This window comes from Notamacropus eugenii, chromosome 1 (assembly GCF_028372415.1).
Source record: "Notamacropus eugenii isolate mMacEug1 chromosome 1, mMacEug1.pri_v2, whole genome shotgun sequence".
Classification (NCBI taxonomy): Eukaryota; Metazoa; Chordata; class Mammalia; order Diprotodontia; family Macropodidae; genus Notamacropus; species Notamacropus eugenii.
The window spans coordinates 425,152,258-425,224,346 of record NC_092872.1 but is presented as its reverse complement, the minus strand read 5'-3'; positions in this window follow the sequence as shown (position 1 = coordinate 425,224,346).

Below are 72,089 nucleotides of genomic sequence, written 5' to 3'. Positions count from 1 at the left end.
GAACAAGTAGACAATCAACTGTTCTGTACAAATCATGTTATTGATCCATTATCCATATTAAGGTCATAGTATTAGTCAATTGGAATAATCTGTCTACTCCCCATCAAAAAAGGAGCATAGTCATGTTTTGTTTTACAATGTTAACAAGTAGCTAATACTTGGAAGTCACCTCATTCATTCATTGATTTATTCATTCATTTCTTCATCCATTCAAAAGGCATTAATGTCTACTGTGAGGAAAACATCATATCCAGCATGAGAGGATATACAAATATTAGATGATAAGACAAGTTCTCTCATCTCATAGAATTTACAGTCTGACAGAGGATTGAACACAAGCACAGATAACCATACTATTCAAAGTTACTTGAAAAGTACATGCAATCTTATATGCTAATACTTTTATAAAGTCTCAGAATGAAAAAATAATCTTATTCACTTCTAGGAACTCTGTTAATATGACTCCAAATCATTAAAAGTTACCCCTTCCACATACATACATCACACAAATACCACACATCACATACAGCACACATACACCACAAACACACACATGAGCATGGAAATGTGCAAAATAGACTTTAATGTAACATTGACTTTTGCACAGGAGTTGGGTAATGAGAACCTCAGAACAAATGAAATTGGACATTTTCACATTTTTGTCAGAGAAGTTTGAAGTGTCAAAGGTAAGTGAGAGTAAAGATGAGAAAACTGAGGGGCACTTGACAAATGTCCTCAAGGAAAAGTATGAAATTCCATAAGTAAATCAGCCCAAAAAAGAAACTGGAAAATCTAAGTCATAGAATCTCAGTGTCAGAAGGGACCTCAAAGACCAATGAGTCCAGTTTTTACCTGAAAGGGAATTCCTGTTAGAATTTCCCCAACAAGGGCTCCTACAGTCTTTCTGCCTTAAGACCTTAAGGGTCTCCATATCCATTTCTTCCTGTGGCAACTTATTCCACCACTGGGGATCTCTGAGTGTTAGAAAGCTTTTTCCTCAAATCAGGTCTAGTTCATTGTGCCTCTTTGTAACTTTTTTCCTATTGCTGCTAGTATACTCTCAGAGACCAAGCAGAACAAATCTAATCTTCCACCATATTGTTTCCCCATAAGATAGCCTTTCAAATATTTCAACATAGCTTTCATGGCTCCCACTATGGTAAATCTTCTCCAGACTAAATGCCTTCCATTCTTTCAAAGAGTCCTTATATGGTATGATTTCAAAGCCTTTTCCCATCTTGGATATTCACCCTTCTTTTGAGCATTCCAATTTATCAATCAGAGAATCCTAGAGTATTAGGCTTGAAAGGTACCATAGAGGCAGTGGTATACTGTTAAATTTTTAACAACTGGCTCTTGGGTGGGTGGGGGGAATGTAAGACATACATTTAAATTTAATTTGGATTTTTTTTTTTATTTTTTAATAGCTTTATTTATTTATTTTTAGATTTTGACAATCATCTCCACAAAATTTTGAGTTCCAATTTTTCTCCCCATCTCTCCCCTCCACCTACCCCATAACACCTTGCATTCTGATTACCCCTTCCCTCAATGTACCCTCCCTTCTATCACACTCCACTCTTCCCTTATCCCCATCTTCTCTCTTTTCTTGTAGGGCAAGATAAATTTCTATACCCCATTACCTGTATTTCTTGTTTCCCAGGTATATGCAATAAAAATTCTCAACATTTGTTTCTAATACTTTGAATTCCAACTTCTCTCCCTCCCTCCCTCCCTATCCATCCCCACTGAGAAGGCAAGCAATTCAATACAGGTTATATATGTGTCATTTTGCAAAAGACTTCCATAACAGTCATGTTGTATAAGACTAACTGTATTGCCCTCCATCCTACCCTGTCCCCCCTTTCTTTTCTATTCTCTCATTTGACCTTGTCCCTTCCTAAAAGTGTTTATTTCTAGTTACTCCCTTCTCCCATTTGTCCTCCCTTCTATCATCCCCCTCACCCCACTTGTCCCCTTCTCCCCTACTTTCCTGTAGTGTAAGATAGATTTTCAAATCAAATTTAGTGAGTATGTTATTCCCTCCTTAAGACATAAGTGAAGAGAGCAAACTTTACTTTTTCCCTCTCCCCTTCTCCCTTTTCTCCTCCATTGAGGAGTGATATTCTGCTCCACTCCATTTCTCCCTTTCTTCTCCCAATATTTGCCTCTCTCACTCCTTAATTTATTTTATTTTTTATGGATATCATCTCTTCTGACTCAATTCAACCTGTACTCTGTGTGTGTGTGTGCGTGTGTGTGTGTATAATTCCTCCATCTACCCAAATACTGAGAAAAGTCTCAAGAGTTACAAATATTATCATTCCAAGTAGGAATGCAAACAGTTTGGCTTTAGAAAGTTGTTTATGATTTCTCTTTCTTGTTTACCTTTTCATGCTTCTCTTGATTCTTGTGTTTGAAAGTCAAATTTTCTCTTCAGTTCTGGTTTTTTCATCAAGAATGCTTGAAAATCCTCTGTATCATTGAATGACCATTTTTCCCTAGAATTATTATTCTCAGTTTTGCTGGATAGGTGATTCTTAGTTTTAACCCCAGTTCCTTTGACTTCTGGAATATCCTATTCCAAGCCCTTTGATCCCTTAATATAGAAGCTGTCAGATCCTGTGTTATCCTGATTGTATTTCCACAATACTCAAATTGTTTCTTTCTAGCTTTTTGTACCTCTTATTCCAATTGAGTTAGCTTATTTTTAAAGGTGTTATTTTCCTCAGCATTTTTTGGTTCTCTTTCAGCAAGCTGCTGACTTGTTTTTCAAGCTCTTCTATGGCCTGAGCCCATTTCACATTCATTATGGAAGTACTGGAGGCAGAAGCCTTGACTTTCTCTGACAGTATGCATTGTTCTTCCTCATCTGAAAGGATGGAAGTAGATACCTGTTCACTAAGAAAGTAACCTTCTATGGTCTTATTTTTTCCCCTTTTTTGGGCATTTTCCCAGTCTTGACTTCTGAATCTTTGTCAAGAGGAGGGTCCTAGTGCTCTTCCTCCCCCAGGACCATGCTTAGTGCTGAGAATAAGATCAGCTGCTCAGTTCCCCCAGGGGATTTGGGTGGAGGCAGGATCACCACTCAGGGCTGAGGTTCAGATCCCCTGCTCAATTCCCCCAGAAGCTTTAAGCTGAGCTGCCTGAACAATGGACCCAGGCTGCTTTCATGGCCACTTTAGCTGTCTGCTGTCTGCTTTTGCTGCTTCTGCTGCCTCTGCCACCACCTAGAGTCAGTGCTGAGATGACCCTGCTACCCTCTTGCCCTGCTGGGAAAGCCCTCCTACACTGACCTTTGAAGCTTTCTTTGTTGCTTGTGGGTTGAGGGATCTGCAACCCTTCCTGCTGGAGATTCTGTCCTGGAGGCCTGTTCTGGTCCTGTTCCTCCCTGTGCCACAGGGCCAGGGCTGGGCTCTGCTTGGCTCAGCGTCCCATGGAATAGACCTTTCCTGTGAGCCTTCCAGGTTACCTTTGTCTGGAAATCTCTTTCACTCTGTTGTTCTGTGGCTTCTGCTGCTCAAAAATTTATTGTCATTTTTTACAGGTATTTTGTGGGCTGTGGGGGAAGCACTAGAGTATATGCATCTTTCTACTCCACCATCTTGACTCTGCCTCTAATTTGGATTTTTAACACCTTCTCTATCACTTCCTTAAGTCTAAACAATGAAGAAAACAGTAAACTGGCTTCAAACCCTGGTTTGAAGCATATGCCAATTTCCAGGGAATAAATGTTCACAATGAAAATTTAAGGATGATTCTCCTGAGTCAGTAGGAGGTGGCTTGAGCATGGTCCTGCTTAGAGGTCACCTTTTCCAACCCTATCATGTTATGGAGGAAACAACTAAGACCCAAAGAGGAGAAGAGACTTGACCAAGGTCACACAACTACTAAACAGTAAACTGAGACCATCACAATAATGACACTTGGCATTTATTTAGAAAGTTATGGTTTATATGATGCATCATATGTTACTTCATTGCACTCTTACAAATACCCTCATGTGGATGGCATCACCCTTTTACAGAAAAGAAAATTGAAGCACAGGGATTTACCTGTGGTCACATAGTGTCAGAAGCAGCATTTGTAGTTCTGACTCTGAGTTGAGTGTTTCTTTCATTTGTTCAATTGTTTTCAGTCATGTCTGACTCTTCATGACCCCATTTGGGGTTTCTTGGCCAAGATGCTGGAGTTGTTGGCCAACTGTGTGTCAGAAAGACATCTTCATGAATTCAAATCTGACCTCAAACACTTACTTGCTATGTGACCCTGGGGAAGTCACTTTAGCCTGTTTGCCTCAGTTTCCTCATCTGTAAATGAATTAGAGAAGGAAATGTCAAACCACTCCAGTATCTCTGCCAAGAAAACCCCAAATGGGGTCATCAAGAGTCAGACACAACTGAAAATGAATGAACAATAACAATCCTGAGCAAGACATTTCAATTCTCTGAAACTATTTGCTCATTTCTAAAATGGAAAATATGGAAACAACTTCCCACTAAAACCTTCTACTGCTCCATTGTGGTGGGGACCTCAAAGACCAGGAGAACTTAAGCTTTGTTAAATCCCCTACCAACCTGAAAAAGTTTCAGGTATGGTCCCAGCATCTCTTTTGACTAAGGGCCATTCTAAGTAAGGAACATCAGCAGGTTGACTCATTACAGAGAGATAAATTTGTTTCTCAGGGAAGAGGTGTTGAATTTTAGCAGCGAATTTTTAGCAGTTCTTAAAGGGGACTTGCTATTTACTTTGTGCATATTTTGCACTTGCTTACCTATATACATGTCATTTTCCTCCACTAGAGGGAGGAGCTGAGAGGAAAAAATAAGCATAAATACCCAATATGTGCCAGGCAGGGTGCTAAGTGCTTTTGTTATTGTTGTTGTTTTTACAAATACTATCTCATTTGGTCCTCACAACAATCTGTGAGGTAGATTCTACTATTAGCCCATTTGACAGCTGGAGAAACTGAAGCAAACAAAGGTTAGTTGACTTGCTCAAGGTCACATAACTAGTGTCTGAGGCCAAATTTGAACTCACTTCTTCCAGAGAGGCAGCTAGGTGGCACACTGAATAGAGCACTGGAGTCAGGAAGAGATAAGTTTAAATATGACCTCAGACACTTAAGTACTTGCTGTGTGATCCTGGGCAAGTCACTTAATCCAGTTTGCCTCAGTTGCCTCATCTATAAAATGAGCTGAAGAAGGAGATGGCAAATCACTCCACTATCTTTGCCAAAAAAGCCCCAAATGGGGTCATGAAGAGTCAGACATGACTGAAATGACTGAGCTTTCTGACTCCAATGTGCTGCCAGCTTCCAGAGTGTAAGTATCTTAAGGGTGGAGACTATTTTCATTTTTGTCTTTTTTATTTTCACTGCCAAGTCCAGCCCTTGACACAAAGGAGGTGTTTAATAAATTCTAACTGGATGATTCAATGGAGAAGGTGTCTATACCAAAGAAATGGAACATTCAGGAAGTATTGGGGTAAATATTGAGGAGCTAGGTGCTACAATAAATATGTCTGGACTCAGGAAGGCCAGAGTTTAAATCTGGCCTCAAACACTACCTAGATGTATTACCCTGGGCAAGTCACTTAACCTCTGTTTGCTTCAGTTTCCTCAACAGTAAAATAGGGATAATAATAGCCACTGTCTTCACTGTTATGAAAACCATCTCACATGAGATAATAATTGCAAACTGCTTTATTGTAGTGCCTGGCACATAGTAAATACCATATACTATTAATTACTATTATTATAAGTAGAATCATTCTTCTACTGCCTACTTCAAGGGAGTTATTCTCAAGAAACTACTTTGTAAAATGTAAAATACTTTGGAATGTGAAAGAGGGTCATGTTGAAGATGATATATAAGGATGGATGGGAGGGTGACCTAGTAGGCTAGATCTATGTCAACTGCCAGCAAGGTATATCTGGCCCGATCTGCAAAGCTTATAATTGGGAATTTACTTCCATTGATCCTATTGGCTGTTAACCCAATTCCTATTGACTGGATAACTAGCTGTCCATCTTCCTCTTAACCTTATACTGTATAGGTAGAAATGTGGAAGGGTCATAGTCAATCAGTCAAAGTCTTTCATCAGCTTTCCACTAACTAACCTGACTAAGGTGACTCTAAGGACCCTAACAGGACTGTTACCCAGCCAATTCTGAACCTTCCCAACTTCCTCCCAGTAATGCCCAGTCACCAAGGCCTTTGGGCTATGACAGCAATGGAGGGTGTGACCCCTGCTGAAATGGAGGAATGACTAACTCCCTATAAAACCACAGACCCAGGGGGAAAGAACGGGGACATTTCTCTTCTTATCTTCCTTTTCCTCTACTGCCACACAAGTCACAACCTCACCTTCCTGATGTCATGGTCTTCTTTGAGAAGGAAGGACAAAGAACAAGTAAGCATAGGAAGACCTGCAAATCCCTTGATTTTTATCTTAATGAATTGATCGGTGTTGCTTCTGATAGATAGAGACAATATGAAGTCAGGGTAAAGAAGCTATTTTAATAAGGTAGAAAGAGGGCTGGCTTCCCCTAAACTAAATGTTACCTTTTACCTCCATATATTCTTGAAGGTCATTTCCCATATCTCTAATATACTCTTTCTTCATGTCTACATTTCTGAATCCATCTCTTTTTTTTCAGGCTCAGCTCAAGTGCTACAGCCTCTAAGTCCAGTAATTAATCCACTCTCTGGCTTCTTAGAATACTTTACATTGACCTTTTCTTTGCTCCCTTAACACCCCAGCTTGGATTGTAATCAGCATAATATCTATTAAGACCTTCGCAATATGGCTCCAATCTACCTTTTCAAACTTATTATTTATTACAAGAATTCATATTATAATAAGATTCCAGGATATCTTTTGACTGAGGGTCATCCTGGCTAAGGAAGGAGAGATGCATCACAGGTTGGCCCTTCACACAGTCAGGACTTTTTAAAGTCCATCCTAGTTGGACTTCTTGCTGTTTCTTACTTAACAACATTTTATCTCCCATCTCCAGGTCCTTGTACTGCCTGATCTCCATGCCTGGGATGCCTTCCTTTCTCATGTCTTCCCAGTAGAACCTATAGCTTACTTTAAGTCAGGTAGCAAAGGATGAACATAAGACTGTGACACATCCTGCTAAAACGGTGTCATGAATGCTCAGGCTCAGAATGAGTTGAAGCTGAGGGAGGGTGATGAAAGTGTGTCTATTTAAGTTTTACTGGGATGGGGAAAATACAGAATAAGGGAAGAGAGAATCCACAAGGATTTATTAAGTTGTTACTATGTTCTAGGCATTGTGCACACATACACACACAAGTAAAAACATCATCCTTATCTTCCAGCAACCCACATTCTAATTGGGGAAACAGCTATGTATATGAGACAGACAGACAGACACAAAGAGACAGAGACAGACAGAGAGACACGGATGATAGATGGATAGATGTGAAAATAATGTATAAGTGCATAATCATTTATATGATATGTGTATATATAATCATATATGTATATAATATGTGGACATAATTATATACACATATATGCAGTAAATGGAAAGTAATTTCAGAGGAAAGGGAATAGGGGTGGAGTGGACTAGGGAAGAATTCTTGTAGAAGGGAAGATTAGAGTGGAATATTGAAGGAAGCCAGGAGGCAGAGATGAGAAGAGAGAATATTCCAGGCATGGGGGAGAGCAAGTGAAAATGCCTAGAGTCATAAAATGAAGTCTGTATTCAAGGAAGAGCAAGATTAGTGCCATGGGGGTAGAGTATACATAAGAAGACTGGAGAGGCAAAAAGGGTTACTTTTTGAACCAGTCAGTCAGTAAACATTTGTGAGGTGCCTACTGTGTGCAAGACACTGCACTGAGCTGCAGATACAAAGAAAGGTAAAAGACAGTCCCTGCTCTCAAACAGGTCACAATCTAAGGGAAGAGACAATAGGCAAGCAATTATGTACAGACAAGCTCTGTCCAGAATAAATAAGAACTAATCAACAAAGGGAAGGTGCTAGAATGAAGAGGGATTGGGAAAGGCTTCCTGAAAAAAGTTGGATTTTACCTGAGAATTGAAGGATGCTACAGAAGCCAGTGGGAGAAAAGGAAGGAGAATATTCTGACCATGGGAGATGGGAGGCATGCTTAGAGTCAAGAGATGGAGCATCTTGTTGGAGAAATAACAAGCAGACTGGTACAATTAGATCACAGAGTAAAGGTTGAGATTGGTAGGAGTGGGGGGGGAGGGGAAGGTGTAAGGTCCTAGAAGACTAGAAAGGTGGGGAAAGGGGGAGATTATAAAGGGCTTTGAATATACAGAGTAGAGAATTTAATATTTTATCTTGGATTCCTATTTATTAAGATTGTTGTGAGAATCAAATGGAATGATATTTGTAAAGCCCTTTGAAAACCTTACAAGCACTATACAGATTGTGTTAATAATAAACATTAAGACTCCCTAATCCAAAACCAACAACTTAAATGAGATGGATGAATATTTATAAATATATGAAATGCCCAAATTAATAACAAGAAATGGAGAATTTAGACAACTCAATTTCAGAAAAAGAATTTGAACAATCTGTATATGAACTCCCCAAAAGAGAAAGCCTAGGACTAGATGTATTATATTGGAAAGGGAATCCTATCAAACACTGAAAGAAAATTACTTTCAGTATTACAGAAAATATTTGTAAAAATAGAAAAAGAAGGGGTTCTTTCAATTTCATTCATGACACAGATATGTTCTTGATAACTAAATCAGGAAAATTTGAAAGAGAAAGAAAATATAGCTCAATATCCTTAATGATTATTGAAGCAAAAATTTCAAAGGAAATATTAGCATGAAGTCTATAGCAACATATCATAAAGATTGTACATGATGACAAAGTTGGATTCATATCAGTGACCCAGGGTTGGTTCAATATTAGGGAAACCATAAACACAATTTATCCAGTAAATAACAACAACAAAATGATAAATATATATCTGCCATATTTTTCTGCAATAGATGCAGAAAAAGCTTTTGACCAAATACAACACCCATTTCTGTTAGAAAATACTAGCAAACACAGGAATAAATGAATCTATCTTTACCATGGTAAAGTAGTATCAATTTAAAACCAAGAACCAGTATTATATATAATGGGGATAAAATAGAGTCTTTTCAAATAAGATGAGGAGTAAACAAAAAAACAGAAACCATTACCACTTAATATTGCACAAGAAATGCTACCTATAACAATAAAACAAGAAAAAGAAATTGAAGGAATAAACATAGGCAAATAAGAAACACTTTTTTGAAGATTATGTAATATTGTACTTAGAGAACCCTAGAGAACCAACAAAAAGTAGTTGAAACAATTTATAACTTCAGCAAAGTTGCAGGATATAAAATAAATACACACAAATCATCAACAAAACCCAGCAGGAAAAGACAGAAGAAATTCCATTTAAAATAATTACAGAATATTTAAAATATTTGGAGGCAGTTGCAGAGTAGATAGAGCCCTGGGCCTGGAGTCAGGAAGTCCTCCATTCAAATCTGGGCTCATATACTTACTACCTGTGTGATCCTGGGCATGTCACTCAGCCTCCATTTGCCTTAATCCACTAGAGAATGAGATGGCAAATCAGTCCAGTATCTTTCCCAAGAAAACTTTATGGACAGTGTTAGTGTGCTATGGTTCATGAGATTGTGAAGAACTGGACACAAGTGAACAACAAAAATATAAAAGACTTGTGAATCTAACTGCCTAGATACACACAGGAATTCTATGCACACAATTATAAAAAATTCTTTTGCCTCAGAATTGGATGTATAAATGCATAAATAATTGGATAAATAGTAATTGTTCATGTGTAGGCCAAGCTAATCAAATAAAAATGACAATACTATCTAAATCTATGGGCACTTAGGTGGCACAGTGGATAGACCACTAGGCTTAGAATCAGGAACTCATCTTCATGAGTTCAAATCTGGCCTCAGGCACTTACAGCTCTGTGAGTCTGGGCAAGTCACTTAACCCTGTTTGCCTCAGATTCCTCATCTGCAAAATGAGTTGGAGAAGGAAATGGCAAACCACTCCAGTATCTCTACCTAGAAAGCCCTGAATGGGGTCACAAAAGAAGCTCAACAGGAAAATTTAAATCTACCTTTCTGTCTGTCTGTCTACCTATTCTGGGCCATACCAGACAAGAAAAAGAATTTGTATAGATCTAGAAAAAAATTATTATATAGAAAAACAAAATGTCAATAATCTCAAGTGAAATAAAGATAATTGGGAAAAATAGTACTGGATCTCTGTTTAAAGCAAAATAAGTCTATCAGTAGAAAAGATTAGGTTACACAACCTTCCAAAGCAAAAATCCCAAGTTATCTAACATTTGATGAAATCAAATACCCCAGTTACTGGAGTAAGGACTCACTATTTGACAAAAACAAAAACAAAAACTGGGAAAATTGTATAACAATCGGGCAAAAATTAGGTTTAGATCTAACACTATATATCAAAAAAAGCTATAAATAGATATGTGACCTAGATATCAAAGTTCACATCATAAACAAATTAGAGGAGTGAGAAAGAAATAACCTTGCAGATCCATGGAAAAGGAAAGAGTTCATCTCCAAACAAGGGCTATAGAAACTCACAGAAGATCAAATGGAGACTTTGGATTGCATTGTTTAACTGCACAAATAAAATGCAGCTGAGATTAAATGTTTAACTGGGAAAAAATCTTTTCAGCAACTTTGTATACAAAACATCTAGTTTCTAAAGTATGTAAGGAACTGACCCAATTTTATAAAAAAAAAAATAACTTTTTTCAGTTGTTAGATGGTCAAAGGAGTTCTCTAGGAAAGAAATCCAACTACCTAGAGCCATATAAAAAAAATGCTCCAAATCACTAATAGAGAAATGCAAATTCAAACAAATCTGAGATTCTTCCTCACACCCCCTAAATAGGTAAATTTAAAAAAAAAAAAGCAAAGAAAACAAATGAGTGCTGAACAAGCTATGGGAAACCATATGTTGGCTGATGGAGCAATGAATTGGTATGTGCATTCTGAAAAGCAATTTGGAATATGCTCCTAGAGTTACCCTTTGACCCAGCAATACCACAATTAGGCCTATCTCCCACAGAGATCAAAGAAAGAAAAGATTTCATATGTATAAGTATATTTATAGTTTCTCTTGTGTCAAAAAAAAATATTAGAAAATAAGGGGATGCCCATCATTTGAAGAATGACTGAACATGTTTTATGTGAATGTAATGGAATACAATTGTGGTAAATGATTAATGAGTTGAGAATAAAAGTTCCAGTCTGTGCTTTTGAGTATACTAGAGCCCAAAGTGAAGTGTTCATGTGTGTGTCCTAGAATAATCACTTTGGAAAAATAGGCCTATATCTTTGCCAAATGAAACAGTCAAACTATAGAAAAGAATGTAGTGGATGGTCTTTCTATATATAGAAGGTGATGGAGACTACACTTGGCTAAGTCACAAGGATAGATCTGGTAAGCAAGGATATTCCCAGTCTCCTGAGATGTCATGTGACAAAGGAAGGAAACAAACATTTATTGAGCACCTACTATGGGCAGACATTGTACTAAGCAATTTACAAATATTACCTTATCTGATCCTTACAACAACCCTGGGAGGTGGATGTTGTTACTATCCCCATTATATAGTTGAGAAAACTGAGGCAGGCAGAAACTAAGTGACTTGTCCAGGGTCACAGAGCTAATAAATATTTGAGGCTGAATTTGAACTCAGGTCTTCCTGTTTCCAGGTCCAATATAATCTACTGTGTAATATAACTGCCTCTTGGCCCTTGCTTAGCAAGTGAGAAGCATAGACCCAATCCAAGCCAAACATTTAAACCTTACTCAGAGAACTTCTACCAACCAGATGGACAATGATCACATAATTTAAATTCCTAGAGAGTTGTTTTTAGAAACATTAAATGAGGGGGCAGAGCCAAGATGGTGGAACATAAGCAGAGACTTGCTAGAGCTCTCCCCCCATACCCAGCCAAATACCTGTAAAAATGGTTCTAAACAAATTCTGGAGCTGGAAAACCCATCGCATGACAGAGTGAAGCAGATTTCTAGCTCAAGACAGCCTGGAAGGTCGATGGGAAGCATCTATCATGCTGTGCTGGGAGCAAAGCACAGTCAAACATGGGGTGTATTGGCACAGATGGGACCTGAGCAGGCCTCGGGGGACTGAATCTCTGGCACCTTTGGTGGGTTCCAAACTTCACAATCCAAAAACACCAAGAACAAATTGGAAGGTCAGTGGAAAAAACTTGTCTTACCTGTGTGAGAGAATAGAGTGATTGGCCCTCAGTCCCAGGGTGTCAGAGAATTGAAAGCAGAGAACTACCTTGACAAAGAGCTCAAAGATATAGAGACAGAGGGCACAAGGTGAGTTGAATATGAAGGGGTGATATATAAAAAAGTAAAATTAAGGGGTGAGAAAGGAATATATTTGGAGGAGAAAGGGAGAAATAGAATAGGGTAAATTATCTCTCACATAAAAGAGTCAGGAAAAAGCTTTTTCAATGGAGGGGAAGAGGAGGGAGATGAGAGAGAAAGATTGAACCTTACTCTCATTGTATTTGACTTAAGGAGGGAATAACATGCACGCTCAATTGGATATAAAAATCTATCTTATACTACAGGAAAGTAGGAAGTAGGGGATAAGTATAAACGGGAGGCAGGATAGGATGGAGGGAAATATAGTTAGTCTTTCACTTCATGACTGTTATGGAAGTGTTTTGCATGACTACACATACATAATCTATATCAAATTGCTTGCCTTCTCAGTGGGGATGTGTGGGCCGGTAGGAAGAGAGAGAAGTTAGAGTTCAAGATTTTAAAAATGAATGTTAAAAATTGTTTTTACATGCAACTGGGAAATATGACATTCAGGCAATGGGGTATAGAAATCTATCTTGCCCTACAAGAAAATAGAGGGGAAGGGGATAAGGGAAAGGAAAGGTATGATAGAAGGGAGGGCAGATTGAGGGAAAGGGTAATATGAATGTATGATGTCTTGGGATGGGTGGAGGGGAGAGATGGGGAGAAAATTTGGAACTCAAAATCTTGTGGAAGTGAATGTTGAAAACTGAAAATAAATAAATTAAAAAAACATTAAATGATGTGCAGTTTATCTTTTTTAGGTTTGAATTAATCATTGTTCTGTTCATTTTATTGATATTGGAGGTGACTATTGAAACTTTTTAAAATACTTGAATGTTCCTAATGTGGAAGGAGGATCAGGCATAGTCTTCTTTGGCTCCACATAACTGAGCCTAGGAAAAGTGGGTTGAAGTTTTGGAGAAGCAGATTTGGGCTTAATGTAAGGGAAAACTTCTTAACAATTAGAGCTATCCAACAGCTTAGTTGATTACCAGTGAGTTCAATAGCTTCAAGCAAAGATTGGATGACTGTTAGCAATCTCACAAATATGATCCCTGTTAAAGTGCAGGTTGAACAAGACAAAATCTGAGGTCCCTTCTAAGGGTGAGATTCTATGATAAGTGGATTTCCCACCAGCAGAAGCTCCTCTGTTCTCTCTTCTCACCTTTAAAGCTGATTTGATGAAAGCAAATGGGAGCAGCTCTGGAAAAGGCTTCTACTGTTTGGGGATTGGCCTTAATCTGGTGAAAACTCTGGGGAATACCAGAATGGTATTAATGGGCCTCAAGGGCTGAAAAGAGAATGAAGTGTGATAGGAAGCTGGTTCTTACTAACTGGTTCCCTTCAGACCAGCTTTAAATGAATTGCAATGGTGAGCTGCCTGAACATTGACAAGGGTCCTGGAAGATGTGTGAGTGAACTGGTGAACTGATGAACCAGGATAGACCCAATGTGGAAGGAGATCTTTAGGGAAAGAAATAATCTCCTTTATTTTTCAAGATAGCATCCCCATCAGAAAGTGGAAAATAAGTACCTGATCTCCTTTTTGTGGTAGTAAAAGCTAGGTGCCCTTTGACTGGAGGAATGCTGATTAAATTGCGGCATATGAATATAAGAGCATCATCATACAAAAAATGACAGATATAAGGAGTTCGGAGCAACGTGAGAAAACATGTGAACTAATGAAAAATGAAGAAAGCAATACCAGTAAAACAATATAGACACTGCCATAATAACATAAAGAAAAACGTAGTTTGCATTCAGATTTGTTCCAGAGGATAATGAAGAAAACTCTTCCATCCAATGAGTAGAGAGCTGGAGGGACTACAGGTGCCAAAGTCTGCAGGAGTTTTCAGTTTGAAAATTGTATTGATTGGCTTTCCTTAATAGTTTTTTCTTTATTACAAAGAGTGGCAAACAGGACAAAAGAGATATATCAAGAAATGGCTAAGGTATTTAAAAAAAGGAAGATAAGAGACTTTAGTCAAACTTTTAAAAAAGACAAGCAGTAGCCTCCTTTATAGTATCTATGGGATGGTGATTGTCTCCCTCCCACCTGAAATGCCCCCATTGATCACTGTAGTTGAGTCATTTTCAGTTGTGTCTGACTCTTCCTGATCCCATTTGGCATTTTCTTGGTGAAGATATTAGAGTGATTTTGCCATTTCCTTCTCCAGCTCATTTTTGCAGATAAGGAAACTGAGGCAAACAGGATTAAGAGACTTACCCAGAGTCACACAGCTGGTAAGTGTCTGAGGCCAGATTTGAACTCACAAAGATGAGTTTTCCTGACTCCACTTTAACTACTATAGCACCTAGCTGCATTTCCCACCACCCTCCACTCCAAAGAAAATTGGAATGATTTGACATTTACTTCTTCTGTGGATTAAATCCACTAAATGTATGTATTTAAGAGGTTAAATCACTCATTCTGGGATCACTTAGCTACTAAGTGTCTGAGATCAGATTTGAACGCAGGTTTTCTTAACTCCAGACCCAGCCCTCTATCCACTGAGCCACCTAATTGCCTCCTCCATTAGTCACTACTTTAGATTAATCCTATTAAAATGCATATATTATCTAGGACAAATGGCCCATTTTAACATCATTGCCCATTGTTTATCACCTTTATTTTTCCTTCAGACCTGCAATTTAATTATTTTTAAAGAGCTTCCCTTGAGAAAAGATCCTTTACTATTGCAGATCTCAGCAATGGTTATATTGCTTATATCTTTATGGAGATAACTGGGATACTGAGAATGACTAACCCAGAATCACTCAACCAACTCATATCAAAGAAATAATTTGAAGCTAGATCTTTCTGACTCTGAGACTAGTTTCTATCCAACGAACCACTTTGTGATTACCTTATGCTGAATTATCTCCTTAGTTCCTATTTCTTAGCAAACACTGGAGGTCATAGGACCAATCACTTTTAATAGGGGTGGCCACATGTAGTTCTCTAGGTCCCCAAGTGTGGCTTTTCAACTGAATTCAAACTTCACAGAACAAATCCCTTTAACAAGAGGATTTGTTCCGTAAAATTTGAACTCAGTCAAAAAACTGCACCTAAGGATCTAGAAAGACACATGTCACTTCAAGGCTACATGTTCCCCACCCCACAGGTGGGGAAACTGAACTGAAAAGGCAGAAGAAAAAGTTGAGTAAGAAAATAAAAGGGAATATAAAGATTCCCCCCCCCATACCTTGACTGAGGAGTTCCCCCTATATCTTCTTACCTACAGGACTATCAGCCTACAGCACAAGTGTGACTGAGATCAAGGTTCTCATTCTTTTCCACTAAAACCTAGGTCAGACATTGTCTAAAGAGGCTGGGAGTATCCCTGCTTATCACATCAACAAGTACATTTTGTCACAGAATTACTGAATACTAAAACAAAAAGACTTGGAAAGAAATGCTTAAAAGATAAAACACAGAATGTCAGAGCTAGGTGGAACCTTAGAAAATAGAACCTAGGATGTCAGAACAAGATGGAACCTTAGGATGCATAATTTTAGAACTAGAGGAGACCCTAGACTATAGAACATTGAATATAAGAACTGGTAGAGCTATTCAAAATAGAACATAAGGATGTCTGTCACAACTGGAAAGAACTTAAAGCTTGTCCATTAATCAATTAATCAATGAGTATTTATTTAAGCAACAGATGCTCTACAAGGCACTGGACATGGAAATACAAAATTGAGAGATTCCTTGCCCTCAAAAAGCTTACATTCTAATAGATGTCTAAATACACACAGGAGAGTGATAGTCAAAAAAGGGACTTTGAATCTCATTAGTTACAGAGATCATGAGTGGAGTCACAAGGCATCATAGTGTCATGTTATCTCCAATGGCAGATTCTTTCCTCTAGGGCAAGAACAAGACATGGAACACAGGAGTGTGGGTAGGCTTGGAGGGAAGGGGACATGCAAGGCATCATGGTATATGTAGTACACCACTCTTATTTTTTACAGGTAAGGAACCAGAGGCTGAGGGAGAGAGATGTGGGAGTTAACCTTCAGAATAACACTTGTGGTCATATGGTTCTTTCCCTAAAAGAGTAAGAAGGTATTCTCCCTCTCAAGGACAGAAAGAAATGAAAACCAGATGCTCACAGCCTGAAGGCAAGATGAAGGAAAGAGAAGGGAGAAACCTGAAAAACCAATGGAGGGAAGCACACTTTCCAATGAATATTTTCTTGCCGATATTTGGGTACATATGGTGTAAGGTGGGCCCATTCGCTAAACACTGCAAATCACAAAGCCTTATATGAATGAGACTACTAACAATTACCATTCACATAGTACTTCAAGGTTTGCAAAGCACTTTACCAATGTATTTTCATTTGGCTTCATCCTCACAACCCTGTAAGGTAGGTGCTTTTATCATCCCCATTTTAATAAGGGGAAAATAGTGGCTGAGAGGATTGAAGCATCTGAGGCTAGTTTTGAACTCAACTCTTCCTGATTCCATATCTACACCAGAGGTGGGGAATCCGCAGCCTTGAGGCCATATGTGGCCTTCTAGGTCCTTGGGTATGGCATTTTGACCTAGTCCAGGTTTTATAGAACAAATCCATATATTAAGGGGATTCATTTTGTGAAGTCTGGACACAGTCAAAGGGTCATACTTGAGGACCTAGAGGGCCACATGTGACCTGGAACTTGCAAGTTCTCCAACCCTGTCCTACACTCTAGCCACTCTGCCACCTAGCTCAAATACCATCCTTTCTTCAAACACAGAAGTGATAGTGCTCCTATATCACCTCTTTGCTGTTTCAGATGCTTCAAGTATAGTATTCTATGCTATAAGTCATATTTTGGGGAGGATATTTACAAATAGATAATATCCAAAATAAAGCAACCACAATGATGAGACTTGGTTGAAGGAATGGGAGATGCTGAATCTGGGTAAGTGAAGATAGTGGGGATAAGATAACACTCTTCAAGTATTTAAAAGCTTGCCACATGGGAGAGGAACTAAAATCAATTTGCTTAGCCTAAGAAGGCTAAACCAGAAGCCATGAGTAGAAGTGGCAAAGAGGTAGTTCTGGGGCAAACATAAAATTTGATTTTGCATTTTCCATCTTAGTTAAAGTTGTCCAAAAGCAGTATGATTTCTACATCACTAAAGCTTGTCAGGAAGACCTGAGTTCAAATCCAACCTCAGGCACTTATTAGTTATGTGACCCTGAAAAAGTTACTTAACTGTTTTCCCTAGCTTCCTCATCTGTAAAATGTAGCTAATAGAGCATTTACCTCACAGGGTTTTTTGAATATCAAATGAGATAATAACTGTAAAGTGCTTAACACAGTGCCTAGTACACAGCAAGCACGTCAGTTACTATCACTATTATTATTAATTATTATGTGGGGTAGCTCACAGTCTGCTCAGTATAGGTGAGACTTCCATTGACATTGATAGTTCAACTTTGAGGTCCATTCCAGCACTGAGATTATGGGATTCAACAGTGTCTCAGAAACTTCATCAGCAAATCAAAAGTCACAGAGAGAGCCCATCCTAACTATTTTTAACAATAGGGAATTTTCTTTAATTCATACAACAGGCTACAGAATCCAAGGTTTTTTGGGGAAGCATGATTTGAACCCAGACCTTCCTAGAAGACCTTCAAGTCTTTTTTATTCCTCCTGTCCCAGCACTTGCCACCTGGTAGTCACACACTTAGGACTTCAAGGACTTTCTGTTGGCACCCAAACTAAAGTTTTTCATACGTATTGTATAGCCCAATTAGAGTCTAAGTTCTTGAGAGTGGGGATTATCTTATTTTTTTTTTAATCCCAAGTGCTTAGCACAGTACTTGGCACATGGTAAGTATATAACAAATGTTTTTTCATTCATTCATTTTTCTCTCAGGTCCATTGTCAGGTAGTTACTGAACATCCAAGCAAGAAGCAAAGATGTACATTATTATTCACTGTGACCACACACACACACACACACACACACACACACACACACACACACACAGAAGTATTCTTTCAACAGTCTAGCTGACATCAGTTGTGTTCATGCTAACTACTCAGTGGAAATTCCCACTGGATTTTCTCAATTAGCACAGTTGCCTTCTCATGGCCAGAATCACTGTTGCTGTGTGCCTGACAGGACTGTTCCTCAGCTCAGGATCATAACAGCATTTGTTGCTTTTTATGTTAAAATGAAGGTAAATGGCTTTCTCTAGAACAGCCCCCACTCTGAGCCAAGCTCAGCATCCCTGGGAGGAGGAAATGCTACATGAAAAGTACAGCATGGTCAGGGCTTACTTACCCCAAAGGGAGACTGGTTCTTTGTATTTCTTTCTTCTTGGCAGGGAAGAACATAATGTTCTCCCCTGCATGGGCCAATCCTGAGGGGAAGGGACTGTTCCTGCTCTCCAAGGGGTGGGCAGGAGCCGAAGTGCTTGGCTGATGGGATGGATACCTTATGACTGTGAGGATTCAGAGAGACCCAGGGAATACTCAACATGGTTGTGTTTCACTCAGGAAAGGCTTGGGAAGTTCCTATTTCACTAGTAAGTCAGTACTTTCTCTAACTGTCTTCATACCTTGTATCCCCAGGGTTTTTGGTGTGTGTGTGTGTGTGTGTGTGTGTGTGTGTGTGTGTTTACACAAATACTTTGTGTTTATTTTCTAAGTTTTGTTGGATTCACTGATCAATACACATATTGTTTTCCCCCGGTAGGATATAAACTCCTTGAGGACAGGGACTGTTTCAGTTGTTTTTATTTTTTGTTTTATCCAGTGTTTAGTACATTCCTTAGTACACAGGACCAAAGAAGGATAGAGCAAAGTTGAAAGTACCTTCACGATCTAGAAGAATGATGGATGAGAGAGTGAGGAGAGATCACAGTGTCTCAAGTCAGTGAACCTACATACAAATTCCACCTTTGATCTTTATTACCCATATGTCCTTGAGCAAGTCATTTCATCTTCAAGGACCTCAGTTTCCACATCTGTAAAATGATAGACTGCATGAGATGGCCTCTAAGTTTTCTTCAGTTTTAGAGATATGTTTTAGTTCATTTCCTTTATTTAACAGATACGAAAAGAAAACCAGGCAAATGAACAGACTTGACCAAGATTACACAGAAAATAAATGTCAGAGAGGAGATTCAAATTTAGATCCTAATAAATGTTTCTTGAAAATATGAAAGACTTAAAAACTCAAATCATTAAAATGACATCCCCTGATGCTGAAAGACCAGTGATGAAGCCTGACTGCCCTCGTTCTAACAGAAAGGTGATGGACTCATGTCATTTCATGGCAGAATGAAACTGATATTTGGGGAAGTGGCATGATCAATGAAGCACTTTGTTTTGTTTGACTATGTCTATTTGTTATAAGAATATTCTTTTTCATTTTTTTTTCCAATGGAGGAGGTTGATGGAAGGGAAAGAAAATAGATTTTTGTTCATTGGGGGAAAAATTAACTAAAAAATGTTTGTTGAATTGAATTATAAGATCAAAGATGTAGAGGTAGAAGGGATCTTAGAGAAAAGCTAATCCAACCTCATGATTTTACAAATGAGGAAACTGAGGCTCAAGGAGTCTAAACTGAAAGGTTCTTTTCAATTCTTGTTATATGTTTTAGATCAATCCCTTCATTTTACAGAAGAGGAAAGAGGTCCAGATCAGTCAAATGACTTGCCCAAAGGTATAAGAGTTAGAGGTAGTCTTTAAACACCAAGTTCTCTGACTCTAGAGCCAGTCTCTCTATAACATGGTGCCTTCAGTAAAGTCAGGAAATGTCCCAGGGTCATATGTTACCAACTTTTGGGGATCTAGGTGATCCTGTAACTAATAAATCCTCCTCCAATACCTCAGCATGACTTGGCAATGAAACTCAGCTTCTCCAAGGCAGAGCATAAGGTCTAGCTAGTAGTCCTAATAAAGCAGAAAAGCTTTGAGTCCCAAACCAGAGACAGACTGTGTGACTGAGGACCAACTCAACTAAGTACAAAGATCATCCCTAGAAACTAGGTCACCAGGACATGAACTTTTTCAGTCATAGCAATCCCTGAAGACCATACATAAAGCCCTGGAGGGCTGAGGTCTGCATTAGTGGAGGAAGTATCAGGGCCATGAAATTCAGAGACCCTTTACTCTGAATTTTGCATTTATAGAGAAGAAAACAGACCCACAGAGGGACCAAGTGCTGGGCTCAGACACAGTGTATAAGTGGCAGAGATTGTTCCTGTATCTGGGTCTCCTGATTACCAGATAGGGTCAGACTTCAAAATTTCTGTAGTGCTCTTTCCCAATGTGCACCAAGTCCAGGACCTTGAACTGCAACATGGTACAATGTGAAAACAAACAAAAACAAACCTAAAACCAAAAAACAAACAAAAACCTGTGAACTAAGCATCAGGGAACTTGGTCTGGCCATGAGTATTTATACAATCTTAGATAAGTTAGTTTATCTATCTGTGCCTTGGTTTCCCCCTCTTCAAATGAAAGTGTTAGATCAAGGACCTTTAAGTTCCCTTTCGAGCTCTGATCTTTTGGGGTGTGTTCACACCACATGTTGCTCACATCGTTTTAATGCATTTTATTATTGTCACCCTTCAGTCATTTTCAGTCATGTCTGACTCTTCATGGCCCCATTTGGGGTTTTCTTGGCAGAGATACTAGAATAGTTTGTCATTTCCTTCTCCAGTTCATTTTACAGATGAGGAAACTGAGGCAAACAGGGTTGAGTGACTTGCCCAAGTCACACAACTAGTAAGTGTCTGAAGCTAGATTTGAACTCAGGTCTTCCTGACTTCAGGCTTGGTGCTCTATCTACTGCACAGCCTAGCTACAGTTAACATATGCTATAATACATTAGACCTGGGACAACGTTTTATTCCCTAAGACTGAGAGTTCCAGGTCTTCTCCAGCCTTTATATCTCCCTGACACTAAACAGAGTATCTACATAAGTAGGGATTGGTTACATAGAGGAAATCAGTTCCTCTACGAAATCAGGTTCAGTGAACTGAGTGCTGAACCTGAAATTGGGGAGATCTGAGTTCGTACTGGTTGTGTGATGGTAGCTAAATCATGTAATCTTTATTTGCCTCAATTTCCTCATCTGTAAAATGGGGGTGATAATAGCATGTGTCTCCCAGGGCTGTTGTGAGGACATGTAAAGCACTTGGCACAGGGCCTGGAGTAGAGTAGGTACTATATAAATATTTGCTAATATCATTAGATATTTGGTGGTTGATTCATGTTGACTCACTAAAACAGGAAATAATCAATAGTGCCAATAACCCAATTGCACTTACAGAACCCTTTCTTCTCCTTTCCAATAAGAAGGGTTGAAATACTCCCCCACCTTCCTTGCTTACCTTGGCATAGCTGCCATGGAAATAAGCAAGTGGGATGAGTGATAGGAAAAAATAAAGACAAAAAAACAGAAGGTAACATCCTGTTTCTGCATCCTTTTTTTTCCCCATTCTCTTTTGCATTCAGGGACCCCCAAACTCCAAGGAACACAGTTTCCAGAATCTCCTCCCTTAACTCCATGCCTCTGCTGATTTTTTGTGACCTTGAACAAATAATTTAACCCTCTAAGTAAAATGAGCAATGACATGCCATCCAAAGCTTTTCCTAACCTTAGTCCTAGGACCCTGAGACGCCACATAACCTGACTGACGCATAGGACTAACCCTGTCACTGTCCTTCCTGCTCAAAAATCTTTACTCAGTAAGCTTTATCCAGTGTTTACATGTGCCAGGCATTGTGTTAAGTATGGGGGAGAAAGGAAAAGGTAGAAATCTTGTTTTTAAAGAGTCACAATATAATGGGGGAGTTAGCAAGTAAATAACAAGATACAGAGGAGATGGAAGGAATTATGGGAGGGTCAGCTGGAGGGACCAGGAAAGGCTTTCTTATAGAATGTGAGAAGTGAGATGTCTTGACAGAAGCCAGGCCTATTACCTGTAAAACAGAACTTAAACATCTCATGTTGACATTCAAGGCCCTCCAGAATCTGGTTCAATATTCATTCTTGTGCTCTATGGATAATTAGATCATAAGATCACAGATTTAAAACTAGAAGGGATCTCTTCATTCATCTAATCCAACTCTTTTGCCGGGTGGAGAATATGAGGCATAGGGAGGTAAAATGATTGCTCAAGTGGCAGAACCAGGACAGGAACCTAGCCTAGGACCCCTGAATCCAAATTTAGAAAAAAAGAAAGGAAGAGAAGGGAAAGGAACAGTGGAGAGACAGGACAGAAAAGGCATTGTGGATAAAACATTGAGCATAGAATCAGGTAGACCTCAGTTCCAGTTCAGCCTCAGACAATTACTTGCTGTGTGACCCTGGGCAAGTCACTTCATTTCTACCTGTCTCAGGCTGTCTTACTTTCCTCAACCATAAAATAAGGATAATAATACCTTGTCTAGAGGATCAAATGAAATAATACTTGTAAAGTGCTTAATACAATGCCTGGAGCACGATAGGCACTTAATAATTGTTTATTCCCTTCCTATTATCGTTGCAGTCATCCACAATACCTTGTGATCTTGACCAGATCCCTTATCCCCTCCGGGTCTCAGTCTTCTCTGCTGTGAAAGGAAGACTTTAGATTCAGTGGCCTCTAAGGTGCTTTACAGCTCTAAATCAATGATATTAGGATGGTATTATTATTGTATTATACTGCCTCCCAAATGTGACAGGAAATGACCATCAGCCATCCTTCCCAGTACTTGGCAAAATCCATCTTTATTAAAAGGGGAGGGGGGAACCATCCGGTGTCAGCTTTCAATTGTTTAGTTACTAATCTAATCAGTGACAACTTATGCTTTTAGATTTATGACTTTTCAAAAATTGGAAATATCTTTTCACGAAAGGCTGTTTGAGAGAGGATAATTACCCCCAATACAATCTGGGCTGATTCTAGTGGCTTTTTTTTTAAACACGACAACATTTCCTACATGTGTTCAGTGAGGCTGAAAATGATATTTTGATAATGGGCACACAGAGCGTTTAACAGGGCTGGATGACAACGTGAGACTTTCTTAAGGAATAGAAGAGGCAATGAAATGCTCTAATAGGAATCATTAATAGAAGGAGAGAGGTTTGCTGGTGAAGTCGACCGTTCTGCACTTCTCAGTTTTGCCATTTTCTTAATAAGGCCCTTTGAAGATGAAGCTAAAGGTTGATCTTTCTAAAAAGCAGCAATCCTAGAACTTTCCCACTCTAAGCTGAGTCCCTACCAGGGGTGGGGAACTTGCATTCTCGAGGCATTACATGTGACCCTCTACGTCCTCAAGGGCAGTCCTTTGACTAAATCCAAACTTCTCAGAAAAAATCCCTTTAATAAAAGGATTTCTTCTGTAAAACTTGAACTTGGTCAAAAGGTCACACCCAAGGACCTACAGGGCCACAGGTGGCCTCAGGGCCACAGATTCCCTACCCCTGCTAGACTTTGACTGAATTTTCCTTAGACTGAAGCCTGGTCAAGTTCTTCTATGCCCTGGTCAGATACACTTAGCAAACATCTCTGTTAAAGGGAGAATCTATTCCATGCATGAAGAAAGAATGCAGGTTTAGAGTTTGAAGAGATCTCAGAAAGGATCTGGAATCTGGTCTAAGCCCTTTATTTTGCAGAAAGGGAACAGATACCTACAGAGGTCCACAGGATAATGGATATATTTAGGGCTGAAAGCAGGAATGTGCTGGTAAATATTTAACAACTATCTCTCCAAAAAACGGACCTACAGCATACTTATAAGTTTAATATGCATTATTGACATCATCTTCATCATCACCTTCTTAAGTTTAGACAATCAACAAAACAATAAATCAGTATTGACTCATAGCATTTGTGATTTCCAAGATGTGAATGCTCATCCTGAAAATTTAACACTTTGCTCCCACGTATGCCTGACTGGAAGGCATCTCGCCAATCAACTGTGTCAAGTCCTTTACAAATGAGGAAACTAAAGACTATACAGGAGGCTGGATTTGAAACCAAATTCTCTGACTCCAAACTCAGTGTTCTTTCCACTGTACCAATCTAGAAATTAACTGACGTGGGCAATGGTGGGATGAGGGGGAGAGAAAGACGGGGAGGGAAAGACGACAGTATTTAGAGCAGGAAGGGTTGTTAGAGATTATCTTGTTCAACTCTTTCATTTCACAGATGAAGGAGCTGAAGTTCATTTGTGTGGTTTCAAAGAATTGGAAATTGAGGGAAATTGGGGAATAGCTGAACAACTCATGGTATTTGTGATGGAATACTATTGTGCTATAAGAAATGACAAGGGGGAGGAGTCAAGATGGTGGAGCAGAAAGATACACATATGCTAGCTCTGAACCCACAGTCCATAAAATACCTGTAAAGAAAAGAACTCCCAAAAAATTCGGGAGCAGCAGAAGCCACAGAACAACAGAGCAGAGGAGATTTCTGTTCCAGAGAGCCCTGAAAAACTGACCCGAAAGGTCCGTCACACACTGGACCCAGAGCAGAGTCCAGCCCTGCCTTGGACGCGCGGCAATGAGAGCAGCAGATCTGAGCTGGCTTCAGGGATGGAATCTCCAGTGTCCGCGCAGGTCCCTCCACCCACAGGCACCAAAGGCCACTGAGAGAGTCTTTTTGACTCACCAAGAGGGGATCAGGGTGTCCCCATAACTCAGGCCCCCTTGGGAGGCAGCAGCAGAGGCAGCAGCAGACAAGGGCTTCCAAAGCAGACAGGAGCCATTGTTGAAGGTCTCCACATAAACCCCCTGAGGGAACTGAGCCCCAAGTAGCGGCCCTGCCCCCACCTGAGCACCTGACCTGGAAAATAGATCCAGGAGAGACAATTTAAAAATTATGGGACTACCTGAAAGCCATGATCAAAAAAAGAGCCTAGACATCATCTTCCATGAAATTATCAAGGAAAACTGCCCTGATATTCTAGAACCAGAGGGCAAAATAAGTATTCAAGGAATCCACTGATCACCACCTGAAAGAGATCCAAAAAGAGAAACTCCTAGGAACATTGTGGCCAAATTCCAGAGGTCCCTGGTCAAGGAGAAAATATTGCAAGCAGCTAGAAAGAAACAATCCAAGTATTGTGGAAATACAATCAGGATAACACAAGATCTAGCGGCTTCAACATTAAGGGATCAAAGGGTGTGGAATATGATATTCCAGAAGTCAAAGAAACTAGGACTAAAACCAAGAATCACCTACCCAGCAAAACTGAGTATAGTACTTCAGGGGAAAAAATAGTCTTTCAATGAAATAGAGGACTTTCAAGCATTCTTGATGAAAAGACCAGAGCTGAAAAGAAAATTTGACTTTCAAACACAAGAATAAAGAGAAGCATGAAAAGGTAAACAGCAAAGAGAAGTCATAAGGAACTTGCTAAAGTTGAACTGTTTACATTCCTACATGGAAAGACAATATTTGTAACTCTTGAAACTTTTCAGTATCTGGGTAGTGGGTGGGATTACGCACACATGCACACACACACACACAGAGCACACAGTGAATTGAATAGGATGGGATCATATCTTTAAAAAATGAAATTAAACGGTGTGAGAGAAATATATTGGGAGGAGAAAGGGAGAAATGGAATGGGGCAAATTATCTCTCATAAAAGAGACAAAGAAAAGACTTTTTAGTGGAGGGAAAAAGAGGGGAGGTGAGGGAAAAGCATGAAGTTTAGTCTTATCACATTCAACTAAAGGAAGGAATAAAATGCATGCTCATTTTGGTATGAAAACCTACCTTACAATACAGGAAAGTGGGGGAGAAGGGGATAAGCAGGGTTGTGTGGATGATGGAAGAGAGGGTAATGGGAGGAGGGAACAATTTGAAGTCAACACTCTTAGGGAGGGACAGGATCAAAGGAGAGAATAGAAGCAATGGGGGGCAGGATAGGATGGAGGGAAATGTAGTTAGTCTTACACAACATGACTATTATGGAAGTCATTTGCAAAACTACACAGATATGGCCTATATTGAATTGCTTACCTTCCCAAAGGGAATGGGGGTGGGGAGGGAGGGATGAAGAGAATTTGGAACTCAAAGTTTTAGTAACAACTGTCGAGTTCTGTTCTTGCTGCTAGGAAATAAGAAATACAGGTAAAGGGGTATAGAAAGTTATCTTGCCCTACAGCACAAAAGGGAAGGTGGGGACAAGGGAATGGAGTGATGATAGAAGAGAGGGCAGATTGGTGACAGGGGCAATTAGAATGCTCAGTGTTTTGGGGTGGGGGGAGGGGACAAATGGAGAGAAAATTTGGAACCCAAAATTTTGTGAAAATGAATGTTAAAAGTTAAATAAATGAATGAGTGAATGAATAGAGATAGATAGATAGATAGATAGATAGATAGATAGATAGATAGATAGATAGATAGATAGATAGATGATAGATGATAGATAGAGGAAATGACACGCAGGCTGGTTTCAGAAAAACCTGGAAAGATTTATATGAAATGATGCTGAGTGAAGTGAGCAGAACCAGAACATTGCACATAGTAACAGCAACACTTTGCAATGACCAACTTTGATAGACTTGGCTCTTCTCAGCCGTACAATGATCTATGACAATTCCAAACGACTCGTGATGGAAAATGCTTTCCACAACCAGAGAAAGAACTGTGGAATCTGAATGCAGAGCAAAGTATACTATTTTCTCTTTTTTGTTGTTTTTTTCTCTCATGGTTTTTCTCTTTCGTTCTGATTCTTCTTTCACAACATGACCAATGTGAAAATATGTTTAATATGATTGTACATCTATAGCCTATATCAGATTGCATACTGTTTTGGGTAGGGGGGAAGGGAGGGAGTGGAGAGAGAAAAAAATTTAGAACTCCAAATTTTATAAATGTCAGTGTTGAAAGCTATCTTTACATGTAATTGTAAAAAATATACTATTAAGTGGGGGAAAAGTTTCTGAAGGCTAAAGAGGGAATATAGATAGACAGACATGCAAAATATTTGCAAAAACGTACAAAATAGATTGGAAAAGGGGGAAATGCTACAGCTAGTAATAGAACAGGGATTTGAACTCAGGTCCTTCAACTATTAATCTATCTCTGCCCTGTATTATACTGGACTAAAAAGGGGGAAAAAACCAAAACTAAGGAATATAGGGAGATATTGGAGAAAAACTAACTCTCTGGTCTTGCTAATACCTACCTGCCTACTTATCATGTATCACTGTAATCCTTCTTATATGTTTCCTTCGATTTTTTTTTAAATCCAGGGACTTTTCAGATTGGGGGAAGAATTCCTTTGGACTTCTGTTGCTGGTTACACTCTCCTCCCCAAAACTTTTCAACAATTTCTTCAAGGCCCAGAACTTCCAAGAAGCTTTCCCTTATCTACAACTTCACCCATCTGCACCCCCTTTGCTATCCCCCATCCCTGCAGTGATGTAGAAGCAGTTTCTACCTACTTAAAACCCCCACTGCATTTTATTGATACCTTTCTAGGGGTATTTAGTCCACCTTCCTTTGGTAGTCATATAAAGTCATATCTAATTCTGCCTACAGGATAAGCTTTATGAAGATAGGGCCTAAATCTTATTTATCTTTGTCCTTGATCCTTCCCCTGCTGTCCCCCATTAAGTTCCTAGTGCACAATATGTTTTTAACACAGTAGCTATTGATTTTAACCTAATAATTAGTCATTAGTCATCTAAAGCTAGATCCTAAGTGCTAAACAAATGCATGGATGGATGGATGGATGAATGGGTGGATGGATGGATGGATTTCACACTATACTACCATAAAGGATAAAAATAATTTGTTAGTTAACAGGATCATAGATTAAAAGCTGAAAGAGAAGTGAGAAGTTTGCTAGTCTGAGTCTCTCATTTTACAAATGAGAATACTGCATTCTTGAGATAGTAAGACACTTGTACAAGGTCTCAGGTTCTTAACAGTCCTTAGCATATTTAGCCTTATTTTATTTTCAAAGCACTTTAAAAAATATTTACTTTTGCATAAAGGAGATTCCCTCTCATGGTCTTTTGCTCCCCACTAATGGTAATGAGCTCCTGCCTAAGGACTCTTCTAGGCCTCCTAGCTTTAGAGTGATTATTGATAGTAACTGTTGCTGTTTCCCTCCCAGCCTGATGTCTTTCTTTTTCTTGGCCTCATTTCTTGGCCATGCCCTGGCTACTTCTTAAACAGGCCTATTCAATGAATGGGTGTTGCCTCACCCTAAGTGAGTACCTGCAAAGACTTTGATCTAAAGGACCCAAAGTCTCCCAGTGCATCCTGGGTCATCTCCAGTCATCCTGATGAATATGTGGTCACTGGACTCAGATGGCTCTGGAGCAGAAGTGAGGCTGGTGACCTGCACAGCCCTCTCTCACTCAAAACAAAGTCAAGTGCAAGTCATGTCATCATTTCTCTGATGGAGTGGTCTTCTTAGGCAACAAAGGATGAACACAATAGTAAACATTGATATCCCTTCATTTCTGGTTAATTCTGCCCAACAACTCACAGAAATGTCCTTGGTATTCTGTGGTGTAGTGAGAACACTGAACTTAAATTCAAAAAGAAGACCTGGGTTTGATCTGGGGCAAGTCATTTCATCTCTCTAGGTTTCGGTTTCCTTGTCTGAACAAAGAGGAGTTTGAACTTGATGTCAAGGTCACTTCCCACTCTAATACTCTGTGATTTCTTAAACTCTAAACATGTTCTTAACGACAACAAAGTGAGGATGGAGAAGTAGGCTACACTGTCAGATAGGCGATCCAAAGAAGAATATTTGTATGAGAAAAAAATCAGTTTTTTGGGAGAGAAGTGGTGGACCATAGGTACAGAAGGAGGCAAACAGTCCAAGCTGTATCTGATGTGTTGATTTGTTTTAATTAACTCTACTTCTTTGTTATAAGGGACAGTTCCAAGGCAGTGGTGGTATGTCACTGAGGAATGACTGTGATGTAAATGAAAGTGCAGCTAAAAATAATTTTAAAGGAAAGGGAGGAGGCAATGAAAGAATAAAACATCTTAATAATAATAATAGTAGCATTTACATGTTACATAGGTTTAGGAATCATTTTACATATATTATTTCTCTTGAGCTTCACCAAAACTCTGTATGATAGGTGCTATTATCATCCTTATTTTACAGATGAGAAAACTGAGGTTCAGAGGTTAAATGACTTGCCAAGGTTGCATAGCTAGTCAAGGGTTGAGGAAAGATTTGAATTCAAGGTTTTCCTGACTCCAAGTCCAGAACTCTTAATACCAACTAACTGTCTAATGAGTTCCAAATATTGAAATACAGCTATCATGAACACACACAAACATACCCTGTCAAGTCTTCTTTTCTTCTTGTTAAATTTGTACAGTTGCTCTCCAAATAGTGTGGTGCCAGACCCCTGATGATGTCAATTGTCTTCTTGTGGATACCCTAATGCTGGCAAGGCCCTTTCCAACAGGTGGCATCTGGAACAGAACAGAATAGTCCCAGACATGGTCTGATGGGGCATAGTACAGCAAGACACTCACCTCCCTAGTTTTGGATGCAGTCTCCCTTAATGCCATCTGGGGTAGAGAGCATTAGCTCTTTTGTGTGTTATATTGTACCATTGACTCATTTTATGCTTGTAGTCCATTAAGCAACACTGTTCCCCATCCTGATTATTTCCCCATGGCTATTTCCACATTCTCCAGAGTGCCATGAACCACCTCCTCTCCAAACTTTGCATCTCTCCTCCACTAAAAGTTCTTGACAATCCTCTGTTGTCTTTAAAGTTTACACCTACAACTTAAGTCGACAGCCAAACCATAATGTTATATCACTATACTTGGAGAACGCTTAATGAGTTGGGATGTCCTTGCCACTTGGATGGCCCAGCTAAAGCATTCTTCAAACACGTTGGTTTCATGCCCTCAGCATTTCCCTCCCTTCCCCCAAGAGCAAAGCCCACATAGAGTTGCCTGTAGCTGGACCCAAACCTGAGGCTTTGGTGGCTACTCAGAACTTCTCTGGCTGGAAAGCCCTCTTATCCTCTCCAACACTAATGCCTTTGCTCTTTAGCAATTTGCTCCTGAAGACAGAATCAGTTTCTTCATAGGGAACTGCATGATTGAATGACACATCCCTATTGTGAAATTTCTCGAGTGTCTCTGTGTAACAAAAGACCAAAAAAGAAAAAAAAAAAAGGAAGAGAACCCAAGGGAGATCTGGAGAGGAACTGCTCACTCACTGTTTTCTTGCATTTCTATAGAAACAGGATGAGCCCTGGTCTGAACAGGCAAAGGCGTTAGACGCCCATGGTCTTGGGGGAGCAGACGTCAGGTGAGTACCATCTGGCCAGGCTGTCCTGCCTTCACTAGGACTGCTACAGCAGCAATTTTCAGAGGATGGAACAGGGCAAGTGAACAGGACTTGGATGCCAGAAACATCAGATTAATAGGGACAGGGAACTAGTGGTTTTCTCATTCCACATACCCAGTTGCTTCCATGACATCATCCTCCCCCATACACACACAGACAAGCACACTGCCTTGTTCTCTCCTTCCTCCCTCTGAGAGGCTACTGGCCAGGGAAGAAGAAAGTGCAAATCTTTGCAAAAGCTGGGAAAAAGAATCATGGGTCTCCAGTCCAATCACTGCAAATCTCTAGGGACCAGAGGAGACCATGCCAAGAAAGGGGAAATTACCAATATACTATTATCGATTCCTATCAGGAAAACTGGCCTTTTATCAATTCTTCATTCTCTATGGGATTTTTATTATACCCATCTTACTGTGCCTTTACATTTTTCCTCATGTTAACAACTAAATGTGGATTCATAGGCTTTAAAGAACAGCGGGATTAATTAAACGTTGATCTGTCAGTTGGCCCTTGATGAGCAGAAAGAGGACTAATTTAAACAGTCATAACCTATTTTCCCCCCAAGTTTTATTAATGTGTTTTGTTTTTATATTACAAATATTTGCAGATTACCTGCACTTTGTGAGAGGTCTCTTAAAACAGAGCAAAACAATTAAGTAAAGCTAATCATGAAGTGACCTCATCTGTTGTACATACATTTCATGTCTGGAGCACCCTGCACCTCTGTTTTTTAATTATGGCAATTAACAGAAATGTATTTGTTCCCTGTAACAATATGAATAGTCAAGTGAAACAAATTTGCTTACTGATCATCAAAAATACATGTTTATATACATATATTTGTGTGTATGTATGTATATGTATATTTATGTACATATATCTATATACACATAAATATATCTATGTCTGTATCTAACTATATATATATATATATATATGTCAGTCTGAATCTGAACCTATTATCTCTTTGTCAGCAGGTAGGTAGCTTTCTTCATCATTGTTTATCTAGAATCATGAATGATAATTGTTTTGAGCATAGTTCTTATGGCTTTAAAAATTATTGTCTTTATAGTGTTGTTCTTATCATGTAAATTTTCCTGGTCCTACCTGCTTAACTCCGCATCTCTTCATGTAAGTCTTTCCATGTCTCTTTGAAATAATCCATTTCCTCATTTCTTATATCACAATAGTATTCCATCATATTCATATAGCACAACTTATTCATCCATTCCCTAAATGATAGATATAAGTGAGTTTTTAATTTTTTGCCACCACAAAAAGAGCTGCTATAAATATTCTTGCATATATGTCTTTTCCCTCTTTCCTTGATCTCTTCTGGGTACACACCTAGTAGTGATAGACCTAGGTCAAAGTGCATTCACTATTGAGTCACTTGTTTTGCGTAATTCCAAGTTGTTTTACAGAATCACTGCACCCATTTAGAGATGCACCCACATCATGTCAACATGAATTTTCCCCCATGATCCTTCTAATATTTATAATTTTTATTTTTGCCATCTTTGCCAATCTGATGTGTATGAGGTAAAATTTCAGAAAGGCTTTAATTTGCATTTCTTGATAAAATATAGGGGTCCTAGAAAAGAAAGTATTAAAAATCAATTAGAGACTAACCTAATCTTAAAATACTGGGGAGGGTCAAAAAACAAACCATAAAAACTAAAGATGATTTATTTAAAGCTAATGGTATCCATGAAATAACATAGCAAAAATTGTAAGTTACAGCCTAAATAGTCTTTAGGTAAAAATACATAACTCTATACACTCTAATTAACAAAAAAAGAAAAAGAACAAAGCAATGGTTTGAGAATGCAACTAAAAATACAAGAAAAACAGTGTCAGACTTAACAAAATCAGAGAAGGCAGGTGTTTTCATATCCAAAGCAGTACAGAAAAGAGATTTCACTTCACCACATACAAATTACTTCATATTATAATATTCAATAATTTCAAGATGTCCATTCCTTTCCTTTCCTTCTTTTTTCTTTCTCTGTCTCATATTCATTCCTTCCTTCCCTCCCTGCCTCTCTCTCCATCACTCCCCTCCTCCCCCCTTTAGGTACCTTGGTGTTCCTCCCCACTTCTGGATCTCTTGCCATATTTACAGTGAACCTGGTGCAGACAATTGACCAGCTTAGCCCACTGCAATTCAGAACTCCAGAGCTGAAAACATCCACCAGTCTCAGAAATCTCAATAGAAAGATAATAGGCATGCACCATCATACCCAACCAACAGAGCAACCTGGTTTGTCTTCTTGTGGACCTTGTTTCTTTTCTTGTTTGTGCATTTTTAAATACATAAATAATACTCTTTTCTTGCTTTTGTCTTTTTTAAGAAAAATCTTGTTAACTCTATGACTAGTCTAGTGGCAAAGGACATAGGTAAACCTAGCTCTTTTACTCACTATTTTATCACCTAGAACAAGTGTCTTTACCTCTCTAGAACTCAGGGTCTTCAAAAACAAAATAGGATTGTGACCTTAAGGTTATAATCAATTGTAATATATGATCTCTATCCATGTTAAGCCTCTGGATGCTCTCTAACACTTCTAGGGAAGACTCTTCTATGGTCAGAGTCACAGGGACATCCATGGACTGTGACTTCTTGATGAAGTACAAAGTTTCTTCCTGTTTAATAGGATAATTGTGCCTGTGTCATGGGGGGGCGGGAACCACAAGGACATAAGAGTGCTCACATCCTCTTCCCATCCTGTTCAGACTAGTCATGAGAAGCTGAGGGAACTGTGCTCCTATCGTCAGAACTCCTTATTTTATGTCACCACTCTTGCATGATCACAACTTATATTAGGCATCCTTTGCAAATCCCCATCAGTCAATAATTATTTTAAAGTCTACTGTGTTCCAGTAACTGTGCTAAGTATTGGGGATACAAAGAGAAACTTACAGTCTAATGAAGGAGATAATATGCAAACAGCTATGTACAAATAAACTAGATACAGGATATATTGGAAATGATCAACAGAAAAATTTTATGAAAGAAGGAGATCTGGTAGTACTAGTACAACAAAGCAGTAATCATCAAAATAATTTGGCTTTGAAAAGAACCAGAGTAGTTGTATAATGGAAGATATTAGGTTCAGAATGTACAAAACCAAATGAACACAGTAGCCTAGCATTTGATACACCCAAAGATCTCAACATTAGTGCAAAAGCTCATAATTTGACAAAAACTCCTGGGAGAACTAGAAAATGGTGTGTCAGAAACTAGTCATAGACCAGCATCTCCCACCATATAACAAGATAAACTCAAAATTTGTACATGATTTACACAAAAATGTTTCTATCATAATCAAATTAGGAGCATTTGGGAAAAAAAAATTCCTGTCAGATCTAAGGATAGGGGAAGGATTCATGTCCAAACAACAGATAGAGATGATTGCAGGAAGCAAAATGGACAATTTAATTATTTAAAATTATTAAATTAAAAAAAGTTTAACACGAACAAAACTATTGTAACCAAAATTAGAAGGAAAGCAGGAAAGTGGGGAACAGAGATTTTATAACAAGTTTTTTTTTCTAATAATGTTCTCCTTTCTCAAATATATAGGGAACTAAGCCAGATTTACAAAAATAAGAACTATCCCTCAATTGCTAAATAGCTAAAGGAAATGAACAGGAAGTTTTCAGAAGAAAAAGTCAAATCTATCAATAATCATATGAAAAAAATGCTCTAACTCATGAATAATTAGAATAATACAAATTAAAACAACTCCAAGTTACCATCTTACTCACATCACATTGACTAAGATGACAAAAAACAAAAATGCCAAATGCTGGAGGTGATACAGGAAAATAGCTTCATTAATGCATTACAGCGAGAGCTGGGAATAAGTCCAACCATTCTGGAGAATAATTTGGATCTGTGCTCAAAGGGCTACAAAACTGTGCATACCCTTTGACCCAGCAATACCACTACTGGTTCTGTACCCCCAGGAGATGAAAGAAAAATTAAAAGGACCCATATATACCAAAACAATTATAGTAGCTCTTTTTCTAGTGGCAAAGAATTAGACACTGAGGGCATCCCCATCAACTGCATAGTGGCTGAACAAATTATGATGCGTGAAGGTGGTAGAGTACTATTGTGCTTTAAGAAATGGTGAAAGGGGTTTTCCCTTTTTTCAGAAAAACCTGGAAAGACATGTGAACTCATGCAAAGTGAAGTGATCAGAACCAGGAGAACAACCTACTTGGTAGCAACAATATTATAAGGAAAATCAGCTATGAAAAACTTTACAACCCTGATCAGTGCCATGATCCATGACAGTTCAAAAATGAGAGCTACTTCCAGACAGAGAAATGATGAATGTATATTTTTCTACTTTATTTCTCTTGCTTTTTTGTTTGTTCATTTATAATGTGGCTAATGAGGAGATATATTTACATGACTTCATATGTGTAACAGGTATCGTATTTATTTCCTTCTCAAAATTGTGAGGGAGAGGCAGAAGAAGAAAGAGAACTGGGAACTAAAAAGAAAAAGAACAAAAGAAAATTTAAGGAAAAAGGGGAAATAATCAATTGGTGGATGATGTTAGAATTAAGATAGGTCAGGAAAGTCTTCTTGTAAAATATGGGATTTTAACTGGACTTGAAAGAAACCAGGAAATAGATGAGAGAAAAGAAAACATTCCACTCATGGGGGAAGTTAGTAAAAATGCTCAGTATCTGGGGTATAGATGAAAAGGTACAGAATTTAGGTTCACAAGGGTCCTAGAGGATGACATGTTAGATATGAGGTCAGAAGACTTGAGTTCAAGTGACAGAACTCTTACTTACTCCCCATTTGACCTTGAGAAAATAATTTAACATACTCAGGTATTGGTTTACTCGTCTGTAACACTAACATCTGTAACACTAACATCTATAACGCTAACATCTGTAACAGCCTTGCACTAGCTGACATCTGAGGCTACTTCCAAATTTCACTATTATTTCAACCTTGTTTGTTATCCTGTGTGATCCTTGGTAAGTAGTAAGCCAGAGTTGTGAACCAAGAGGAACCTAGAAATCATCTCGTCGAACCCCATCTTTTCACGGATAACGAAACTGATTTTTGAGTAATCGTGTAGAGTGACCTGGCCAAAGTCATATGCACAACAAGTGGCAAAGTTTGGATTCCCATTTGGGTCTTTTGCCTCTATTATTAAAACAGCCACTTAAAACTCTCTGAACCTCAGTTTCCTTATCTCTAAAACAGGATAATCATATTTTTCACATGCTGTGATAGATAGTAAGCCTACCTTAGGGTCAGGAAGATCTGAATTCAAGTCCCACCTTGATAATACCCTGACTTTGAGAAAGTCACTTCTCCTCTAAGGACCCCAAACAATTCTCAGTGTCTGAAGTGAAAAGCAGGTGCTGATCTGGTGGGTGCAGTTTTCTTAACAGGAGTTTTCTATACCAAGAAAATCACAGGTTGGGTCTAAAACCACCTTCTTCACTGGATGAGTGCTTAGCATGGTGCTTGGAACGTAGCAGGTGCTTACTAAATGTTTGATTGACAGATTGTTTGGGGGAAAGCATTGTTTTAAATAAAATCTTACAAGACTATAGAAATGAGGTATTATCTTTTTTTACGTGGTATAGTTACTTATTTTATACATAAATTGTGTAGGCATGTGTATATTTATGGGGGGAAAAAAGTATCAACTGGTCCTTTATCAGAGCTAAATAACAGCAAAATAATAAAAATGCAAAAGGATAGAAACTAGACCAGTAATTTTATTAGTATTGGGAATTCCAAGATAAGGAATTTCTCCCTACCAATGCAGGTCAGAACTTTCTCTGCAATTCATAGTTTCTTCATCTCTAAATAACAGCATCTGCCTCACAAGGTTGTTGTGAGGTCAAAATGAAGTATTTGTCAACTTTAAAGGGCACTATATATATGTATATATATATATATGTATGTATATATATACACCATATATAATTATATATATTTACGTAAGTGCTACCTACCATTATCATTAAAGTTGTCTGGATCAGTAGTGTCAAACTCAAATAGAAATGGAGCCCACTAAGCCATACATAAAGATCCCTATGTCCCGCGTATTGACTTAGAAAGCCACGTTTATATATCTATATCTATATTTATTTATTAATGAATGCATGAGCACATTAAAATAAGACAGGAACTTCATTTTAGTATGGTTCAGGAGGCATACAGGGCTATCGAGGGCTGCATACAGTTTTCAGACTGTGTATTTGACTCCTCTGAACCAGAGCACTGAGAAGCTAGGTGGCTTTACTGGAGTCACACCATGAGTATGTGTCAGGACTTGACCTATAGCTTCCTGGTCCGAGGCCAGCTAATTCTTCTACAAACAACAACAATCTCACCTTCTACAGGAAGTTTTTCTTGTTGATTTGTCTCTAATTTATCCTATACATAACTTGTCTGTCCATGATTGTTTTCATCTTGTCTCCCCTATTAGACTGTAAGTTCCTTGAGATTAGGGAATATCTTTTCCTTTCTTTGTAATCCTTGTGCTCAGCACAGTGCCTAGTACATAGGAGACAATAAATGTTTATTGTCAGACTGACTGGTTGATCATCTCTTTTGATTTGTAGAACTTATTACACTTTATAAATGACTTTCATATAGATTATTTCATTTGATCCCTATAACAGAAAGCAAGTTTTAAAAGAAAGAGCATTGGTTTGGAAATTGAAGGACCTGTATTCTTATGATGGTTTTGCCTGATCATGGGCAAGTTGCTCTGAGAATGAGTTCCTTCCTTTATAAAAGGAAGGAACTAAAGAAAATTATCCCTGAGATTAGGGAGGTAATATGGCATCTTAGAAAGTATCAGGGCTCTAGAGTCATTGGAACTGGCTTTAAAGTCCATCTCTGCCACTTATTTTCTGGGTGAGCTTGGGAAACTCTTTTTACTTTACTGAGTCTCAGTTTCTCACAATTGCAAAATGAATAGGTTGAGTTAGAAGCCCCCTTTCAGCTCTAGATTTATGGTTCTAATATCTATGATCTTATGTAACCTATATGGACCTAGTTAGGGGTGTGCTGGAACCAGTCATGCTGGCTCATGAGAGCAGATTGTGAAATTCGCAGTGTGAGCAATTTTGCCTCAAAAATCTGAAAATGCTGCAAATTAGGATTCGGTTTATTATTTTGTTTATTGTCTATAAATAAGAAAGTGATAGAGAAACTGTTAACTTAAAAGTGTTGTACATACATTCTTTTTCTTTTCTGGGGAACCAGTTACTAAACATTTATAGCACACCTCTGGATTAGGGCAGAGAATTATAGCTCTGCTATGCAGTAATGGGAGTAAACCCCATATTTCATATAAAGAACTTGATCCTCAAAAGGTTAAATGACTTTCCCAGGGCAATGCAACAGAGCTGGCATGCAGGTCTCTGACCCCACGTCCAGTGCTCTTCCCACTTTCATGACTCATCTTTATCGTTTCTAGAACCTACTGTGTGAAAGATCTCTCAAATTACTGTCCTGCTTCATGCTATATTTTTCTATAGTTCTCATGCTGGAGCTTACACTTTACTCTGCCCACACTTTGGCTGCTCTAAAAAGATCATGTTGAGCTCTGGCCAGCCCATAGCTCAGAGCTGTCAATTCACATCCTCTGACAAAGGACCAATTATCCCTCCCCCCACCAAAAAGATCAGCATTTAATAGGATTTAAAGCTGCATGAACCCTTAGACACTATTGAATTCACTCCCTCATCTATCAGAGGAGGAAACTGAGGCCTAGACCAGGGAAGTCATACAAGTATGGAATATGCGTGGCTACACATTTGAGGTACAATATAATCCATCCTTAGCAAAAGAGGATAACAAGAACATTTAGCAGCACCAAGACTGAATCGCCAGGCTTACGATGCCATATCCAGAGTTCTTTCCACCAGCTCATGCTGTTTGCCTACACTCCCCAGTTTCCCTGGATAGCCTTTGGTTAATGGCCATGTGCTACATGCAGGATAAGAAATTTGGAAATGGAGGATGGAGCGGGATATCTGCCATGGATTGAATGCTTATTGAAAGATGATCTCTTCCAGGAACTAAAGACCCATGCCTATGCTGTGCTGGAATGTAAGCAAGTGGATAGTTAATTCCCTATCTCAGCTGTGAGATTGAGTTAGATGGGTTACCAGCCAAGAAGGCCCTGAGGAGAGACACAGAGATGGTGAGAGGAAGGAAACATTTCGGACGAGCCGTAGCATAGCTGCCTGCTCCCGTATCAAATTCTGCATATTTATTTGGCAGCTTCAGTCAATAAACCTCCCTGCCCTTCCATTTACTTAATGATGGAAAATTCCTGATATGAGTTGTTTAATATCCACATCCTTCCTGTTATACACATCCTGTGTGAAATGGAGATTTCTTCTTGAAATAAAGTCTTTCTTGTCATCTCTTGCTGCTGGGTTGGCATTCAAATAGCTACCTATTAGAAGCTCTGATCCCAGAGAGATCCGGGAGAGGGCCATCAGTGCAGCCACATCATGTCTCTCACTGCAGTAGGCTGTTTTTAACCCATCACGTGACTCTGGTGGCTTGCTGTTTCGCTCCTTCTTCCTGAGCCAGGGGTGAAGATAGTGCCGATTTACTGTTTTTGTCTTTTTTTTTTCCACTAAGGGCTGCGCAGATTCATTATCGCTCTTCTTCAGAGGATTTTCATTGGTTAGGGTTTCCTATGATCTAGTCTCTTATTTCCTTGTTTTAGGCCTGCTGCTATCTTTTAGTGAGTTCATCAAGTAGCTTGGAAAATACAGCATTTAGGTTGGCAGAAAGAACAAATTCTCTTTGCCTTATGAATGTTTTGCCGTCAAAATCTTGTTTCTAGACTCTGTGCTAATTGGCACATCTATTCAAGGGAAAAACTGGACTTGGGATGTATTGGGGAAGGAGACGGTAGTGTGCCCTGACTTGTGTTATATCTGCTCTCGATCTGGAGTTTCATATATTGAGTTAAAAAATTAGAACTGGAGGGAATCTTCCAGGGCATCTAATCCAATCTTCTGATTATTACTGAGGAGAAAACTGAGGCTAAGAGTTCTAAGGAAGGGAGTCTTGTCCAGAATCATGTGGTGTGTTAATGACAGAGCACAGGTCTCCTGACTCTTTATCCAGTACTTTTTTTCCACTCACAACATTGCTTTGCTACTATGTGACCCTGGGCAAGTTTGCTTCTCTTTTTGGGGGCCTCAGTTTCCCCCTCTGTAAAATGAGGAACTTCTTCCTTAGATGATCTAAGTTCCAGTCCAGCTGTGACTTTATTGACTATAGGACCTCAAGGGGGACTAACTAAGATGAGTCACCCAAGAGGCTTTGGTCTAGAAAACTCTCTTTGGTACACTAGAATCCTATATTCTTAAATAAGATGGTGGCAGTTCCCACGCAGAGAAATTGACATGACATACAGAATTATGTACCAAGGACATGCATCACCAAATGGGGTTCTGCTGTCAGGAAAACTGTAACAATGTCTCCTAGGATATAGGGAACAGAAAATGCTGTGCTGAAGCCAGATTCTATGAGCTTGAGAGAGTTGACTGTTATCTATCCACCTGCTGGGAACAGCCCTGCTGAGATACCCATTGAACAGTCACTTTCCTTATTTTGGAAAATGTTTATATAAAAAAGGTTTCATGAAAGTCAGGAAGTACTCTGTTAGAGTCTCAGTTCATTGTTAAGATCTATGGGATTTTTTCCCCCTTTTTCTTCAATGGATCATTTTGAGGTTTTTATACAACATACTCTTTCCTATTGTGGCCCAAGAAATAGGCATTGCATTTTGAATGGCTCCAAAATGCTTAGAAACACTAGAAGAAAATAGATTCTACCACTGCCTTGGAATCATGAAAGATACCATCAGATACCAAGTATCTGGGGGAAGAGTGGGACACAAGGGTACACTGGAGAAGTTCACTGAGGTGAGCTAGATGATAATGATATAATGATAATCCCACTTCATTTATAGAACAGCTTTATCAATTACATAAAAGAGACATGAAGATGTAACAATGTTATTACAGTAACTTATCAATAATTATTTGAAAGCAGAAAGTGCTCAAAAAGACTCATCACAGACATATGTGACCAGAAAAGCAGGTGTGGAATGGAAAACAGAATGAAATTCTAAGTATTGCACTGGTGTTTCTGAAATATTCCAAGAACCAAAGGAAGACCTTCAATATACTGGGTAAAACCTCCATGGAGGACTTATGGGAGAAAGCAACAGAGAATCCTACGGTCATGGATGAGTTCTGACCCGCACCGGAGAAGGGATTTGTGCCAATGAAAAGTCCTACGTTCATTGAAGAAGTTGGTGCTGAAAAGCTTACCATAGGCAAGCCCTTTCTTCTTAACACACTGAGAGCTCTGTTGGTACCATTTTACAGGTAAGGAATCTAAGACCCAGAAATGCTCAAGTGATTTCTCAAAGATCACCCAGTTATTAAATGAGAGATCCCAGACTTGAGCCCGGCTTGCCTGATTACTCGTCTAATGCTTTTTCAAAGATTAGTGTGAGATCCTAGGATCATAGATGTGGAGCTGGAATGGATCTAGGAGGTTGTCATTTCCTCATTCTACAGATGAGGATGTTGAAACACTGAGAAGTTTAGTGACTTTTCCAAGATCACACACAAAGGTATGCTAGTAAAAGTTTGACAACTAATTACAAAAAAGACACAGTTTTAGGTTTAAGCTATATTTTCTCTATTGCTTTATTAAGAGTAGACTGTCAACAAAACAATAAACCAAGCCCTAATTTGTGGCTTGCTGATTTCTGCAGTGTCATATAGGCTGGTACAAGCTGGCTCTAGCACAGCTATGGAGGTAGTAAGTAACTAAGGTAATAGTTTAACCCAGGTTTTCTGGGCTCCTATTCCTATGTCCTATTCCAACCATGCCTTGCTTAGCAGTATGAGACAAGTATGAGAGTCCAAAATGATAAGTGTGATTTAAAAAAATCAAGCCAAAACCAATAACAACTCAGTGGCCATTTCACCACCCTCAGGGATTTTATTATAGCTCATTTTCTTCTATTTCAACACACTGATTTAAAAATCCCTTTTTTATTTGCAGATATCCTGATACATATCAGCTAAGCCATAATAGAGATTCTTTAGGGCAAGAGGGGAAGACCTGAGGCCTCCAGGCCACATGTGTCCCTCTAGATCCTCAAGTTCAGCCCTTTGGGTGTTATAAGAGAAAAGTGGTAGTAGGACCCATTTTTTTAAATTTCTTAGCAATTCCTGTGCTTTGGGAACCCTCAAAAAAGCAGTATCTTTTTCTTCCTGGATTCCATCTCTTGTAAACTGAGACTGATAGGTGGACATTGCAGAGAGACTGATTTTGACTGGATATAACAGAAATGCTTCTAAAATTTCGTAGTGACACAAAGTGGAATGGACTTCCTTAGGACTCTATCACTGGTTTTCTTGAAGCAGAGGCTGGATAATCACTACTGGGGAATATTATAGAGGGGTTTCATACATCGTAGGGTACCTGTTGTCCCATCCAGCTCAGGCAACTTCTAATTCTGTAATTTTTCCTTTAAATTTTTCTTATGGCCTATAAACAGATTTTTGGATCAGTCACATGGCAAAATGTGAACTCAATGAAGGTTTTCTTTGATATGGTGCCATCACTGTATCCCACTCTCCTCTCCTCACCTTTAACAGAACCCAAGTGGCAAGTGAGTTACCTTCATGCTACCCATCCCTGTCAGCTAAGGTTTCTTATTGTTATATCCCTACCCCAACAGTCTTGTATTTCCAGGTACACTCCTGGGGGGAGAAGAGGAAGGTGAAAAAGGATTCCAATATTCTAAATGCATCTAAGCAAGTGATTTTACTGCACTACCCCAAGGACCCCTGGTGCCAACAGGGAAAACAGGCATGGTAGTTGTGTCTATAAGAATGAAAACTCTAAGTAGATGTCTAAATTAGGAAGGATCTGATGAAAGCAAGATTTCCTTGGGTTGAGGACTCAGAGAGCTGATTAATTTATCTAATGGATTAATCAGCATAGAAAGTCAGTCTGGAGCATTTAGGATTCCAAATCTGCTTTCCTCCAAGATTGCTCCCAAATAAATGGAAAAGTCTAATGCTTTCCATGGGTTTTCTTTTCTTCCCTTTATTTCACTGGAGGAAGGAAGGAGACTACACAGTTTACTGGAACTATTCCTGTGTTGAGAGGCAGGAGACTTGGGTTTGAGTCCCAGCTCTGTCACTATCTGTGTGATCTGTGACAGATTATAGCTCTTCTCTGGGCCTCAGTTTCATTTTCTATAAAATTAAGAGTGAAGCCCTTGTGAGTGGTAGGAGTCCAAGGCTGCGGGATTGCTTAAGCTCCAAATTTCTAAGCTGCATCGGAAGTAAAGTCAATCAGTTGTCTGCACTAATTCCAGCACCAATATGGTGAGCCCCAGGAAGTGGGATGGGTATCAGGCTGAAAAAGGAAGGGAGAGAATCAGTCTAGATCAGAAACAGAGCTGGACTGATAAGTAGTGGGACGATCTGGCTCATATGTCCCCGTTGCACTTCCAGCCTAGATTTGTGTGTATGTGTGTGTGTGTGTGTGTGTGTATGTATATGTGTATGTGTATATATACATACATATGTATATATACATATATTTGTATATATGAAATAAAAAGGATATTAATTAATTTCAATATGATAATACAGTTATTTTCCAAATATTCTCTGTACCTCCTTCATGAGCTTCTTGCAAGCCCTTTGTATAAACATGACTTGGTTCAAAACCCTGTACTAGAAGGTCTGCCCTGGCCTAGTCTTCCGAAACAGGGGATCAGCCCTTCTAGGTGAGCATAAATAGCAGTATAAACTCAGAAACTTCCCCAAAGCAGCACAAGGACTGGCCAGAGAGCTCCAATCAGGAGTGTCTTCCTTTTATTTGGCTTATTTTTAGCCTTCTGTGAAACATGTCACATGATTTTCCTAGGGCTGAGAGGACTTATGGTACACATATGAATTCACTCCAGTTGCTGGGACATGCTTGTCTTTCTTTTTACTGTAAGTCAATAGAAATTAAATATATTTGGAAGCTAAGGTTGTTGGTTTCTTCTCTAATCCTCCACATTGCAAACCACATCTTCACTTCCTCAGTTCAAATATTAATCTTCTCAGTCTAATATGCAAAGAAATTGTGAGAAGAAAAAAAAAAGAGAATGACCATCCTGATTCATTTACCCAGAACTGGGACTAAGACTTTGAAATCAAAGAAATGAGTAATAATAAAGACTGGAAGGGCAATGTGTGTGTTCTGTTCCTGGAAACCAAGCTGGCTCAGCCCTGGAAGGGCTGAGATCAGTATGGAGCCCTGAAATTTAGGAACTGTCATCAACTGGATAAAGGTAAATACACATAAAAGGAGGCAATAAACTTCTCTGACCCTCCAGTATGGATGTTCAGTAGCATGTGTATGGTAGGATATGGTAGGATCCTTTCCCAAGGATGTTGAAAATATCTTAAGGGTAAGGACTGTCTTTGCAATTCAACTTAATGAAATTCAATCTAATTCAGTAATAATTTGCAAAGGATTTATCAACCCACCAAATCCCCTTGGGGTTCAGGGCTGCTTATAGAGTTTACCAAGATCACTATCAGAATACAAGTTCCCTGAGGGCAGGAGCCATCTGTCATCTAATTTTGACACCTTTGATGTCTTGTGCATAATAATTAATGTTTATTGAATTGCTCAACTGAACAGACAAAAACATAGATTCATTGATTTGCTAACAATAGACAGATATCAAATTCAGTGTGAGTCTTTATTCAGTGACTATAACGCAATACACACAAGGGGTCGAATGGGAATGTTCATTAATTCCAATAGGGGAGAAGAGCATCGCAGCATTAGGGAAGGCAACATTTGTTTTAATAGGTGGATGGGAATTGATTTATTTCCTTTTTTGCAACATGCACACACACACACACACATACATGCTTTCACACACATGCATTGACAGGGTAAAATCCTTCACCATCTGGCCTCAACTTACCTTTCCAATCTTGTTGTCCATTGCTAACCTCCATATAGGATGCCATCCAAGGGTGTCTTCTTTGCTCTTTTTCCAATATGATGTTCCACCTCCTGCTTCCAGGACTCTGCAGTGGCTGTCCCCAATACCTAGAATGTACTCCCTTCTCCCCTCTGTCTCTCTGCAACCTTAGCAGCTTCCACCTTCTACAAAAGTCCTTTTCTGGTCCAACCGGCTGCTAAAACCTGCTTCCCCCAATTACCGTGGATCTCTTTTGTATCTACATAGACATATGGCCTTCCATACTAGATTGTAAGTTCCCTGAAGACAGAGATCATATTTGCCTTTGTCTTTGTGTCTCTGGTGCCCAACAAACACAGTGCCTGTAACATAGTTAAGTGATGGATAAATACTTTTAGATTGATTGCTTGACCCTGCTTTTGCAAGAGTAGGCCAAAGCAGACTCAGTCAAGTCAGTATAAAGAAAGTATAGGAGCAGGGGAGAGCACCTAGGTGTATACAGATGGTATGGTGTTGGAGCACAGGACCTGGAGTCTAGAAGCCCTGGGTTCTCATCTAGCCTCAGAATAAGTCCTAGCTATTCCACCCTGGGTAAACCACTTCACCTAAACTTAAATCTCAGTTTCCTCATCTCCAAAATGGGAATTATAATACCATCTACCTCTCAGACTTGTGAAGATGAAATGAAATAGTATTTTGGAAGTGTCTGTGAATATTGAAAAGCTACACAAATGCTAGATATTTTTATATCCTGTAGCAGTATTCTAATAGGGATGGGGGTAGAATGATAGTATATTAGACTCTGCTCCCTTGGAAGAGGACTTGTACAGATTTCATGCTTGTGAAGTTTCTAGGCTGTCTCTTTATGCTACATGTACGTGGATGCTTCGTATATTTAAAGTTTCCAGGGAGTAGCCTAGGCCAGAGAAAAGGCCAGAGAAGCCACTTAGCAACTCAAGCATGTCATGGTACACTTCCTTTCTGGGATCTAGGAGGTAGCAGATGTCCCTCCGTGTGCTGACGCAGGAGCCTGTTACTAGGCCCCCATGGGCCAAAAGCTAATTCTAGCTTTTGGTCTCAGGATCTCATAGGGATCTCAAGGCTGAGAAGCAGGCCATTACACAATTAGTTCTGGTTGTCTCTGGCCTCCCCTCAAATTCCACTTGGCCACTGCTTTGGAGGAGCAAAGGCAAGGAGAGCATACTATTCTCAGAGCTTTCTGTCTCACTACTTAGCTGAGCTCAGGGAGTCAGAAAAGCCATGGTAGTGAAGGAGGGCTTCTGACTCAGCTGCAGTGCCTTCTCTTCCATAAATGAATTTAAGCTTTATTCTATTTACTCATAAACTTGGAGAGCTTTCTGACAAAGAAAGAAAACTTGTTTAGAAATGTGCCCGTCCTCCTTCTTTCAATTATGATCTATAGCCAGACCCTGAAAGTGGAGACTTGGGGGCTTCCTAATGTGTCCTCCGGAAGAAAGAGATCCTCTTTTTAATCACACAGTGCTTAAAGCAGCTATGGCCTTTATTCTGGACCTGCCTCAAAGCTTTACCTACATCCCTACCTCCCACTAGTCACATACTGCACCCAGAGGCTTTGCTAGAAATTGCATTTGGGCAAGTAGTAATGAAAGTTTGTCTAACTAGACCCAATATTAGATGAATCTAACTCTCTTGAAATTTTACAGACTCTTAGAGTAATATATGCATATATTTGTATATATATACAAACACACATGTATATTATATACACATATATGTATGTATTTATGTATATATTTTTTTCTCAAGGACTTATGATCTTTCCTTGGATTTTATAAATAGAAAATAATAATAAAAAGTAAGGGTATAGATATGGAAAAAGGAGCATCAGAAAGGAAGAAAAAAATCTACAGAAACTCTTCTAGGCACTTTGATAAGTCATCATTCCAGAAGGAGCATGACTCAGTGCACCAGAGTACATGGAAGGCACCTTTTTTTTCTAAGAAGTTAACTTCCTCAAAATACTGCATCAGCTTCCTTTGACCCTATACTATTGCTACTGCTGATGTTAGAAAATACTTTGCACCAGAAATCAAATGAATGAATATGGGCTTGAAGCCAGATTCACCAAAAGTGGAGCCAAAACCAGCGCTCCCTTTTCCTCTTTTGGTATATGCAGGTGTGAAGGCTGTTGTTTCTCCCCCATTCCCAAAGAGGACCACGGAATCAGGAAGATGATGCCATGAGTTGCACATGAGGGAAGGTTGTGCAAAATCACCAGACTCACTCTCTCCTCTGGAGTCATCTGGGTCTAGTGGCAAGATATCGATCAAGACAACTGAAGATACCACCCCAATCCCATCCCATGTGAAAGTAATGTGTGGTCCAAAAGAGGACATAGAATCAAACTGCCCTCATTCAGATTTCTATTATGGATTCCCATGGACCCTCCTCAATCAGTTCAATGATTTCTGAGGTTTTCGTTTTCGTTTTTGTTTTGTGTTGTGTTGATTTAATCACAATTATAGATACTATAATGGTGATCACTGGAGTATAAGTTCCCTGAGTTCAGGACTTTTGTGATCTTTTTTTTTCCCCTTTAAGTTTTCCCTATCCTGATAACCAATTTATCTTGTGAAATATAATTCTTTTCTATCTTCAGAGGCCACAGGCAGGGTAAATCCCAGTTCAATGTAGGGTTAAAGCTAAGATGGATTGTTCTCCAACAAGCTTTTCCCTAGCATGAACTGTGTAAGTGCCAAAGCTCTGTTCTGCTCAAACTGTTTTCAGGTCCCTTTTAAAGCATGTGCTTACAAACAAATTTTGATATACTAATAACAAGCCTTTCTTCTCTATTCACTAAAATTGGTTTCCAAAAGTCCTCTAATAGATAATCAATATACACTTTCATATGTGCTTTTGGGAAAGCAAATTGCATTCATTTTAAAACATCTGGTAATTCCAACTTTTCACCAATTCAGATGGACTTTGACTAATTTATGTCAATTACCAGCCTCTGAGTATATTTTTCCAAGAATAGAAGAATGGAGAAAAAGTGGACCTGAGAGTAATCTAGGGGAAGAGAGAAGCCCTGCTTAGATAAAATCTCATTTCCCTGGACCGACAATTCATGGTAGAAATGACCACTCCTTTTCCAAAGCAGAGGATGTAAATGTAAAGCTTGTGTCAAAGGCTCTCCTTCTGATACAGAAACCCTAGGCACATATAAAGGACTTCTATTTCCATGACTTAGAATATCTGCCACTTCCTCAAAGGTTTCCACCAGCTGCCCCTTACAAACACTCAAGTCCACAAGGCTCCAAACAAAAACTGATTTTAATGACAAATTCACAGAGATAGATAGAGGGCTGGGCTGGTACAGTAGAAGGAACATTGAATTTAGAGCCAAAACATCTGAGGTCAATACTACCTCAAGCAGTGGAATTTGGGCAATTCTTTGAGTCTCATCTATAAACACCAGAGAGTCAGACTTCAGATTTTCTCTTACGTTCTGTCTGTCTCTAGACTGATGATCCCATAATCTTAAGGCTTTCATTCAAGTTCATTGAAAGTTAAGAGACATTCCCAAGAGTCAACTTTCCCTCCAGAAATTTGTACCATCTCTATTTTCCCTTGGATGGGGCTCCAGCAAAAGAAGAGACTGGTATTTACAAATACATTATAGTGTCTTCCCCGCTTCCTCTTTGTCTGCATAGTGTTGCTATTCCCCAAGTAGCCCTCCCAAGCTCTCACTGGTTATTGATTCCCATCTCTTTCCTTTCTCTGCCTCCTGTAGCTTAGCTCCACTGCACAATTAAACAATTCTGTCAGTCTCCAGCAGATGGAGTTCATTGCTTTTCCCAGGGGACCAGCTCTGTAGTCATTGACTTTCTTCTCTGTAGGAGTCCCTGCCTCATCTGACTGTGTTTATAGCTTGAAAACAAATTTTTAGCACCCCAAAGGCCTCAGGACTTCTATTCATTTGAAAATCTTATTTGGTACATATAGGTCCCACAGCTCCTTCCCTTTCAACCTAATCCCAATTCCAAGGTGTTATGAGAACATATTTTCCTGCATTGTTTAAATATGTGTCATTATAAGTCAAAATCATTCTTTTTCTCTCCCCCCAGCACATGAGCAGTGCTTTTCCTCATAGCAAAAGTCCCACTGTCCTATTTTGTCTCAGGATTTAGGAGCGTACCCTCAACCTGCACTTAATTCTTAATTTAGTCCCTAACTTCCCCCAGGGCACTTGCAAAGAGTTATTCAAATTATCCTGGGATGTTTCATCAATTATTTCCAAAAAGATGAGACAGAGAGGAAGGAGATAATGCTGTTGGGGAAAGAGAAAAGGGTAACCCCTCCTGTGTAAGTACTTGTCAGTCAGCACATTTTATTCATTTTTCACCATCTAGTCATAAAACCATGTCCTTAGAAAGTTCTTTTTTATTATTCTGACTCAAAAATTGATCTACCCTCACCAAAAAATGTTAATTTTGAAATAATAGTGTAAGATTTCTGAAGTATAATATGAGAACAATAATATCTGAAAAAGATCCTGGAGTCTTTGTGGACCACAAGTTTAATATGAGGCAAGAGTGTAACAGAGCAGCCAAAATAATTAATGAAATTTTAGGCTTCATTAGAAGAGCTATTGTGTCTAGGTCTAGGGAGGTGATTAACGAACTTTACACTGCCCTAGTTGTGCCATATCTGAAGTATCGTGTTTAGTTCTGGGCACCATGTTTATGGGAAGGTTACCGACAATTGACTAATTAACCACATATTATATACTAGTTACTGTGCAAGGCACTGGAGACAGCTGGAAAGCATTTAGAGGAGTGCAAGCAGGATGCTGAAGGGATAGTATCATATGAGAACCTATGGCAGGAACCAGAGATATTTAGCTGAGGGAACAGATGAATTGGGGGTGGCATGGTAGAGGTCTTCAAGTAATTGAAGGGTTTGGGTTTTCTTCTGTTTCATTAGTAAGGTCAGAAATGGAAACCATGTGCTGCAGAGGAGCAAATTTAGACTTGATAAAAGAGGGGGGGGGGATAATCAAAAAGTTTCATAATGACTTGTGTTGTCTAAACACTGAGTTCTGACTCACTAAAGAGTTTTAAATTCTGACTCAATAGAGAATTGCAACCACTTGGGTACATTACGGATGATTGGTTGCTGAAATCTCTTACAATTCTCAGATTCTGTGAAGGAAGTCAGCAACGTTTTTTTTTTTTCCATAACAACAATAAAACTTATATTTTCACAACATTGTAAGACTTACAGAGATCTTGGTATAGATTATGAAATATGATACTCCCAAGACTTTAAGATACCAATCAATCATCAAGTATCAAATACATACTATGTGCCAGGCATTGTGCTAGGCATAAGAGATAAAAATAGAATGAATGAAACAATCCATACTTGCACAGAGTTGCCATTCAAGATCATATATGATGTATACAGAATAAACATAAAAAAGAATAATTACAAAGTACCTAAAAGCAAGGCATTTTTGAAAGGGGGGGAATCCTAGCAGGAGATGGGATCAAAACAGGCTTTGTTTAGAATGTAGTTGGTGAACTACATCTTGGGAGGTGAGCGATTCTGAGTCAGAGATGAGGAGGGAGTATATTCCAGGCATTAGAGATGACTGGTGGAGTCATGAAGATTCAAAAAGAAGAATAATATGAGAGGAATAGACAAAAGGCTAAGATTGAAAAATTACAGTGTCTGGAAGAGACAGTAATGTCCCATGGGACTGTGAAGATATGTTGGGATGTTAAAAGAGGAATTTACATTTATCTCTTCCATATTGCCGGGTCAGGGACATAGCACCCCTGTAATCTGGAAAATCTGCGTAAAATGATTTGGTCTTTTCTTTATGCTGGAGAAATTTGATTTTTTTCTTTTGTGGGTTGTTTATAGTCTGTTATTATAAAATTGGGGTCAAGTATTGGGTCATAGACTCTGTGTCGCCTGCTGGACTTTGTGTGTTGTCTTGAAGTTTCCACAAAATGCCCCCAAAATTCCCATTTAATTTCTCATGCCAACCTGCAATATATTGAAACTGGGATGAGGTAGGTTACAATTTGGAAGGGATAATTACATATTTGATTCTTTTTTTTTTGGCAAGGCAATCATAGTTAAGTGATTTGCCCAGAGTCACACAGCTAGTCAGTATCACAATCTGAGACCAGATTTGAACTCAAGTCCTCCTGACTCCAGGGCCTATACACTACCCACTGCGTCACCTAGCTGCCCCCTGTATATTTGATTCTAGAGGCAATTGAGAATCAGTGGAGTTTATTGAGTAAGAGAGGAAGCACATGGTAATATCTAAACTTAGGGAAAATCACTTCAGCAGCACTGTGAAGGGTGACCTGGAGTGGGCACAGACTGGAAGCAGAGAGACCAGCTGTCAGGGTATTACAATAATCCAGATGAGAACTGCTAAGAGCCTGAATTAAGAGAGGTATTATTAAAATTTTACAGAGACTGCTGAGAGAGGGTAAGTTTTAGAAGTAAATAATAAGTTTTAGAAGTAAAATATGAACCCAGGTCATTCTTATCTGCTGGTACCTTCTCTTTCTGTTCCACCAGACTATCTCCCTCATTGGCACAGCAGGCTACATTGAGATTATTGAACCTCTCTGTCTCTCTGTCCTTATTTCTGCCTGTCTATCTTTCTCTGTATCTTTCTCTTATCTCTCTGTCTCCAAATCCTTCATACCAATTTGTCTGCACAGAGTGCTGATGGGAGTCAAGGACTGGGTTATTCATATCCAGCCTCAAATACTTATTATCTATGGAAATTGGGCAAGAAAGTTAGGATCAGATATTAAAGCTCAAAGGGACTTTCCATCAGGTTTAGCTCCCTCACTTTAAAGATGAGGAAAGTGATGCCTAGAGAAACTGAATGACTTGCCTACAGCCCCACAGGTAGTGGGAAACAAAGCTCTGATTCAGACTCAAGTCTTGTGATGCCACTCTAACATTTTTTATTCCCTGCAGCCACCCTGGGCCTCAGTTTCCTCATCTGTAAAATGAGAAAATTGGACTTTATTGCCTCTGAGCCTCCAACCACTTCTAGATGTATGTTGCAACAATTCTGAGAAAACTTTGTAATAGTTTAATGTGTATCATACTCATTTTCATATATGTCTTATCTTCCCATTCAGATTATAAATTCCTTGAAGGGCAGGGTCTATGTCTTTCTGTATCTTTGTATCTCTAACTCCCAGTACAAGCTCTTACATGTATTATGCATTTAATAAATATTTATTGATCTCTCTTTTTCTAAAAAAATGTTTTGAGGGTTGAAAAGATAGATTTCAATTATCTGGAAAATTTATTTCTGCAGAATATCTGATTCCCCAACAGTATAGGGTCCATTAGCCCTTGCTGCATGCAGCTAGCGTGTCTTAGGAACAGTGCGATTAAGAAAAGGAATAACAGAACATATCATGCAGTTTCTTAAGTATTGCAAAGGAAATCTGCAAAATTTTGCCCTCTACTGTCAAAGTCAAGGGGAAGAAGGCCAACTATAATTTCAAGATTTCTAGCAAAGAAAGAAAGAAAATTGTTGCTGGTGAAACAGGGATAATTGGGAAAGGAAGTCAGCTTGAAGGGTTGTAGTAGGTGATTTTATGAACCCATATCTAGAAATGGGTTCATAGAATCATGTTGTATTTGAGTTGGAAGGGATCTCACACATCTTTCTAGTGCAACATTCTCCTTTTATAGATAAGGAAACTCCTCATTTTATTTGTGAGGAAACTGGAGCACAGGGAAGGGAAGAATTTCCGGTTGACCTTGAAATTACAATGGAATTTTCAAGTATATTTGATAGAATCATAGATTAAGCGCTGATAAGTTCATGGAGAAATTGTCTAGTACAGTGGTATCAAACTTAAGTAGAAACATGGGTATACATAAGAATTCCCAAAGGTTTTGCATTGACTTAGAAAGCTATATATTAGCATTATCTATGTTTAATTGTATTTTTGTTTATTGTGTTCATTATTTCCCAACTACATTTTAATCTGGTCCTGGCTTCACTGGGGAGTTTTGCAATCTCCATGGCCTGCCATTTGTTTGGCATCTCTGATCTATCCAAACTCCATCATTTTAGCAGTGGGAGGAAACTGAGGCCAAAAGATCACATATAGAGTAACAGCAGGGATTTAAACACAGGTCTTCCAAATATGAATCCATTGCTTTCCTTGATACCACATTGCCTCACAAAGTCCTGGAGGACATCATAAATATGGAACTTGAACACTGGAGAGATATATTGACTAGTGATATAGATTTTGGAGTCATTCGTGTAAATAAAACCATTAGAATGGATAGATGTGCTAATGAGTAAATCTAGAGAGGACTAAGGATCATTCACTTGACTGGAGAGCAAGTGAGTAAAAAGTTACCTGACCCAGTACACCTAACAGTCCCAAAACTAAATAGTACTTCAAATTCTATCCAGTTATCTACTTAGTCTTCCTTGCCATTGGCTCTGTTGTGACCTCATTTCTCCCTCTTTGGGATTGCCAGCACCCTCCAGATAACTTCCAGAAAACATATTCCCTTCACATAGCTTTATACTCCCACCAGCCAACCTCTTGGTCTATCTTGCCATCTCTACTATCTCACAGATTCATACTCTTTTTTTTCTTTCTTTCTTTTATTTTTATTTTTTAATAGTTTTATTTATTTATTTTTAGATTTTGACATTCATTTCCACAAAATTTTGAGTTCCAATTTTTCTCCCCATCTCTCCCCTCCACCTACCCCATAACACCTTGCATTCTGATTACCCCTTCCCTCATTGTGCCCTCCCTTCTATCATACCCCACCCTTCCCTTATCCCCATCTTCTCTCTTTTCTTGTAGGGCAAGATAAATTTCTGTACTCCATTACCTATATTTCTTATTTCCCAGTTATATGCAATAACAATTCTCAACATTCATTTCTAATACTTTGAATTCCAACTTCTCTCCCTCCCTCCCTCCCCACCCACCCCAACGAGAAGGCAAGCAATTCAATATAGGTTACATATGTGTCATTTTGCAAAAGACTTCCATAATAGTCATGTTGTGTAAGACTACTACATTGCCCTCCATCCTACCCTGTCCCCCCTTTTTCTTCCTATTCTCTCATTTGACTTTGTCCTTTCCCAAAAGTGTCTATTTCTAGTTTCCCCCTTCTCCCATTTACCCTCCCTTCTATCATCCCCCTCACCCCACTTGTCCCCTTCTCCCCTACTTTCCTGTAGTGTAAGATGGATTTTCATACCAAATTTAGCGAGCATGTTATTCCCTCCCTAAGCCATATGCGAAGAGAGCAAGCTTCACTTTTCCCCTCTCACCTCCTCTCTTTTCTCCTCCACTGAAAAAGATTTTTCTTATCTCTTTTATGAGTGATAGTCTGTCCCATTCCATTTCTCCTTTTCTCCTCCCAATATTTTCCTCTCTTACCCCTTAATTTTATTTTATTTTATTATGGATATCATATCTTCTGAGTCAACTCAACCTGAACTCTCTGTCTGTCTATCTATCCATCCATCTATCTATCTATCTATCTATCTATCTATCTATCTATCTATCTATCTATCTATCTATACATATATATGTATATATGTGTATGTGTGCATGTGTGTGTGTATGTTGTGTAATCCCTCCACTTACCCAAATACTGAGAAAAGTCTCAAGAGTTACAAATAATATGTTTTCATGTAAGAATGTAAACAGTTCAGCTTTAGAAAGTCCTTTATGATTTCTCTTTCCTGTTTACTTCTTCATGTTTCTCTTGATTCTTGTGTTTGAAAGTCAAATTTTCTATTCAGTTCTGGTCTTTTCAATAAGAATGCTTGAAAGTCCTCTGTATCATTGAATGATCATTTTTTACCCTTGAAGTATTATACTCAGTTTTGCTGGATAGATGATTCTTGGTTTTAATCCCAGTTCCTTTGACTTCTGGAATATCCTGTTCCAAGCCCTTTGATCCTTTAATGTAGAAGCTCCCAGATCATGTGTTATCCTGATTGTATTTCCACAATACTCAAATTGTTTCTTTCTAGCTGCTTGCAATATTTTCTCCTTGACCTGGGAACTCTGAAATTTGGCCACAATATTTCTAGGAGTTTCTCTTTTCGGGTCTCTTTCTGGAGGTGATTGGTGAATTCTTTCGATATTTATTTTGCCCTCTGGTTCTACAATATCAGGGCAATTTTCCTTGATAATTTCATGAAAGATAATGTCTACTTTCTTTTTTTGATCATAGCCTTCAGGTAGTCCCATAATTTTTAAATTATCTCTCCTGGAACTATTTTCTAGGTCAGTGTTTTTCCAATGAGATGTTTCACATTATTTTCTATTTTTTTTCAATCTTTTGGTTTTGTTTTGTAATTTCTTGGTTTATCACAAAGTCATTAGCTTTCCTCAGCTCCACTCTCATTTTTAAAGAACTATTTTCTTCAGTGAGGTTTTGAACCTCCTTTTCCATTTGGCTAATTCTGCTTTTTAAAGCCTTCTTCTCCTCAATGGCTTTTTGGACTTCTTTTTCCAATACAGTTAGTCCATTTTTAAAGGTGTTATTTTCTTTAGCATTTTTTGGTTTTCCTTTAGCAAGCTGTTGACTCATTTTTCAAGCTCTTTCATGGCCTGAGCCCATTGCATATTCATTCTGGAGGTACTGAATGCAGAAGCTTTGACTTCCTCTGACAATATTCATTGTTCTTCCTCCTCCGAAAGGATGGAAGGAAATACCTGTTCACCAAGAAAGTAACCTTCCATAGTCTTATTTTTTTCCCTTTTTTGAGCATTTTTTCAGTCAGTTACTTGACTTCTGAATCCTTTGTCAAGAGGAGGGTGGGCCCTAATGCTCCTCCTCCCTCCAGGACCATGCTCAGGCCTAAAATTCAGATCAGCTGCTCAATTCCTCCAGGGGCTTTAAGTGGGGATGGGGCCACCACTCAGGGCTGAGGTTCAGATCCCCTGCTCAATTCCCCCAGAGGCTTTAAAATGAGCTGGTTGGAAAATGGACCCAGGCTGCTTCCATGGCCACCATAGTGGCCTGCCACCTGCTACTGCTGCTGCCACTGCCTCTGCTGCCACCTGGGGCAAGTGTTGGGGGGATTCCACTCCCCTGTAACCCAGCTGGGAAAGCTCTCCCACACTGACCTTTGACTTTCTTTGTTGCTTGTGGGTTGAGGGATCTGAGACCCTCCCTGCTGAGGATTCTGTCTCGGAGGCCTGTTCCGGTCCTGTTCCTCCCCATGCTGCAAGGCCAGGGCTAGGTTCTGCTCTGCTCAGCATCCCATGGTATAGACCTTTGCTGTTGGCCTTCCAGGTTATCTTTGGCTGGAGATCTCTTTCACTCTGCTGTTCTGCAGCTTCTGCTGCTCTAGAATTTGTTGAAAGTCATTTTTTACAGGTATTTTGTGGGTTGTGGGGAAAGCACTAGAGAGTATGCATTTTGGCTCAGCCCCCTCTTGACTTTTCAGATTCATGCTCTTTCCTGTTTTCTGCCTCTTTCATTTGGTGTATTAACCAAATCAACATGCCTATTGCTGTCCATCAACCAGATTAATTTATCATTTACCAAGACCCAACCACCACCTATCTATGCTTCCTCCCCTTATGAGAATGTAAATTCCATAAATGCAGAGGTTATCTCATGCTTGTATTTGTACTTCCAATATTTAGCATTGTGTCTGGGATGTAGTAAGGTACTTAATAAATGTTTATTTTTCATTGATTCATTCATTCAAAAATTGGATGAATTATACCTTAGATTACACCTGCAGTTAGGGGGCAAGTAGAAGAAAAGAAATGGGGAAAGCATTTGACAGAGCTGAATTGGCAATAGGAGAAGATAAAAAGAAATTCCATCAGTCCAAAGCAAAAAGCAAAAAGAGCTTTGAGAAAGCAAGGAGGACTTAACAATAGAGACAAAGGCTGCAGTGGATCAAGGAGATGAAGAACATAAAGAGGCCTGAGAATAAGAAGCTGACACATCCTGCAAACTCTCTTGGATTCTGCCTAGGGCAAAGTACTATAACTCACAATTTCTTGGGAATTTCCCTCAAGTTCCAAGCAAAACTTTTGAATGTTCTTCCTGAAGTTCATTTAAATTCATATGAAGGATTTTGCCGTGTTGTCATGTTAAGATCTGAGTTTGTTTTATTTTTGGAGGGGACACTCAGTTCTGCCCCCACCTGAAGAGAAACCACCTGCAGCTAACTCCATCAGAAGCCCAAACCCACAGGAGTAGCCCCTGATTTGTATCCTCATGGGAGAAAGGAGCAATTAGATTCAACAAATATCTAAAAACACCTCCTATGAACAATTTCTGTACCAGCCATGGGAACTCAATGATGAAAAATAATAGAGACTTTATTGTCAAGGAGTTGACATCCATGGAATGAACAAAAATGCTTTTTATGAAAGGTATAACATAGGTAAGGCCAAGGAAGGACTGAGAGCAGAGATTATTAACATTTTTTGTGGATGTCATGGACCCCACTTTGGCAGGCTGGCAAAGCCTATGGACCTCTCTTCAGAATAATGTTTTTAAATGTATTAAATAAAGTACATAGAATTGAAAAAGAAATAAATTATATTAAAATACAATGATATATGTATGTTTGTGTGTCTATATATACACATATATACATATATATATGTATGTATGTGTATGAATTTGTTGTTTAGTCAATTAGTCATGTTCACTTTTTCTGAACCCATTTGGGGCTTTCTTGGCAAAGATACTGGAGTGGTTTGCCATTTCTTTCCCCAGCTCATTTACAGATTAGGAAATTGAGGCAGGAAGGGTTAAATGACTTGCCCAAGGGTCACACAGCTGGTAAGTGTCTGAGGACAGATATGAACTCAGATCCTTCAGATTCAAGGCCCAGTACTCTGTTCATGATAGATAGATGATAGATGAATACATAGATAGATGATAGATAGACAGATAGATGATAGAAAGATGATAAATAGATAGATACACAGACAGAAAGACAGACATACACACACACACATATATGTATATATGTATATATATATGTATGTATGTATATGTATATGTATAGATATAGTATCTGAGGCCAGATCCTGACTCTACCTACCGAGTCACCTAGCTACTTACAGCTAGGTTGCTCAGTGAATAGTCAGAAAGACCTGGCCAAATCACTTAACACTGTTTGCCTCCGTTTCTTCATCTGTAAAATGAATTGGAGAAGGAAATGGCAAACCACCTCCAATAGCTTTCTCAGGAAAATCTCAAATGGGGTCTTGAAGAGTTGGACACAACTGAAAAATGAACTAAAGAACCGCAACATATATATATATACACACACGTATATGCATGTATGTGTATATTATATATACCTACAAGTAAATGTATGTATGTGTGTATGTATAGTGAAATATATACAAGTATATATAGAAATATATATGCATATATGCATCTACATATGTATATATTTGTATGTGTATGCATACGCAGACATCATGGACTCCAGATAAAGTACTCTAGATCTAGACAAAATAATCTTAGGAAAGTTAAGGTGGAAGAGGCCACCTTCCATTGTGGAGATCAAGCGAGGTTTCACAGAAAATGAACAGGTAACTCACTCCCCAAACTGGCTCTACACAACTATCAGGATATATCTCCATGATGAAGCAACATGGTACAGTGGAAAGAGCACTGGATTTTGTGTCAGAATACCTGAGTTCAAGTTTCAAATGCACGATCTTAACCTACCTTTTCATTTAAACTGTCTGAGCCTTGGTTTTCTCATCTGTGTAATGGGGTTGATGATATTTCCTACCTATTTCAGAGTTGTTCATAGAAAATTCAATGACAACTTTAAAGGAGTAGAGAAGGATGAGTATTTATCATGACAGTGGCAAAACCAAGGGTATTGCTGAATCATATCAATGTTACTACTTTGTCCTTCCTTTGTGCTCCAGGCACATGCACAACCAGACTCTGGGGACCTTATCTAATCTTGGCCCAGCACCCCAAAAGGGAAACATTGTGGATTTTTTTTAAAGTTGAATAACTCATTGTACCTAAGAAATAATTAATGTTGTTAACTAACACTCAGAAATATATAGCCCTGGGATGTGTATTGTTCTCCAGTAGGACTCATTTGTCTCCCACAAAAAGTTCAAACCTCATTTCTAATATTGAAAATTTCTCTTACCAGAATAAACTAGGCTTACCAATATGTCATTTGGTAAAAAATGGTTTGGGTCAGAGAAACCTGGAAAGGCTTGTACCAACTGATACAGAGTAAGAGAAGTTATCAGGATAATAATTTTAATAAAAACTAGTCAAAAATAACATTGAAAGACATCAGAACACTGATTAATGGTAGTGATGGAGAAGCATACCTTATGTCTCTTAGCAGAGAGGTGATCAAAAGATATATATTTGGAGGGGAATATATTAATTTGTTTTGTCAGTTGATTGTTCTTACTTGTTACAAGGAAGGGTATTATAGTTGATGGTTCAGGAGTGGGGTAGATATTAGGAAATGAATGTGATACTTTAAAAAAGAACATCACAAAACATTTGAAAGGAAATTATTTAAGATTTCATAATGAAAAATCCTTCTACAGGAAGAAAAATACCTTAAAAGGTGGAATTTGTATAATATTTTGCAATTCACTTGGAGTGAAAAAATATAATATCAAAAGAAATAATGGCAAAGTAGAATTTCTATGAATCAAACTATATTATAAAGCAATAATCATTAAAATCATCAGGTATTGGTTAAAAAAGAAAAGTAAACAAATGAAATAAACTAGACAAGAAATAATATAAGTCAATTACACAAAATTCAATAAAATTGAAAATATAAACTACCTAGGAAAGAACTCTTTAATTGAGAATAATTTCTGGGAAACCTGGAAAGTTGTCTGGCAGAAATTAAGTTTAGAGCAACACCTTCCACCATACAGCATAACATAGTAAATGCATAATGAATATATGACCTGAATATTAAATAACATATACTATTAAAGAATAGAAAATGAGTAAACCACATACTGTTAATATATCATTCACAGTTACAAGTAGAGAGTTAATTCGTAATCAAACAAAAAATAGTTATTGCAATAGATAAAAAGATGACTTTATTAGAAAAAATTTAAAGGTTTTTACATTAAAAATAATAACTAGGATAAGAAAAAAGTGGTCAACTAGGAAAAAAAATATTTGTACCAAACATTTCTAATAAGAATCTGATAGCAGAGATATAGTTAACAAAAATATGTAAGATTAAAAGCCATTCCCCAGTAGATAAGTGACCAAAGGTTTTCCAAAGAAAACTTACAAGCTATTTATGACCATTTAAAAGAACGCTCCAAGTCTTTCACGATAAAATAGATGCAATTCAAAACTATCCTAAGATTCAAACTAACAATGAGGAAACTTGCAAAAATGACAAGAGATAGGAACAGTAGATATTAGAGGGATTATGGGAAAATGAGGACACTGGTATATTCTTAGTGGAGCTGTGAATTGACTCAGTTATGGAAAGAGCGAAATTTAAGTTCCCTTGCACTTTTAACCAGGGGTTCTATTGCTATATGTATGTATTTATGTATATATACATATATATATATAATATGCACATACATACATGTGTATGTATATATATACATATATATGTATATATATAAAAGAAGTTAGTGAGAAAAAGAATGTCCTCATATATACCAAAATATTTTGGTATATGTGATAGCAAAGAACAGGAAATAAAGTAAGTAACTACTGATTGGAAAATGGCTAAACAAATTATGATACATGAGTATAATGAAATGTATAAAATATAAGATAATCAATTTGACGAATATAGAGAAGCATGAAAAAATTTCTGTGAATCAACGTAAAGTGAAGTTAGTTGAAACAGGAAATAGGAAAACAATATACATGATGACTTCAATGATGTAATATTCAATAATGGAAAGGGAAATAACAACAAATTTAAACTGAATGCTATGAAATTAGAATGAGAAACTTTAGTCCCAAAGAAGAGATATCTCCCCCTAATTCTTTGCAAGAGTAGGGAACCATCAGTGCAGAACACTGCATAAAGCATTTTCCAATATTTTGATTAGCTTTTGGGCTTTTTTCAATCTTCTTCTTTTGTTTATTCTTCACTAAAAAGGATGCTTCTCACGGAGGAATTATGTGGAAAATGTAGGTGACATTAATATTTCTTCAAGATATATTTTATAAACATTTATACCATTTGATCCTCATAACAACTCTGTGGAATAATTACTATGGACATTAGTACCAACATTTTATAAGTAAAGAAACTTAAGATTCAATGAAGTTAAATAATTTTGCCCAGGGTTACATAGCTAGAAAATAACAAAGCTGGGATTTGAGCTCAGAACTCTCATACTTCCAAGTAAAGTTGACTTTCTGATATATTTATTTGCCTTGCATGTCATAGGATCAGAGAATCAGAGCTGGAAGGGACCTTAGTAGCCATATAGTTCAACCATCTCCTTTTACAGATGAGGAAACTGAAGTCGAGGAAAGTTAAGTGACTGCCCTAGATCACACACAGAGTACATGCCAGAGGCAAGGAGATAATCATAATAGTTGTCTTTAAAGATCACTAAAAAACTTTCCAAACTTTTCAAATGTCATCTCATTTGATCCTCAAAAGAACCCTGTGAAGTAGGGGCTGTTGTCTTCATTTTACAGGTAAGGGAATTGAGGCTAGGGTGAAGTAATTTGACTAGGAATACATCGCCAGTAAATATATGAGGAGGGATTTGAACTCAAATCTTCCTGACTCCAGGACCAGCATTCTATTCACTATATCACCTAACTATCCTAGGATTTGAACATGGTTTCTCCGACTCCAGAACCAGTGAGTGTTTTTTTTACTGACCTGTGTTGCTACATGGGTGACTGTGACCGCATTATTGTGTGTTAAGATACATAAAGGGAGGAGATGAACTGAAAGTTGAGTCATTGATGGGTTGATTGGATCCAAGTGTCCCGGATTACTTTGGTCTGTCCCACAGATTCACCCTTAGTATTGCCATCCCTTAGTATGTACATACCCAACCTATAAGTGCATCCACACAACAACAGACCATGGTTTCTAATGGGATTACATTTCTGCCTACTGAGAAGGTCATTAGGACCTAGATTTCCTAACCAGGTACTGCAGAAGATACTAAGTAGGGAAAAAAATTGTCAAAATATCTGTATTTTTTTTTTCTGAAGTATGCGTAGCCTTCTCCCATAGAGGCCTACAACTTTTGATCGGTGCTGCCAACCAGAGCCACAACTAGCACAAGGCAAATGGAGCTTTGTCATAGAGTGGCAGCATTTAAGGGGATTGGCCACAGGGCCATACTTCTTCCTATGACAATCATTGTCCCTGCACACCATCAAGATGTCTTTCTCTCACCCACATCATTGTTGCCACTTTTCTACTCCCAGTGGGGGCAATACCTGGATGACCTCCTCTCAGCATGACTGACACTGCTACCAAACTATCTTCTCTATTTGTTATTCCCTTCCCAAATATTTTTGCTCTACGTGAAAAAAAAAAAAAGTCTTAATTATGGCTCTGCTGCTACAAGCCATTGCACTACTGTTGGGGTGGCAAATGCAGTTCTTCCTTTTTATCAGGGGCATTGACCCTTGTAAGGGTCAAAGTGGGGGAGTGAAGATTGTCTCCAGACCATACACCTGTATCAGTATACACTTCTGTATATTCAGCAGGGCTGCCCCTACGATGGCTAATCTCTAGTCCTATCCACTCAGAGCCAAGGAATTTGGTTGACCCTTTATAACAAAAGAGTTGGTATCTTCCCACAGGATTTCTCTTTGGTCTAGAGATGGGAGGGACCTAGAGATCATTCAGTTTACCTCACCCACTATTTTACAGGGGAGGAAACTGAGGCTTGGAGAGTTTAAATGTCAAGAACACAGTTTTTAGGTATCAAAAGTAGGATTTGAACCCAAGGCCTCTGCCTCCAAGAGCCAGAATTCCATCCAAAGCCTTACACTGACTAACTTTTCACTTCTTAAGTGCTTTCTCTGAAAACACACCTATTTAGCAGTAGGAGAGAAGACTCTCCCTCTTAGCCTCTTCCTCTTCCTCTCTGTTCTTTGTCTAACAGAGTGTGGGCAGTGCCAGCCAGCATGAGTAGGAAGGGGGAGCTGCCTGGTACCCAGAAGATTCACACTGGGCCTGACCAAGCTCTCCCAGGGGACTGGTGGTGCTTGCAGATCACTGCCTTTGACACGTTTCTCTCCAGCTGCTGAATGAGAGGATTTACTTGGGTGAAATTTCAGCCTGAGGGCAACATGAACATCATAGTTATAATTTGAAGTGACATGTGGTTCAGAATTTTTTTTTCAAACTGGCTGGCAAAGAAAAGAGCTGAGGTTCTTCTTCTGAACTAGTCTAATGCTGAAAATGGACTTTTTAATCCTGTTTTTAAAAGGCCTAGAAGGTTTCCAGCTGGGTCACTTGGAATATAAAGAAGAATAAAGTAGAGGAATCCCTTTTAAGGATGAAAGAAGGGGAGCCTACTGTCTAGAAAGATGGGAGAAACCAAATGACTTTCTCTCCTTTCTCCCTGGCCCTGAGTCTGCTTACCGACTCTCTGTGAAGGTGAGTCACTCCCAGAAACCCTGGGACAATAGTAGAAGGAGCCAATTAATGTCTGTGGCATATTCAGAGTTAGGACTTGTACAGGCGAAGGAAAGTTGAGAAATGGGGAGTTACCTCTTCACCCTGGAAGCTCACTTCACCCCTGGACACCATCTCACATTGGAAGTACTCTCTGCCCCCAAGGCCTCACTTTCTGATTGACTGGTTCCTCCCAGAACCTCCAGCTTCAGAAGGAGGGCTCAGGCCAAAGATGTCTTCATCCCTCTCCAGAGATGCTGACTCATCTCCATAGGACTTTCTCTATTATACCCTCCCCCGCTAATAAGAACATTCCTCCCACCCTCAACCCCTCAACTTTCAATTCTCTTTTGTGTGTTGCCTTCTGATTAGAATATAACCTGCCTAAGGGCAGCAACTCTTTTGTCCTGCTTCTATTTGTAGTATCAGAGCTTAGCACACATAGCAAATGCTTAATAAAGTGTTGACTGACTAAATCTGGTAGATAGAATCGTATCCTTTACTGTTAGGAGTGGGAAGGATGGTGCGTCTAAGCTGAGTTCAGTAGGATCAGAGAGCACCACAGTGTAGCCTGTGCAACATAACGGACCCCTAATGCTCTCCCTTTCCCTCTCCCTCTTCCTCTCCTCCCTCCCTTTGAGCTACAACTGGCTTTCTTTACCTTTCTCTTCCCCACACACCTGCACTGACTTTTACAGGTCAAGATGATTCCCCAGAAGAGGACCACTTGGGTATAGTGCTAATTATGATAACCTTGTGAGTACCTATTTCTATCAACTGTATAGCTCATAAGCCCCAATCAATATATCTTTCATTAATAAATCAATCATTGATACTCAATATTCACCAAAATATTTAATGAAAATATTTACATAAGTTATGCCTCTGACAAATACACATGATATCTGTGGGATGAGTGGATACATACTTAAAAGTCTCAGGAGAATAAAGCATAAAGAACACAATGCAATTCACAACTCAGAAACTGTGGACTTCAGTGTCCTCATGCTCTTTAGAAAGTATCCATGAAAGTACCTTGATAAGCCTAGGAAGTCTGTGGTGAAGAGGTGCTACCACTTCTAAGCTGCAGTTTTCCACACTGTGCTTGTAATGTTTCACTGGCTTTTTCTCCATTCAGATGGACTTACTCCTTGACAGCAGTTATAGCATCCGACACTTCCATCTTAAGGATTAAAGGATACCTTCAGCTGGTGCAATATTATCCTATTTTAAGTAAAAGAAATGACCTTTATCCTAAAGTTAGCAGAAGCCTCTACAACTCCATCCCTTTGCAAGACTCTCGTCTACTTGTCAGTAACAGTAGATACAAAGTAGAAAAGTATCTTCCATCTTTTCTTCCCTACAAGAAATCACAATACAGAGTATTTCTTCTCTTCTACATTTTACTGTTCTCAGTAGAAAGTTATAACAGAAATGGAGAAATGGTGTATATCATCTCTATTTCTTCTCATCTTCTTGGTTCTTTTCCTCTTCTTTGTTTTCCCCTCTTTCTTTTCCTCTTCCTCTTTTTTCTTTCTTCTTTTACTTTTTCTCCTCTTCCTCTTTGTTTTTATCTTTCCTTCCGTCCTTTTTCCCTTTCCTCCCTCCTTCGCTCCCTCCCTTCCTTCCTTTTTTCCTCCCTCCCTTTCTTCCTTCTTTTCTTCCTTCCTTTTTTTCCTTTCCTTTCCTTCCTTCTCTCTATCTCTTTGTCTTTGTCTCTCTATTTCTGTTTCTCTATCCCTGTCTCTCCAAATTCTTTTTACCAATTTATCTGTACAGAGTACTAACTTGGGAGCCAGAGAACTGGATTACTTATATCTTTTCTCTTATATTTACTACTTGTTTGATCTTAGACAAGGAGCTTAGGCTCATATGTTCAGATACTTGGAGCTAGAAGGTACATTAGAAGTCACCTAATCAAATCCCCTCATTTTACAGATGTACAGAGGTTAAGTGATTTGCCCAAGGTCATACAAGCAGTAACTGACAGAAGAGGGATATAAATCTAGATTCTCTGACCCAAACTTGTGCTCTTTTTTTTATACAAAGAATCTTAATTTTCAGATTCTCTACTATTTTTTCCTGAGGCCCTAATGCTAAGTTCTGCATGAGGATATGCTACTTGACTTCAAATACAAGAGTGAGTTACTTTAAAAACCTATAAAACTATGATGAGTGTTATACTTTAATCACGTGTCCTCAACTCAACATTGAAATAAGCATTCAAAATACTCTCCCCATTTTAAAGATGATGAAGCAAACTGGATTTGGTAGTTATAACATAAAGACAATTTTTTGATATCCACTTATATGACAGATTTTTAAAGATTCCTTTTTATTTTTCAAAATTCTCTCTTCTCCAGGACCAGGCCTAATTCTCCAATGACAGGTTAATGTTGCAGAGTTGGCAAGTTGAATGGGAGTAATTTTAAAACCTGCATTGTAATAATGGAAGTCACTCCTTTTTGAGCCCATAACTAATTCAAAAGCAATTGAAATCTCCCAAAGAGAGCAGATTGCTGTGGGAAGCTATCCCCCAGGCCCCTAAGTGAGGCATCTAGACAGGCTTACTCCATCAGGCAGGCTGCCTTCAGAAATAGCGAGAGCTGGAAATAACTTTGGGGCATAAAGGTGACCATCCCATCAGCAGCTCTTCACTCAGACTGCTCAACACCCACATGAGGTCATTGTGTTTCATTTATTCAGTACAGGACCAAGTCCCAGAGTAGCAAGCAAGATCTTTTGGTAGGACGTTTGTGGGGTTTTGCCCCTGCTTCCTTATAAGAGATTAAAAACATGGTAACCCCAGAAGCTCATATGAGGCCCCATATTGGAGCATCTCTCTGAGGAAGTTTGATTGATGGCTTCTGGAATCCCTTACTCTGAGCATTCTAAAAGATTAAAAACAAAAAAAAGAAAATGTACATGTGGTTAAAAACCAGCATGTTTGAATCCTGTTCCTTTAGTCTTATAAAATCATTTTCTAAACTCTACAGTATATGATCCCACTCTGGGGTTCTCTACATCTCTGCCCCACACCTTTGATTAGACTCTCAGAACCACCCTAGCCTTTGACAGGTGAGTTTCCAACTTCTCTTGCCTGGAACCAAGACGCCTGGCAATTTCTAACAATCTCTATATCAAACCATGGTTTGGGGCTACTACCTACCCTTTGGGTTATCTTTATCCATTTGAACATAAGGTCTTTGAGGGCAGGGCCTAGCTTACTTAGATTTGTAACCTCAATATTTAATATTGTAACTGGTACATGGTAAGCACTTACTAAATTCACTATTATCTCTCTCTCTGTCTCTCTATCTCTGTCTCTGTCTCTTTGTCTCTGTCTCTGTCTCAGTTTCTGTCTCTGTCTCTCTGTCTCTGTCTCTGTCTTTGTCTCTGTCTCTCTGTCTCTGTCTCTGTCTCTCTCTCTCTCTCTCTCTCTGTGTGTCTCCCTCTCTCTCTTTCTGTCTCTCTCTCTCTGTCTCTCTTTCTCTCTCTCTCTCTTTCCCTGCTATATATCTTTATTGGGCCTAGAAGCTAAAGCTTTACATAATAGGCCTCAATATATTTTATATGAAAAGGCCTATGGGTTACCTTCACTAAACTCTCCCCTTCTTTCCTTTTCTCTACAACACAACAGTAGAATTAACATAATCCATGAATTATAAAGGTTATTCTCATCTGTACCAACAACACTAAAGTAACCAGGGATGTTCAGCATAAAGAAGGGAAGACTTAGAGGAGAGAGACAAGATCACTGTCTTAAAATATCGAGTTAAAAAATGGGGAAGAGATCAGACTTTTATTTTTGGGCTACAGAAGACAGAATTAATACCAGGACAAATCCATTCGTTCATTCCTTCATTTATTGATTCATTTAGCATGCATTTGTCAAGCACCTACTATATACTTTATGCTAGGACAGCAAACAGTCCATGCTATCCATGACATTCTATTTCTGCAAATCACAATAGCTTAAGAATAGCTGTACTATAATTATTTGTTGCAAGTGAAGGCCGGAAGTTAATAGACAGTAATAAATACGTCCAAAGAAACGCCAATTAAAGTTTTAAAGCACAAAACAAAATTTAAAAAAAATACAGACTGAGACATAAACTGAGTGATTTTTTTGAAATCTGGTTAAATAATTTCTTCTAGATATGTAAACATTAGGAAGTATATATTTCTTAAGAAAATAAACTGAACATAACAGACTTTTCTTATGCAAACCCACTTTCTTATTCTTTTTTCATAATAAATTATATTTATAGATTATTGTTAAATTAAAAAAAAATAAAAATCAAAAATACCACAAGGAAACTAATTTTAGCTCAGCATAATAAAGAACTTCCTAACAAGTATGGATTGAGCTGCCCCAGTTATTACAGGTCTTCAAGGGAAAGGTGGATGGCCATTTGTTCAAGATGTTGCAGATAAAATTCAGACTCCAGCTGGGAACTGGACCCAGTGATCTCTGAGGTCTTTTTCAAGTACAACAGTCTATCTTATCAAGATTCTATGAATATAGACAGGAAATGGCCCCAATTCTCTCCCTTCATTGGTGGCAATCATGAAAAATTAAGAAAGGGGAAACATGGTAGAGAGGTAGTAATTACAGTTATAGTCAACTACAAATACTGAAATGGGATCATTGAATTTAGCAGTGAAATCATGATTAGTAACCTAGGAAAGAGTAATTTTCAGTTGAGTGATGGAGACAAAAAAACAGATTACAAGTGGATGAGAAACACATAGAAGGTGAGTAAGAAAGTAGAAGCAATAAATGTAGAGAGCTCCTAACTTCCCTCAAAATTTAATTGTGAAAGGGAAGAGAAATATGAGATGATAGCATAAGGAAATTGTCAGGTCAAATCTTTATTTTTTAATAGGAAAGTGTTGGTCATGTTTAAAGACAACAGAAAAGGACCTAGTGGATAAGAAGAGATTGAAAATTAGAGAGTGAGAAGTGATGATCAAAGATGGTAGTCTCTTAGAAGAGACAGGTGAGACAGGAACTAAAGATAATACTATAGGAATTAATGCCAACAAGGTTGAGGTCCATTTCAGATTTTGGGAATGGAGCAAAGGAAGGTGGGATGGGTGAGGGCTGATGCTGAGGTGTTCTGGAGTATGGAATTGGGAAGGAGAGGGAGATTGCAATAGATGTCTTTAATTATTTGAGTTGGGTTTTTTTACTGAGAGATGAGGAGATGAAGTGTTGGTAGTGGATACTTGACATAGTTATGTAAGAGACAATGTGGGAAGTGCAATGGAGAATTGATCATGAAAGAATAAAGAGACTGAAGTAGCAAGGATTCCATTGAGACTTGATAACATACTTTTTAGTGGACCAAATAAGCACTGTTTTATACTTTCTTCAGTAGAGGTCAGTAGCCAGTCATTTGGTGAGAAAACAAATAATGGGAATAATCCAAAGTTACAGTCTAGAAAGGAATAAAGTGAGGGGAAAGTAGGGCATAATAATCAGGGGTTGAGATTATCAAAATTGTTAACTAAAGGGTAACCAGAATTTTGATGAGAGCAGAGAACGGTTTTGGAAGTACTAAGAAAATGGAAAGCTGGAGAGGACTTTATGGTAGGGTATAGGAATTTGTGAATGATCTGGAGTTTGAGGGTATGAGTCTTGGATGAATCTGAGGTGGAGTTAAAATGGAAAGAATAGATTTTTAAGGAAGTTGGTAAATTCAATAATAAGGGCATTTGAGGGAACATTAGCACATAAACTGAAATCTCCAAGTATAAAGGTTGGATTTGGAATGCAGAGGAAGAGGGAAACAGGTATTGAATTTCTTGAGAAAAAAAGGTCAGTAAATAATAGTCACTGGTCTCCAAACTGAATGATGTATCTTTAGTGAATGAATCTCAGGAAAGAAGCCACTGAGTGAAACTGGTAGAGAGAAGTTCCAGAAGTGACAACTAGGAGAAAGAAGTGTGACTGTTTCCAGGGTGTTGGAAGACAAGAAAGAAGGCACTTCCAGCGCTGAGGAGGGTAGCAACAGATGCAGTGTCTTCAGGGAAGAAGCAGGTTTCTGTGACTAAAAGATGGAAGGAACTTTAGAAGAAGAGGTCTAATAGTAGGGGAATTTATTAAAAATACAATGGAGGCAATGGAAGCTGATATTGAAGGAAAGATGACTGGCGGCCAGAGAAATGAGTTTTGTTCTAAAATTTCTATAGTCTGACCCTGAATCAGAGAAAGGAATATAAGCTCATTGTGTCTCCATTTTCTAATTTATAAAATGAGGAAACTAGACTATATGACCTAAATGATCTTTTCCAGTTTTAAGTCTATGATGCTATTATCCTATACTACCTGGTTACCTGAGAAAAACTGTAAGCAGGAGGCCATTTTCTTCAAGGAGTTGCATTATCCAGGGAATCCTACCCCACTCCTCACCCACAGGAGAGGAGGAAATCATGCAGTCCAAGAAAAAGCAGCAGACAGGACGTCAAGCAACATCAAGGCTAGACTTTCTGAATTATCAGTAGGCATGTCTAGATAGATGATTACAAGTACCAAGACAGGCAGAGGGCTGGAGGAACCTTACATAATTACATGTGCAGACTTAGTGTAAGTGCTTAGAGCCACTACCTAGTTAGGGAAGATCTGAACACTCACCAACATCTGTTGATTTGGGAGAGACTGCACTACTGTAAGGGTACTATTAAAAGAACTTTACATACTGGTGTTGACTCTGGATGGATATAAGTTTCTGGAAAATGTATTCAAGACTTATTAAGATTTATTTGTTACATTAAGTGAACTACATTCACCATGAAGTCATCTCAGATTCCAAGAGAGATACACAAAATTGGGAACAGTGCACTCAAAGGTCCCTCAGTGTAATTGAGGACACTGGTTTGTTTGTTTTTTTGTTTTTGGTTTGGTTTTTGTTTGGTTTGATTTTGGCCTGGAGCAGAAGGAGAATGTAGCAGGTGTCTCTGATATTTCCCTAGGTCTTCATTTGCTGCATTAAAGAAGAGTTTGTTCTGGCATTGATAGTTGTCTCTGCAATGATGGGAATTTTGTTTTCTGGAATTGATTATATCCCCTTTATGAAGTATGAAGTCATTTCCTTGTCCTGGCACTGGGCACCACACTGAAGATGATTGCTTCATAGTCATTTCATACATCATTCTGTACTCTGAAATTTGGCATTTAAGGGGCTAAAAAAGACAGAGGTGCACAGAGCAATTGAAAGAAGAGAAGGGAAAAATTTAAAACTGGCCTTGAAGGAGGCCTACAGATACACATGTCCACTCCAGGGAAGAACATACATGGAGACATTGGCATCAGATGAAGGGGATCAAACTGGAACTATGAAGGAGTTCCTGAACCAATCCTTCTAGACCTAACAGAAAAACTCTGTAGACCACACCAGGTTCCTGGAATAAGTGCAGAGTTTCCTAGGCCAAATGGTCCCTGGAGCCAAGGCACACAGCCATGATGTGATGAGAAAATTCAGACCTTGCCCTTCACTGGTGAAGTAAATTATAGGAACTGTGAAGGTATGGATAAAGGGATTTAATCTCTAACCAATCTGATAACTTTTCCCTTGAGTAGGGATAAGGAAAGGAAGAAAGGGGATACACTTCTTATATTTCAGTTTTATAGTAAAGGAGGACATTACAATAAAATATAATAAAGATTGTGGCAGACACTGTGCTAAGCACTGGGGATACAAGAAGAGGCAAAGTCTCTGCCCTCAAGGAGTTTATAATCTAATGTGGAAGACATCATGCAAACAAATATACAAGAAGCAAAGGATATAAACAATAAGCAATTGAAAGAGGGACAGCATCAGAATTAAGAGAGGTTAGGGAAGGCTTCCTGTAGAAGGTAGGATTTTAGTTGGGACTTAAAGGAAGCCAGAGAGGTCAGTAGTCTGAATGGAGGACAACCAGAGAAAATTCCCAGAGCTGGAGACAAAGTGTCAGAGACATTATAGGTGTCTGAGATGGGGCTCAGTGTAGGGGTGGGTTGATTGAGTCTCTAATAACCTTGAAGGCTTCCCCTTCATATTAAATGCCTACAGATCCTCGGTAGTTCTATCCTGGAGCGTGAGGGACTGCCTAGGTCCCTGAGGAAGAGGAAGCTCACTAGACAAGGAAAGGGAAGTGGCAACCCAAGACAGTTTCAAGTGAGACCTTTTCACTTGTTTGGCTGCTGTTGGGCTACATAGATCCTGTTCTATCGGATATGACTTGTGAGCCTCAGTAAAATGTGCATAAAGTGGTTGATAGAATGTTAAGCTTGGAGTTAGGAAAGCCTAGGTACTTATAGACTCCATTAGTTGTGTGACTGGGCAATTCACTAAACATCAATGTGCTATAGGTAGTTTTCTAGGACTTAACTAGTAAGTCATAGACAGGTTGCAGTTTTCAGTGATGTAAGGAGATCTCACACTGGGCATTCTCCGTATTGAGAGATGCTTCAAGGTTTCCCATTTGCCAGTGTTTACGTGGGAGATGAAACTTTTTTTCCTTTGGTTATGCCTAGACACACATCAAATCCTGAGGTTCCTGGGGAAAGCTCTACCTTAAGGCATCAGCCAAAGAGACAGTCAATGACAGCTTCCTGATTCCCCCCTTCACAAACTTGGTCTGTATC